General features: G+C 28.3%; 2 protein-coding genes across 4 annotated transcripts; both read left to right on the forward strand.

Annotated features, from left to right (window-relative positions):
• Positions 1-7,691: 7,691 nt before the first annotated feature.
• On the forward strand, positions 7,692-53,270 carry LOC101240343 (folylpolyglutamate synthase, mitochondrial). 3 transcript variants are annotated; one of them, XM_065791310.1, is made up of 18 exons: positions 7,692-7,766; positions 7,879-7,951; positions 8,679-8,810; positions 9,987-10,040; positions 15,255-15,319; positions 15,725-15,839; positions 17,827-17,904; positions 21,901-21,962; positions 22,099-22,201; positions 23,054-23,131; positions 26,230-26,281; positions 29,112-29,198; positions 29,746-29,859; positions 30,011-30,108; positions 31,370-31,416; positions 37,333-37,408; positions 40,012-40,081; positions 52,235-53,270. In XM_065791310.1, exons 2-18 carry the CDS (start codon positions 7,940-7,942, stop codon positions 52,576-52,578), a joined length of 1,587 nt encoding a protein of 528 aa, XP_065647382.1. In that variant the 5' UTR covers positions 7,692-7,766; positions 7,879-7,939; the 3' UTR covers positions 52,579-53,270. The 3 variants fall into 3 exon arrangements, with proteins under 3 accessions (XP_065647382.1, XP_065647381.1, XP_065647383.1); XM_065791309.1 differs by having other exon boundaries at positions 7,712-7,951; XM_065791311.1 differs by lacking the exon at positions 40,012-40,081 and having other exon boundaries at positions 7,735-7,951; positions 52,235-52,427.
• Positions 53,271-64,370: 11,100 nt separating this feature from the next.
• Positions 64,371-65,399, forward strand: LOC136076129 (histone-lysine N-methyltransferase SETMAR-like). Its single transcript, XM_065789598.1, has one exon. The coding sequence runs from the start codon at positions 64,371-64,373 to the stop codon at positions 65,397-65,399; it is 1,029 nt and encodes a 342-aa protein (XP_065645670.1).
• Positions 65,400-72,089: the final 6,690 nt, after the last annotated feature.

Raw genomic sequence — 72,089 nt, forward strand, 5'->3', positions numbered from 1 at the left:
GCATACATTGTAAGGATAAAACAAATTATTAGAGGGTTATTTAAACACAATCTTTAATTAACCCTAACAAATAGGCATATATAATGGACGATAGATATTATTAACAATAACTATAGATAATATTTATTTGTTATATACAATTATAGTTTAAAAATTTACATTAAAAATGTAAAAATTTAAATGCATTTTTATATGTTTTTTAAACTTTACATAACTATCATATCATGCATTCGTAGTCATGTAATCAACATAAAACTTTAATGTTGATACAACAAAATGCTTGAAGCCATATTATTTAGCGTATAGAAACGCATAAATAAAACTTTGCGGTATAACTTTACCGGTTGTCCGAAACTACATCAAATAGTCTTTTTCTTTTTTCCTATAATTTTTTTTTTTTATTAGAATTTTATAAGAACAGTTTTATAAAATTAAGTTCAAATGGGTAAAATCTAAAAAAAAAAAATATTTTTTTCATTTTAGTCCGACAGAAGAATATTTGTGTAATTTTTTAAAATAATTATATTTGAGATATACAAGAATTTTTTTTCAAATTACGCCACCTCGTTTTTTTCAGTTTGAAAGTGATTAAAATTTCATTTTCATAAAAAGTCTAACATAAAATATTTGCAAAAAATAAAAATAAAAAAATAAATGCGACTATTTACACATGTAGGGGAAGTTGGGGCACAGTGGATAGGATTTCTTTATTTTTTAAGTTGAGCAAAAGTTAAAATATGTATTTTTTTTTTTTTTTTCAAGGCGAAAGGATTGAGATATATGTCCTTCATGATAATAAATCACTAAAACCCAAGTATTTACTATCTAACGCCTCACAGAAAGGTTTAAAGTGAGTTGTGTTGCGTTATTCACTGTGCCCTAATACTGGGGCACAGTGAATCAATGAACGCAGCTGTCTATTAGTGATTGTGAATAGGGGCATAGCCAAATAACTATAAGGCTGAGGTAGTAAAGACACTATACACTATACTTTTAGCATACTTTTATTAATTATATTAGTATAAAATCATTACATTTATCAAGATGAGCAAAATTCTAATGTTTGAGAAAATGCCTTTTATTCACCGTGCTTTTCGATCCACTGTACCCCAACTTTCCCTATTTGTACATTTTTATCATATATACTTTTTCTTTTTTTTTATATATATACATCGACTGACTTAATATTTAGAACATCTAAGTAAACACAATACGTGTAAAGGACGTTTAAAAAACATTTTAAAATTGTTTTAAAGACGCTGTGTGTTTACTGGGATGCAAGGAGTTAACATTTACTCAACTATGGGTCTAAGTTTCCTAACTTAAAGGCCAAAATTTGCAGACTAACTTTTAAATAAACTTTTATGCTTATTTTTTTGGGCCATAATCAAGTTCAGTATAGTTGCATTAAGCATTCGTAAAACTATAGTTTTTTTTGCATCAATTTATTGCGTTATTAGGTTATCATGTATGCCATGGGCAGAAATGTTGTTAATCTCATTGTAAGTCAAAATTATTATTTCACTCGTTACTCTGTCTTTTATTAATCGTTCAAACAGGAAACACTTGGCAATATCAAATTTTAATAGTGTGAGTTCTATTTTTAGTGCAGCTAAAAAAATGCCGGTTTTTGTACGGATACCAATAATGCCTTTTACCATATATTATTCAAGTGTTTGAAATTTTTGAATTTCGCTTTTGTTAAGATGAAATATGTCAGTATTATAATATAATATTGTTCTACAAAAACAAATGAATAAATGTATCTTTAGTAATGGATCCGTAAATGTATCCGAACCCCAGTTTCTTGCTGCATAAGTTGCTTTTAAAAATTTATTTCGTCTTTGCTCACAATGGTTACTACTTCTAAGATCATCTCGAATGATTACTCGAGAGTATTCAATTGAGGTTACCTGGTTAATTGCAGAGTTTTTTTGTTTCTCTTGCTTTTGCACCAATCTTTATAAATTGTATTTTTTTTGGGATTCCATTGAATTTGGTAATTTTTACCATAACCCTCACAAGTTTTAAACAATAGATTTAAATCTTTAAGATTGGAAGCAATAACAAGAATATTATAAGCATACATTAAAATATCAATCTTTAAATTGTTAATACAAACACAGAGTAATGCGTTTTCCACTTGATTAATGAGTCTTTTATTTACAATCATTCACTCTTAGTTCAATCATAAATATTAAATTAATTGATAATTTTTCTTTTAGCAAGCAGTTTGTAGATCAAGATGAAGACAAAAATATTTTATTTGAGTTAAAAAACAGTATTATGTTACTACAAATGCAAATCTTTTAATAGTAAAAAAGCAAATGAAAGAAAGTAAACATGATAATTTTTTTTGCCTTGGTCAAGCCTTTGAAAGCGTCAACTCTATGCCTGAACGTTTTACCGGAATAAAAAATTAAAATTTTATGACTTTTAGCATTATATACTCTTTGCTCACAATTTCAATATGGTATTTGTTGATTCTATTCAACTCATTTCACCAGAAAGTTCACCCCTTCTTCCTTATCAATGTCGATTATCTGACTGGAGCCAGAAAACGAACCTTGAACCTCTTTGTTATGAGCCGGAACTCTAAGTACTTTGCCACGGCTGATATTGTTTATAAATTATATAATCAATAACCAATAAAAAAAACGACTAGCTAAACATTTAACTTTTTATCTGCCTTAAGTACCAGTATACCGTTGCATTTTCCAAGTAGTACACCATACATAAATTAAGCAGAAGATCAAGAGTTAGAAAAGAGTGGTTTAAGGTAACAGTATGTAGTTAGTGGTAGAGGTAGGGAAAATAGAAAATTTAAGTTCTTTTTTTTTCCAATAATTTGTTATAAAGAATAGAAAAAAGACTATTACACGTTTATTAGCTTATTGCTATACTTGCGCAAAAATATCATTTAAAATAAGAATGCAAGCAGCATGTATTGTTGGGCTTACCATAATTTGCGCTTGTTGACTTAAATGAATTTTCAGTAAGAAAAACCTCAATTTGTTTTAGTTGGCACAACAGCATCAAACATGCAGCTGAATCAACTGAATTTTGTGTTAGTTGGCGTAACAAAGTTAAGTATACAGTTGCGTCTACCTAATATTTTTTTAGCCATTACATTGGGCAGCGTAGGGTATAAAACTTAACGATGGTGTAGACAGATGAGTCAATAAGCTGCCAATCCTATGCCAATTCAAAGTCAAAACACAGCTATAGTGCTATGGTGACCAAACAATAAGAAATGCGTTGGATAAATTCGGGTTAACTAAATTTTAGATCAAGTATCTGTCAATCAAAAAGTGATAATTTTTTATTCATACTTAAATAGTTAATTTCATTACCTGCAAATAAAACTGATTTAGAGGTAAGATTGTCAAGAAGACTCTATTAATCTAAATGAGAAGCAATATGAAAAAAAGATGGAATTGCGTATATATATTCTTAATAATTGCTTTTTATATGCTGTATCAAGATACAGCATTTAAAAAGAAATTATTGAGAAAACCAGCTTGATTTTTATGTCAAGAGCAATGACACTAGTCTCACTGAATTCATTAAAGCACCACAAAACTTTTTTAACTTTACGATGAATAAAACAGCTGTAGAACAAAGTTAAAAAAGTAAAATAAAAAGAAAGATTGTCATTAAAAGCTTAATTCAAGACCTTGCTAAAAATAGTATGAAGACTAATTGAATGATTGTTGGAAGTATCTCCTGCATTTAATATCTTAATAATCAATTTCAAAAATATTGAAAAGGTTCCGTGAGAACATTTTCCAATATTATCACAAGAATGTTGCTAGAATCAAAAACTGAAGAACCCTAAGAAAAAGCTTAGAATTTTACAATTTTTGTCTGATTTAGTAAAAAGATCTCTTTCTATTCAATACGACACCATTTGTAATAAAAATACATTCAATACATGCACACCTCCACGATATGCACACATCCCCAATATGCATAGTTCCAAAGCTTAATGCACAATAAACCGAAGTACAGAAATTATCAAACTTTTAATGAACATTATATGCAGTAACAATATCTATTTTCTAGAACATTTACTTACACTTTTTAACCAGTTGTCAGTAAAGTTTAGTTGTAGAAACAAACGTCTTAAAACTTTACCATATAGAAATTAGACATAAAACGGACGCCTTCAAGATAAAGGACGTTTCGTTTTTAAGGTATTTGTTTTATGATTATTTTAGTTTTAAGTGACATAAAACACATTTAAAAAATATATATACAAGGGGGAGGGGAGACCAAAAGTTCGTGTAATGGAGGAGATGGAGTTGGGATAGGGGCGGTTGCTAAGTGTCAAACTAATTAGTGACTCATCATTAGTATATAAATTTTTGTTTCAGCTCTGACGCATTATTCTTTTACAAATGGTTGCCTGCTAAACTAAGGGTGTGTTGCTCTTGCAAGACAACGCGCCGGTTCACAAGAGCAGAGTTGCAATTGTTGTTCTGCACACACGTGGCTTTGAATCACTAGTGCACCCACCCTACAGTCCAGATCTGGCACCAAGTGATTTTTATTTGCTCCCTTATTTAAAAAAATACTTAAGGGGAAGGAAACTTTCCGATAATAATGAGGTAAAGAAGGCAATTTTGGCTCATTTTGAAGCAAAAAATAAAAAGTACTTTTATGATGGCATATAAAAATTAATTCATAGATCTAATGAGTGTGTTTAACTTAAGAGAGATTATATTGAAAATGAAAAATTGATTTGTTGTTTCGTTCTATTTAAAACCCCTCCATTTGGCAAACATTTTAATCCCCTCTTCCCCCCATCCTCTTATATATGAGGAGCCTATCTGCAAAACGCTAAATCCGAGTAAATTGATTTTGAGAAATCGAAGGAAAACTGGCCCACGCCTAATTAGCGCACAAAAAAAAATTGTGTTTATTAAATTTGTATCATTAAATAGACACTATAAAATCACGTGCATAAAAAAAATGCAACTCTACAGGATCTTGAAATAAACCTATTTGAAATATGGAGCCTATTTTGATAATGTCAGTTGGACTTAGATTATATTGAAAATGTTTGGTTAAATTCACATGACTTGTTAGTTTATTAAAAAATATTGAAATATTTTGATTTATTTATCTTGCGCGAATTATACTATTATTATACTTTAATAAGGTTTTTTATTATTATACTATAAATAAGGTAACGGAAAAAGAAGTATAAAACAAAGGGAAAAACAAAATATTGTTAGTTTTTTATTAAGAAACTGATCAACAAAATAAAATTTGAAATACAACAAAAAGTTAAACATGTCTGCTTACAGCATTTTCATCAAGACAACTGCAAATAATATCTTCCTCATCTTCTAGGCGTTCTTCTATTAAAGAATCAATAGCAATACTTATAAAAAAATTTAAAACGAATATCCTGCTCCCAGTTCATTCCTGCATGCACAAGAATTAAACTTCTGATATCTTTCTTTTTAGCGTCGTCAACTGAGACTCCTTTCTGAATCTGAGATGGACAAGAAAAACAGTCACGCTCTCTCTTTGTTATAATCTGAGGACTGTTCTGTCTCTTTGGACTTTAATATTTTTAAGTGATCCTCTTGTGATAAAAAAAGGGTTTATTTTCCTGAATTTTGATTGGCAATGGTTTTTAAAAAACTCTCAGAGATACTGATTTAAAATCTAACACACTCCAGTCTCTTTCTGCAATTTTCACTCTTCCCTGTGTACTGTAAATATTATACTACTCTTCTGGGGAATATATTCGTTCAATCTTTTTAAGCTTTTTTTCTAAAGTTCCAAATACACTTCCACAAGGCAAAAATGTATGTTCTCGAACAGGAAACAAAAGTTCAATTGTTTTTACTAATATCGGTGCATGTCTTAACAGCCAGAAGTCTGCCATATAAATTAAAGCAATATTTTTATTTTGACCACCACATGCATCAGAAACTAAACGAATAGTGTCTACGCCATCCATGTGTGTATTGCAGAGCTTGTCAAATACTGCATAGGAACAGAAAGAACTATTCTTTTTGAAATCATTCTCATTCCAAGTATAGATAGTAACATTATCTTGATTTAATGATCCGTTATTTTTATTTTCTACAACACAAAAGTTGTATATGTAAAGTTGTCTACTGTAATAAGCTCGCTGATCTGGAACTTTAAGAATGACTTGGTTTTGTTGATGGTCAAAGCAAATAATTTTTAAACCATCTCTCTGTTCCTTTAAAAGATCATAGAATGCATTTGCTATACACTTATGAAAAACTAAATCAGTAGTTAAACTGCTCTTCCTTTTTAAATTATTTTCAATCTTTATTTGGTTTCAAATTCTTTCACAAAATGAACATGCATCTGATTTAGGAGAACCAAACCCTAAATTAAAGTTGCTTATAAAAATTTTTCGGAAAAATTCATGTCACTAGTAGATGGGGTTCCTTTTCTGCATAAAATTTCCATACTGTTTTAATACTTTTAAGCTCTGATGGTAGATAAAATTTTATAGATTTCTTTCTGTTATAATGATTCTCCCTTCCAGGAAGAGTCTTTATAAATTCTATCACAGCCTTTCGCTTATCCGTAAAATTATGGCTCTTTTTATCACCACCTCTGTTTTCTTTTCTAGGATTAACATATTTAAAGAAATGTTTTGCAATATTTTGAACACGAGTACCAACATGTAAGCATTATAGAAAAGTGTCTTTACAAACATGCACTATTTGTCTGTTTGCTTTTTCCATAAAATAACTAATTTCACAACTAGACCTATTTCTCATTTTTTGAGAATAAAATTGTTTTTTTTCTAAATTGTTGCTTTTTCTGAACAGACAAAAATTTATACATATTTTTATTATATATTTGTCTTGGTCACATTTTTTGATAGCATTATAAAAATGAGCATTAAAAAGGTAGAGGTCAGTATTTTTTATTTCAAAACATTTGTATGTCGTGTATTTTGTGTTCATGTCGGCAATAGTGTTTTGAAGGTGGTTTTGGTCCATGCCTAAAAATTAAAATGTATACTAACATATATACACACACACACACACACACACACACACACACACACACACACACACACACACACACACACACACACACACACACACACACACACACACACACACACATATATATATATATATATATATATATATATATATATATATGTTTATATAAAACTTTTAATATTTATAATATAAAAATGCACTACTTGCCTTTCAACTTGTTTTCATTTTCTTGCGTTACCCTTAGTAATACGGTGGCTTGCTTTTTCTCCAACAGCTATAAAACTTTGAGTAATTTCGGTCATTTTTTTCTATGTGAATAATAAATAAAACTTGAAGCACCAGCAAAAAGTGCGCCAATTTTAAAATAAACACTCCTTTTATTGGTTGCTAAAAAATAATAACGTCATTTGATTCGCTGCGGACTTAGTACGTTTTGAAACTCTGACCCTGTTTGACTTAGGGTGTTTTGAAAATGTTGTGATATTTTCCCTAAATATTTTTAGGACCTAGAGTCTTTTATTAGATCTAATTTTTAAATAGATTATAGATTTCAGTATCTAGAATGTAGAAATGTAATCAACTCAACTTTTTTATTTTTGTGACTTAGCGCGTTTTGCAGATGGGCTCCTCATATACATTTTTGTCATAATTAGTTTCATTTTCGTTTCTAACTTTCTCGGAATTCTTTAAATTTTGGTAATTTTGCGGACGCAAAATGGCTAAATAGAAGATTATAAAAGCGTTTTAAATAAGGTTCAGGTCCACTTTTTTTTTCTGGAACTAAATTATTTTATCTTTAACTATGTGATGAATACGTGTTATTTTATTTTAAATAAATGGTGGCAGTAACTGTTTGTCAACTTAGAAATTCATTTTGGCGGTATCAGTTTTATCTCAGGCGCTTTTTAGCTTCGATACATTGCGATATGTCGTACGAGGCAAGCTATTTTAATTATATAAATCTTTTATTTTTATATTTGTATCATAAGTTTTATTTAACTTTATTGCTTTCTTATATATTTTAGTTTAAAATTATGCAAATCTTTTTATGGACTCATTTCAATCACTTTTGTTTGGCAATATTGTTGGTGTTCTTTTTTATGATAGAATGCCCATAAGTTTTTATATTAGTAAAATATTTGTTATAATATTAACAATAAAAGTCCTAATTATTATTATATAATATTTTAGTATCTCATTATGTTAATAATTAACAAAATTTTATTAGGAAGATTAATAGTTATTGGGTTAGATATATTGATTGTCATTTTGCGATAGATGCAAATAACTTACATTCACAAATTATGGCTTAAAATTCAATAATTATAGGGTCAAACTTTAAATTTATTTATATATCATTATATATATATATCACATAAAAATTTAATAAAAGCTGAGTTATTATATTTTTCTTAATATTCACTATAAATGTAAATTAGTTGCAAGTAGATTTTAACATTGATAATTATTAAATATACTAAAAAACAATCTTGATGATGATCTCATCAAGATGTTTATTGTAGTAGTAGCAATTAAAAATTTAGATAATTTTGACTTGCAGTATTTAGTGATATTTTCTCTTTAAATTTTGAATTTTCCTGTTTTTGTTATTAATTTAATTTTTTAAGTAGAATATTTATATAAAGAGTTATTCTTTTTGTTTAGGATGCAATAAAGTCATTAAACAGTTTGCAATCAAATGCAGCTGTAATTGAAAAATTACGCAATGAGCAGGGCCGGTTCCAACAAAACAGTCTTCCAGAAATGCTTGCATTTTTACATCGAATAAATGTAAAAGTATGATGTTTTTATAGTTTATACTTTTAAACATAATTTAAACAATAATATTGAATATGCTTAATTTGTTACATAGTTTTAGTTTTTATAAAATAAATAATTAAAAAGCTAAAAGAAAGACATTTTTTAATTTTAAAGAACTTTATAGACTTATTTTAATAAAATCAACTATTCTTAAGTCTTAGCATAGCTGCTGGTACTCATAGTGTATTGCAATATGTTGAAGGCTTAAATTTAGTAAATTTTGGCGTGCATCTGGGTTAAGTTCTTAGTTCTTTGCTTTTTATTATTGTCTTGGAAGTTATTTCTAAAGAGTTCAGTTTTGATTTTTTGATTACCGTTTAGCTATTTTCTACACATAATTTATGCTTGATTGCAGAGACAGAAAAAGATAGAGCTAACATTAAGACTTTGATATTTGAAGATGGAATGGAATCAAATGGCTAAAAATAAACAAGAATAAGAGAAAATTAATGCATTGTAAAGTCGAAAATACGCTAGCAGAAAATACTGGAAAATGGCAAAAGAAATTAGAGAAAACTCTTATGTCTTTTTCACTTGATTTTTTTTCTGTTTAGCAGCCTTGCTTTTAAGATTTCTGTTTCTGCATATTTTACTAAATCATATGGTTTATAGATTGCTTGTAATAGCATTAAAATAAAATAAAATAGATGCAACTGTAGTTTTTTGCTATTTAATCAAATTAAGACTCTAGAGGGGTAAGATATACAAGGATAGGTGATGCTACTTATCCAGGTGAAAGTAACCTACCTAAAAGAAAACTTTTGATGTTAATCTTCTAAGTGGTGCTATCACAGTAAAAATACTCAGTCCTGATCTGCTTCAATGATTATTGCCAAAAAGGGTAGCTGGTTTTAAAAAGTTGTTCTAACTCCTCCATAATGTTGTAAATAATTTAGAAAATAGCGTTATGGAAACCCACCAAAATCACTTAAATGTTAAATTATAACATTTAACTTAAAATATAAGGTTTTTTTTGTAATTGTTATTTATTATAATACTATATTATTTTATTATATCTATTATAATACTGTTTCTGAAATTTTGTTATTGTTTTTATAATTTTAGTATTGTTTTTATAGTTTTTTATTCTATTTAACATTTAAACTTTAATGAGCAAAAAAAATTTATTTTGTCTTTTAATATTTGTTTTAGGTATCTGATTTAGATTCATTGAATATAATTCATATTAGTGGCACAAAAGGAAAGGTCATCAATAATTTTTAAACTTTTTATTAACAAAGTATATTCTAATGATATATGAATCTAATAATGAACCATGTATTTTGATTTATCAAAAAATAAAAAAGTACTTTAGAAAATTGTGCCTTAAAACTATGTCTTCTCTAGTTATATTAATTTATAACTTATATTAATGTAATGTGTATGTCTTTAAAACTATTGCTATGCACCGATGTATAAACTAAAGCTATTGGGTCATTCCATCTCAAATCAAACCCAAAAATATAGTTTTTGGCACCATGTCATCTCAGATTTTAATGATTTTTGGAATACAAGCTTAAATAAATGGAAGAAAACTTCAATTCAAATTTTAATGTCTTTAAGATTTCAGAGATGTCAATACTCAGTCCCAACCTCTTTATTGACTGTTTTTTTTTCAGCGCTATTTATTTTTTAAGCTAATTACATAACAAAACTGTTATGCAATTAGCTTAAAAAATAAATAGCGCTGAAAAAAAAATAGTTAGCTGCAAATTTTCCCTGTTATTGAACAATGAAATACTTGTTCAATAGCAGGGAAAATTTGCACCTAACTATTTTTTAGGGTGAGGAACTTGGTTTCTAATGGAAGTTGGTTTCTAATCTAGGAAACTTGTCAAAAATCAAGGTACTTGCTTTCTAGGAAAATGGTTTCCAAAACACTAAAAATTTAAAGCTTCTTTATGAAAATTCAATTTCAAAATGGTATAATATTTTTTGTAAGTTTGACAACCCTACAAAAAATTGTTTATCTTGAGATGTCTAAAAGATACAATTCTGAAAATTTTTCCTAATGTTCTAAATGTAACAAATGCCATAATACAAAAAAACTGCAAGGATTTTCTTTTTTAAATCAGATTTATTTGCATTTAAAGTTGTATAATACTAAACCCAAAAAGTATTGAAATTACAAAAATTAACCATGGAAATAATTAAATAGTTGTAAGAAAAATTAAAATAAGGCAATAAGAATTAACAGTTTCATAAAAAATTAGTTCTCTGGTTTCAAGTTTGCCAAGCTTTTTTTAATGCTTTATTGATCAATTTTGCTGATTTTATATTGTCTTTATGTGACAGTTGTTGGAATATTAATTATTAACAATAAGTTTGTTGATGGAATCCAGCACACATCATCTCTAGAAGATCAACAATATGATCTTGAAGGGTAAAATGGCTGCATGAATTTAACTTGAAAGTCTTTATTTCAACATCAATATCCTCAACAAGTTCGATCCATGGATTGTTATCATATAGTAAACATACAAACATTCCAATGCTTATATTCAAAAAGCATTCTTTAGTAACTCATCAGTTTGAAAATTGAAAATAAATGAGTACTCTAATTGTTCGAAACAACTTTAGCTCCAATTTTTGTGTTACTTATTGGAATGAAGTTATGATAGCTGCAAGTGCCTGGTAATATTTTTGCAGTTGCATATCTTTGCTCCATTTCACTTCGGATTATCATGTTTGACTCCTAAGATATGAATAAAAACTAATTCCTGTGATTTTATTTTGGCAAAAATAAAACCTTGCAGATGCTGTAAGTATATGATTTGTTGTTGTTCGAAGAAGACTAGCAATTAAAGTTATTCTTTTAACAGTGCCACCAATACCATCACATGGTGATTTGCTGTGACTTGTTGCAAAGAAAGAACATACACATTTTATAGCAAAATCTTGTTCATGATGGCATATATTTATGAGTGTTTGTAGTTTTTGAACTGGCCAGCACACCCATCTGAATATTAATGAATATATTTGATGAGAAATATTGCTTGTAATATATTCAATTATTAACTTCATCACATGATATACCATGTCTTCCATTGTTTGTAATCTATATAATAATCATCATCTTCATCAATATCTTCTTGAGAGTATAACTCATTTTCAAGATAATGTCCTAATATAGAATCTTTTGGACACAAAAGGCAACTATGTATTATGCATATTTTGTTAGCCCTACTACAAATAAGCGTATCAATAAGTTCATGATAATCCTTTGATAATTCAACTGCACTAATCATTAACTTCACATTTTGGAGGTATGTGCACACAAATACTGTATGTGTACCAGATGCTTCTACTGTAAAACACTGTTCTAGACGATGTGAGCAAAAGTTAGAAAAACAAGTCTTTATATCAGGATAACTTGTTTTAAACTTAGCATACAGTTCTTTTAGATTTAAGAGAATCAAACACTTTTGCATATGATATTTTCGAGCTATACTCACAAAATCTTTTTTTCCAGGTATTTGCCTGCTATTTTCATCATTACAATAAAATTCAATAATTTTATCTACAGTCTCTTGAGATATTTTCTTTCTTTTTTTTTTTTTCACGTAAAGATAAAAAACCATTTTTATGCAGCAGTTTGTGTGATATCTGCACCATATAACTAGTAACATTAAGTTCTTTTTCTATACATTTGTTAGACCAAGATATTGGAACCAGTCTTAGTAATTGAATTTTTTGATTGCGATTGGAAATTAACATTTTATTTTTATTTTTTTTAAATTAAAAAAAAATAAATAAAACTAATGTTTTTCAATTTCCAGCAAGCTGCAAATTTCTTTACATTCTCCTATAAACACGACTGATAATTACTGCTTTAGTGAGTATTTTGAAAAAAAAATCAAGTCTATATAACTACAATAAAGCCTAAAAAAAGTTTCATGGTTAATAATATTAATTAATTATGTCTTAATAATTCTTATCAGCTAAATACAGTATCTTCTCTAAAAAACTTTTGTCGACCAACTGGACCAGCTAGAAGTGTTAGTGACTATATCCACAATCATAGATATACTTCTGAGATCTGTAGACACTCAAGTAGAAGGAATTTTTTTACAATCGTGTTATTAAAATTTGGAACAATTTGACGTTTGAAGTCGAACTCATTAATTAGTGTTAAACTTTAAAAAAAGTCTTTATGAACTTTATTATGTGAATTAAAATTGCAAATTTTAGTTTTTAAATTTGCTGCTAAAGTGGATTACCACTCAGTGAGCATTTGCTCACGGCAGCAATTAAATAAATACCTTTTCTTTATTTTCCATTGTGTGAATTAAATGAGTTACAGCAAGTTATGTGGATTGTGGAGTAATATGTTAAGTAAACATATTCATGGTGTAAGCAAACTGTTGTATTTTCATCAATTTTAATGCCAGAGCAACTAACTAATAAGTCTTTTTCTACATTATCGAGATCTGAAACTTGATATTATTGGATTTCACATGTTTGTTTGTGGCAAATTTTTTTATTTATTATTCCAACTGGACATCTTTCTTTATCATTTATATTTATATATTATTTTTTAGTTCTGTAAGAAATAATTTTGAAATAATTATTATATAAGATTGGTAAATAAAAAGTCCTTTATTAAATATAAAGATTGTATAAAGTAAAGACCTTTAATGTAAAATGTAAACAAGTTCATATATTAGAACTGTTTCTCAGATTCTAAAACCTTTAAAAAAAAGTGCAAAAAAATAAATGTATATAATTTTTTTTCATTATAAAACAACAATTTTTCTTTTTTGAATTTTTTTATAAAACTCTCAATGCAAATAAATCACATTCAAAAAAAAGTTATAAGGAGATTTTTATATAGAAATATAGGAAATAATTTCAAAATCATATCTTTCAATAATTTCAATATCTTTTAGGCTTGAGATATACTTCTTTTTATACGGAGCATCAGAAAATTTGTAAAAAGTGTTACACCATATTGAAATTGAATTTTCATATCAATTTTTTTAGTGTTTTAGAAATCATTTTTGAGTTCCTCACACTAAAAAGTAGTAAGGTACAAATTTTTAACACTTTTAAGTTAGAGATAGAGAGTATTTCATACGTTAAAGCTAATTGTGTTATGCAATTAGCTTAAAAAATACATGGCTCTGAAAAAAACAGCAAAAAAAAGAGATTCAAACTTAGTTTCCATATCTCTGAAACCGTTAGGAATTAGACACTAAAATTTGGAGTGAATTTTTCTTTCATTTATTTAAGTTTGTATACCAAAATCATCAAAATCTGAGGTGGCATGGTGACAAGCATAAATTGAATTGAGCTGGAATGACCCTATTGCTAGACATCACAATAGAAACCAATATAATATGTAATTTATTATATCAGATTTTGCAACTGTTTTGTAGATCTGAAAATGCACTACTAAGTTTTTAACACCAAGTTTTTTAGTAACAAGTGATGCCTATGAGATGCCTTGTATCATGTATGCTTTGCAAGCAAGTGGTTCCCAAACCCCATTTTGTCTCTGCTAGTACCATAATCAACTTGTTTCTCTGTTTAACAGCCTTGTTTTTTAATATTTATGTTTTAACATATTTTATTAAATCATATGGTTGAGAAATGCTTGTAAAAACATAAAGAAAAATTTGTAGCAACTGTAGTCTTATGCTTTTTTACATAGCAAGGATAAACTGAATCAAGACTAAATCAATTCATCTTAATTTTTCCCTTATCTTTGATTGAAACATTTTTTTCCATTTGTGTTGCTTTGTCTTATAACTCACTTGTACCATAAAAACTTTACAATTTCATTTTTTATTGTCATCATTATAGGCATCATTATAAACAAATTTTAGTGTTGCAATAGTTTTATTTCAATTAAAAGACAATTTAAAAAGATTTTTTTTGAAGAAACTGAGCTTAAACTATAATTACTTAGTTAATTGTATTAGTTAATTAATTTATTAACTAAATATTGCGATATTATACTAATAATTATGTCTTTCAGTTTTTTTTTCTTCCTTTAGTTTTAGATAAAGCAACTTGATCAACATATATATTGATCATTATATTTAAGTTGTTTTTTTTTATTTAAGTATGAGAAACATTTTTTTGTGTTTTCTTTACTGTTAACATATAATTGTATTTTACAATAGTTATATTAAAATTGTTGTAGCTAGGTACCTGGTTTTGGTACCTGTTTCACTGAACAAGGTCAACTTTTATTAATATCTTTTTATGAGCACTTTTACTGAAACCAAAATCTACACATTTTTTAAAAGTTTTATGTTAAGGTTAGGTTTGAAGCCATTTTATATATTAAATAAGATGGATTATAAAATAGGATTCACTTTATTTTTATTGGATGGTTCAGTTTCTGTATTTTTTAGTTACGGTTCAGTGTCTACATTTTTATTAAAGGATTCAGTGTCCGGATTTTTATTATAGGGTTCAGTGTCTGCGTTTTGTGAAAGTATTTTGCGACATTCTGGTTTAAAGACTGGTTTATATACGTTAGTAATGTTTATTTTTTAAACTTGAAATTAGATTGCTTTATTTTTTTATTCCTGTTTTGTATCTATTTAGTTTTTTTAGCAACAATACTATTTTTAGGAGCAATATAAATGATGCTGTTATTTTAAATCATAAAATGTTTGTTTTAACTTCAATTATTTAATAAAGTTTCATAAAATGGCTTTGTTAAGATATAAATACTTTGTTTACTTTAATTAATAAGTGTATTGTTTATTATATGTAAAATAAACAATGCTTTATAATTTAACTCAATATTTATTGTAATTAAAGTAAATAAAGATTTTTTGAAATATTTTCTGCAAGTCTAATTAACATGAATTAAAATTTACTGAAAGTATTTCATTAAAATAAAAAATTGAATAAAAGTGCTTTATTATTTCCAGGTCTCCGCATTTGGTCGAAGTTCGTGAAAGAATTCAAATAAATGGGAAACCTTTGAATAAAACAATGTTTGCAACTTACTTCTTTAAGTGTTATGAAATGTTGCAGAAAAGTTGTGTTAGAAAATTTTTATAAATATTTTTATGATACTATTATTGTATATTAAATTATATATTACATTTAGAGCTTTAATAAATATATGATGCTAAGATAAATTGAGTTGTGAGGGACTGAATAGATTGAATGGAGAAAGTAGTTCCAAAGCAGGAATCAGATGAAATGTTTTTTTTTTTATGCTAAATCTCAAATTGAATTTATTAATATGTTTTGATCAAATGTATTTTCTAGTTTAAGTAGTAATTAATTTTAACACAGAAATACACAAACAATTTAATATACAGTCTCTGTATATTAAGAACTTTCTATATATTGAATAAAATTATCCAAAAAAAAAAAAAAAGAAATATTTTTATTTGGAATCAAATTGGTCTACTTTGGGGTCTGAAAAACACAGCAATGGCACCAAGTATTTACAAAACTGGTAAAAATCTAAAATTATCTTGAGATTTGTACAGGAAAATGGAATCCAAAGTCAATCCAAAATCAAGCATATAAATGCTTAAACCTTTTAACAATTTATTAAAGATTAAAGTACCACTTTAAAAACATCAAATGATAACTAATGACTGATAATCAGTTTTAACTTTTAAAAGTTAAAATTTGTTTCATTTTAATGATCTGATACATTAGGCAAATATTTAAATGTCATTTTCTTAATCTAATACTTAACAATTTTAAACAAAATTTTTAAATAATAATAAATAATAATAATAATAAATATTATTATTAATAATATAAGTAGTATTAACAAAAAATAAATTACATATTTATATTGTACTAAAATTATTAAATAAAAAGTTAAAATTAAGACTTTCACCTAATTTACTTAGTTTTAAAATTTGCTCATAATTTACGAGCATATATCTATAATTTTTAGTTTTTGAATTATGAAAGATGTTGATAGTTTTTTGTTTATGAATTATGAACACACATCTATATCTTTTTTTTTCATGAATTTTTATCAAATATTATAAAAGGGAATTCTAGAATTTTATAGTTTCCTTATGCTTATCCATGGAGATTCTTTTTTTACTCAAAACATTTTGTATTGCTTGTGCATGCATTCAGTGCACACTTTTATTCATTCATTCAACATTTTGTTATGCAATAGTTATGATTATAATGTTATACAATAGTGATGCTAATGGTAGCTGATGGTAGAGTGTTAACCTTGTAAGTAGAGATTTTAAAGAGAGTTTGAACATTACCACATCCCTGGTGGTGTCACAAGTTGTTACTGCAACTATGTTTGTCAAGGTTTTCATTTTCAAAAAATGAAAATAAAATAAAAGTATTAAGACTTGGAAAGAAAAACCAAAGTTCATTATTATGAATTTATACTATTTTATTATAGGATAATTATTGTGATTTAGTCATTTTAAAAGGAATTAATTTTTTAAAGTGTAAATCTGCTAATTTAAAAGAATTTATTTAATGTGACATATTTAACATATTTTTCAATATGAGTTGATTATTTCAATGTGAATCAATCTTTTTTGTAAATACATTGTTGTTTCTTTCTATCAAAAATGATTGGAGGTTTTGAGGTTGAGTTGGGGTTTAAATCTGGTTTCTTTAAGAAAATTTTAATTTGTTCAAAATAGTAAGTACTCTCGAGTCCTTAATAAAATTGGGGGGGGGGGGACATTTTTTATTTTTTAAAAAATTTTCCCACTCACCCATTTTTTATTAAGACCCCCCCCCCCCTCTCTTGTTTATTAATGCGCATTTGACCACAAGCCACGCAAGAATTAAATAGTTTTATGCATGTTTTGTAAAAAATATTAGTTAGGATTAACAAACTAAAATTTTTATGAAAAATACTTTTATTGTAACATAAAAAAATTTCCCCCTCCCTTTTATTGACCCCCCCCCCCTATTTATTAGATCTGGACTAAAATTACCCCCTTCCCTTTTATTCCCCCTCCCCTCCCCTTATATTAAGGACGCAAGAGTATTTTAGTTAAAAAGATTTTTTTCATAGATTCATCAAGAAGATAAATTGCCTGGTTATTTTCGGTTTTTAACATTAATGGCATTTAAAGTATTTCTATCTGAAAAGGTTAGGTTTTATTTTTTTAATTGAGTAGGTTGTATTTAATTTTCTAACTGAAAGGTTGTGTTTTATTTTCTAACTAAAGATTTTCTTTTTGTGTATACAATTAAATAAAATTTTAGCAACTTTTTTTTTATTGTATTTATTTTGTAATGTTTAATAGCTGCAAAAATCCTATTATTGTATTATATCTAATACGGTAGTGATGTAGTGGTAGAGCACTTGCTTCATAAGAGAGAGGTTCCGAGTTTGATCCCCACCACGTTCCTGGTAGTACCACACTCAACTTGTTTCACCTTGCAGCGGCCTTATTCGTCAAGGTTCGTGTTTCGGAGTTATAGAGTTGAGAGAGGGTTATAACCACAATTAAGTAGCCTCCTCATCTTTAGTGGCCTTTTGGGCCTTGGGAAGGTGAATTAACAAAAAAAAATATATCTTAAAAATACTTTCTGAAATTTCATGCAACAAATTTATTTATATAATTGTTTGTTATAACAGTAATGCACCATTGTACTAATATATTATCACAGTTAATATATATCTACTGATTTCTATTCTTACTTTATAATAACTTTAAATTAAGTGTAATTTTTCATAATAACTTTAAAACTAGTGACGTTACGACTATTAAATAATTCGATTGTTGACTAAATCGATTAATATATTTTCTAAAGCCGACTTAAATTGACTAATACATTTTTGGAAGTCAACTAAAAGTTGATTTATTTAAAGTATGGGAATAATTTATTTTCTTTGAAATAAATTGTAATAAAAATAATAAAGTAATTTATATTTGCTTTTTTGGCTGTCTGTGTTCCATAAGGTATTTTTTAGAGCACAAATAATGATAATAGCGTGAAAAAAGAATCTAAATACTTTAAAATACAATAACTGTTGAACTTTTAAATAGTAGTACAACACATCACAATAGTTTTTGTAATTGTTTTTCATCAAAACAATACAATAGCTATTGTAATTGTTTTTTGTCCCAGTAATGCAATACAAAAGTTATTGTAATTGTTAGCAATACAATAACAATAATACAATAACAATAAGTAATGTTTTAATTACATCTCTGGTATTACAATACAATATTATTGTATTGATGTGATGTTGTATTGAATTTTTACAATTACAATAACAACAGTCCCAACCCTAGTTTGAAATTTCTAGCTGGTATTTATCACTTTTTTTTTAAAATAAAAAGTGATTTGTTTTATTTTAATGATCCGATACTTTAAACAAATATTTAAATGTCAGTTTCTTAATCGGATACTTTACAATTTTAAAAGTTTTAAAAGTCATTGTCTAGTCAGCTTATAATACAATTTTGATATGTAAATGTAGTTTTAATTTCTGGAATTAAGAGTTCTTCAAAAAATTATCATCTAAGAAAATTTTTTTTTTTTTTCTTAAAATACTTTTTGAAAACACCTTGGCCAGGAGTATAGTTTTTAACACTTTATTTGCCCAGGAGTATAGTTTTTAGCAGTAATAGTAATGATAAATAATGATAATAATAGTAATAGTAATAATAATAATAATAATAATAATAATAATAATAATAATAATAAATATTGTTAGTAATAATATAAGTAATATTAACAAAAAATAAATTACATATTTGTATTGTACTAAAATTATTAAATAAAAAGTTAAAAATAAGACTTTCACCTCATTTACTTGCATATAATTGCACCTAATTTATGAGCATATACCTATAATTTTACATCTATATTTTTTTTTCATGAATTGCAATAACCGCTTTACATGTTTTACATATTCATGGTACTTTACATAACAATCTAATTTGTCGATTTAATTCCACTCACTATTAAGTTTATTCCACATATACTTTGCACCATTTGGCATTAGTATTTTAACATTTCTTTTAAGTTCATCCCATAAAAGTTCAATAGGAGAGAGATCTGGTGATTAGGGAAATTATTCTATTCAATACTTATTACTCACTTAAATAATTCCTACAAAGTTTTGAAGAATGCTTTGGATTGTTATCTTGAAAAATAAATGGCTCCCCAATAATTTTACTTCCTGAAGGTATGGCAAGACCTTTTTAAAATGTTTAAAGACACTGCTTTTGTCATTTTTTTCTCTGTTTTTACAATGTCACCTGTAGTATTTCCTCTAAAACAGCCCCAAACCATAACACTACCCAAACCATGTTTCACAGTTGGCAACACTAATTATTTTATCGATTCACCAACATTTCTTTGGACAAAGTTCTTCCTTTGGAACTAAAGATTTAAAACTTTAACTTGTTGGTCCAAAGAACACATTTCCAATCATTAATAGTCCATTTTTCATGTATTTTGCCCATTCCAATTTTATTTTATTTGTTTAGGAGCCAAAAGAAAGGTTTTCTCACAGTTATTCTGTCAACAAGCCCTGCTTCAATCAATCCCCTTTTCACCATTGTAAAAGATACTGGAGCTTCTCGAGAACAATTCAAATTATAGGTTAATTACAAAGCTGCTAACGGGTTATAACTAAAAAATGGTAATGACTTTAAAGATAAAGTTATGTAACATACTTTATATTAGTTACGGTTGCAATCTTACCTAGTTTGCAGCATTTTCAATTCTCTACAAAACTTGTTTTATTTGAAGTTAGGGAGAAAAATAAAATAAAAACAAGAAGCTCATCAAGAATGTTTGTACAGCCTCTATTTGAAAAATCAATCTAAAGGGAAAAAGTTTACAGTTGATCACTTTCTTGCTGAAATAATTCCTATTAACATCATCTATACCATTATTCTACACGCTGAATATAACTTTGGGTACCAGAGAGTCCTTGGGAGTGGTAGGATTGCTAAAATAATGACAAAAAGGAACATAAAAAAAATTAAAACAATGTTTGACCACAAAGACGGCAATATCGCAAACACAAGCAGCTCAGAAATTTAAGTGCACCCAAGTATATATCAGCAAAACATTATAAACAAAGTCTTTAATCAGGGCATAGAAGAAGAAGAAGAAGATTCCATTAAGAACTTGTGACCAAATAGAGAAAGCTCGAATGAAGTACGGTCAGCAGTATTGAATTTCCGCCAATAAATTGTTAATCCTTGATGACAAGTTGTACTTCACATTTAACCACTCTTTGATTAATGGAAATGATATGTCTCTCAAACACCAACAAGTGTCAGGTCATTTACAAAATTTTATTTTGTAAATGATCTACTGGGAAATTTGGGTCAATGAAATCTAGAAATTGTGTATCTAAATCCATCTAGTGGAAAGTTATCAAATAAAAGAAACAAATTAGTTTCAAAATTCAGACATGAAAATAAATTCCTTTTTTTGTATAGTAAGCTTTATATTATCTACTAATCATTACATCAAATATATATTTTTTCTTTCTTTGATTAAAAGATTAAAAAAAATCTTTAGATTTATTATGGACTTTGGTATTAAAGTTTGATGGTTTTAGCCATTGCTTGGGCTCTCAAGTACGTTGTTGTTTACTAGACTAAGACTCATAAAATCCCCAACATGGACACCAGTAAATTTAACCCAGGCTGGTTAAACTTACCATGAGGTTATTTGTATTATTTCTTTATTAAAGAAAAAATTGGATGAGATCAATTTATTTTAAAGTATTTATCTGATGTAATCCACTTACAAAAATAATTGACAGTTTTGATATATATTTTTATATATATGAAATATAATATATTTATCAAGTATATTTACCAAAATATTTATGATGTTTGAGAATTAACATTCACTTATAAGTAAAATAAACAATTTAGTTAAGATTTAAGTTAAATTAGTTTTTTTAGAGATTTAGTAGAGAGCAGGAAGAGATTAAGTAGAGATTAAATAGAGCAAGAATTACTTGTTTAAGATTATGATTACAATAAAAACAAAGTAACTACAACTAAAACAATAACCATGGCAACAATAAAAACAATGAAGTTTTTATAATAAGACATGAAAATGATTACAAAAAAATATGATTTTAAATACCATTTTATTTCAGGTTGATGTTGTAGTTCTTGAAGTTGGCATTGGTGGAGCATATGATTGCACAAATGTTATACAGTATGTTGATATTTAATTTTTTTATATATATCTTTATCTTATAATTACATGCTTTTTTTTAATATACATAGTTTCGGTAGCAAAAAATATTTTATGTATGTTTTTAACTTTTAAGTGATTTTATAAATCTTTCTAGAAACCCTGTTGTTTGCGGTATTTCAAAACTTGATTTGGATCATACAGCTGTGCTTGGTTGCACAATATCCAAGATTGCATGGCATAAATCTGGCATAATGAAGGTGATCACAAAACAATATCTTATGTATGCAATATAATTGAAATACTTTTGATATTAAATTTTGGTTTAAAAAGCGTATTTAAAAAAGAGAAATTTCCCCAATTTTTAAAGGGGCAAACTTTTTTCACCGGGTGTGGGGTAAATTATCCCATCCCTCTCAAAATTACCCCCTCCCCTCTCCCCTCAAAATTTATTGTCAAAAAAATAGACACGCAAACTGCATGTCTAATTTTTGTAAGAGTCATTTCACATTGTTACAAAAGTAATGAACTCAATTAAGTCTAGTCAGAGATTATGATGAAAAACCATTTCAAAGGGACAGAAAGGCAATGTTCCTGATCAACAACATAATATTAAAGATTTTGTGTGCATGTAGCAAGTTTATAAGTTACATTATTTGTTTTAAAGTTCAATTAAAAAAAGAGTTTTTTTAAACATGGAATATATTTTTTTCATTTCTACTACAACTATATTTTTTTTTCAACTTACAACTACAATTGCTGCCCAAGAAAGTGGGGAGAGGGGAGGGGGTGGTAATAACATTTGCTGGAAAAAAAACATTTATTATGAATAGTAAATTTTTTGATTCATCAAATTTTTTGAGAAAACCATTATTCTTCTTTAGTTAGATACCATTATTAGCAATGCAACATCAAAGTATATTGATTTGGTTCATTCTCCATGATTTTAATAAGATGTTCTCCATATTTTAATTGGTTTTATTTAAATTGGAGTTAGGTAGTTTAAATTTACTACCATACACACATAATTATTTTAAATTTTTGCAAATATAAATTGTGTTTAATTTAATCTTAATTTTTGCACATATAAATTGTATTTTGTATATTTATAGTCAGGTAGGCCAACTCTAACCATTCAGCAAGTAGAAGATGCAAAAATAATGTTGTTCAACAGGGCTGCTGAGCTTAAGGTTTTTTAAAGTTGTTTTTTTTAAACAATTTTTAAACTCAATTGTTTGCAAGTAACTGTTAACTATTTAGTGTGTGCGTGTATATATATATATATATATATATATATATATATATATATATATATATATATATATATATATATATATATATATATATCCCAGTTTTATTAAAAGATTCTCAGCCAATATGTATCATGCAAAGTCATTCTTCAATAAATCAAAGAAAAAATATTTTTTAAGATGCTTATTTTTAATAAAAAATATATGATTTATCTTTATCATATATTTTTTTAAAAATCGATTGTTCTGAATACAATTTTCCTACATTATAATTACATTGTGTTAAAAAGTTAATCGCAATTCAGCTACATGCAACGTGTGAAACATAAACTTTTAGACAAATTTGTCTACGTTTATTTTAATTTTTTTTCAATTTTTACATTTATATACAATTCATAAACATAATTAAGACAATCTAGAACAGTTTAACAATTTAACTAAATTGCCCAATAAGGGTTTATACCACCCTTAGCCAACCATAATTTGTAAATCTTATAAGCCAAATAAATAACATTGACAAAAAGCTCCTAGAATTGTATAGTTTGTTTGATTACTTTACATTGAGACTCAGCAGTAAGATTTGTCACAATTATGAGCACATCCTAGCTTCAAGAAGATCTAGCAAATTCTTTATGAAGATCTAGTGAATTTACTATTTCAATATTTTATTTAAGAGTCAAAGTGCTTAGTAAGAATAAAGCCATTGCAATAAAATCATCTTAAACTGTTATGAAAAAAGGATTACCATCAGATTTTCTTTTTCAAAAGGATAAAAATATCTTTTAAAAATACTTTTTTTTTCACAAAATATATCATGATTTTGTTTTTTTTTTTAATTTCCTGGTAACTAATCCTTTCTATTACTATGGAGTTTCTAGTTGCAATTTCATTTTTTTAATCTTTGGTTTGGTCTATAAAATGTTCTGCTTTTATAATTGGACAAAAATATTTTTTTAATATATATATATATATATATAAGCCAGTGCAAAATATAAACTTTTTGTTAAATAAATGTTATGTATGTCAATGTTTTTAATATAGTTATTCTTTAAAAACTTCTTACATGATTTAATTTCAACATGGATAGCTAACTTCAAGTTTAAAACTATTTATTTTATAAGTTAAAAAATTTATATATGCAAATATTTTTTAATATCTTTTTTTTTTTTTGCCAAATGAAGACACAAAATAAAAGTTCAGTCAAAATATCAAAAGTTATTATCAAAACATAATAATTTAAATTTTTTGCAAGACTATCTAGGGGAGGAGCCCCCATAGCCTACTAAGTCCTTTAGACAGGCTATTTGTAGCTCCAGCACCCAATGCTCCTGCTGAAGCCAAGTATATATATATATATATATATATATATATATATATATATATATATATATATATATATATATATATATATATATATATATATATATATATATATATATATATATCTATATACATATATATATATATATATATATATATATATATATATATATATATATATATATATATATATATATATATGCATAAATATATATATATATTATATATTTATATTTATATTATATATTTTTCTATTTATTGTATTTTTGTTTTAGTGGATTTCTACTTTATTTTATTTCTGTTTTTTTTTTTCAAGAGTTTTTTATTTTATCATAAAGCATGTACACGATATAAATGTGAAAGAATAAATACTTTATTTTTTTCAGTGGTTTTATTAATATGTTTTGAATTTTATTTGTATTTTGTTTTCAATGTGTTGTTGTTTCAAAAAAATAGTTTTCCCATTAAACTTAAAATAAGTTTTAAAAATGACAAAAGAAAAAAGACGTTAAAGAAAATCATGCACAAATATTTGGAAAATCTGAAAAGAATTTACAATTTAAAAAAAAATCAATTCTCAAAAAAAATTGATCAAGCACAAATCTGGTTGTGGAAGAAATAGGGGTTTTCAAGATATAAAACTGGATAGAAAACTGGGCCGAAAACAGTTTCAAGATAACCTAAGCCTCTCACTAAGGAAACGCACAAAAAGATAAAAATTTTCTCTTAGTTTTTTCTTTGATATTTAAAATAAACATGGTTTTCATATTTTTAAATTAAAAAAAGTACCCAACCACTCTGAAACTCAAAAAAAAAAAGTGTAAAAACCCGCTGCAGAATGTTGCATGACAATTTTATTTCCAAAAGTTTCTGTATTATTGAAGATGGTGAAACTAATATCAAGTACGATCATCAGCAATTTCCTTGTGCTGTGTATTATATTGTTAAATATGGAAGAAAAGCAGATAAGAAATTTAAATACACAAAACATAATAAGTTTGCTAAAAAAGTCTTGATTTGACAAACTATTTTCAGGTGTGGCTAAAAACAAGCACCCTATATTTCTGAGCCCACCCTTTCTGACAAAATATATGTAAAAAAGTGTTAACAAAAATGTTTTTTACTTCTCATTAAATCACATAGACATAGACATGTGCTCTGACCTGATTTATCATCAAGTCATTATAGTAAACTGGCTATGGAATGGTATAAACAAAATGTCGTGAAAGTTGTGCCTAGAACAAAAAAACTCCTCCTAACTGCCCAGAATTGAGAGTTACTAAAAAGTATTGGGCAATAGTTAAATGAAAAATGAAAAAAGCTAAAAAAACCATGCAAGAACAATTAAGATTTTTAAATGTTATTTAAAAAAGTATCAAATTGTTTTGATTGTTGTTCTGTGCGCAAGCTTATGGGTACCACTTAAGAAAAAGTTGGAAATTTTATTAGACGCCTACAGAAAAAAATTATTTTCTTTGAAATATTTTTATATTAATCTTTTTATATTAATGTATTAAAATTATTACTTAGTTCTAAATAAAAATTGATGAGTACTTCTTTTTTAGTATTTTTTCTACTTTCACATTTTTTTCATGTATAGGCTTTATTTCTATTTATTTCATTTATAAAAAATTTTTAATGAAAAACTTTATACTTTTTGTTAACTTCATTTTAACAAAAAAATAAATCTTCAAATTAAAATTATTTAATATTTTTAGGTGCCTCTATTCTTGGTACCAAGTTTAGATAGATTTTCAAATTCTATTCCAAGTAATACATTTAAACTGTTTTTTATTGTTTTCAAATTTTATGTTAAATAACTTGTGTTAGATTTTTAACATAATACATATAGAGTAAACTATTGATTCTCAGTCTAAAATGAAATTTAAAACAGGAATATTGATTTATTTTCCTCTTTATCATTGTTATACTTTATTTGACATAAATGTTATATAGACTATTGTTATATAGACTATTTTATATAGACTATGTTATATAGATATGTTATATAAATGTTATATAGACTATGTTATATAGACTGTTTTTTAAAGTTATCCTTTTTTTAAATTACTTATTTCAGATGGGAGAAAAATGTAAAGTTTTTATGTCGAATATTTACCACACATTATTTGTACTTTATAGATTTTTAAGGTTTTTAAATGCCTTTAATTCCCTGCCCATAATAAAGAACTTTAATGCCCTTAATTCCCTATTTATTTTATGACCAATTCTAACAGATTTTCTGCACTCAATACTGTCAAGAATACCTTATATGCCACCTTGTGTGCCATCTTGTATGCCACTATGTCTTTTATGAACCAATTGCTAATGAATTGTACAACCAATATTGTTTGCTTGTACTCCTTTCCTCAACACTCCACAAGGCCTCTTTCTGGTATTCTCTGCTTGCTCATTATTAACTTTACAATGTGTAATTAAAAAATGGTTTTACTTATTTTTAATTCTTTTAGTCTAGAGTCTTTTCAATTCAATCTTTCTGACACTGAACTCTTAATATTATTTCTTCTGTCTCTGCAATCATAAATCATTTGCATAGAACAGCTTTCATAATAAACCAACTCCTTAGCAAGAGCTTCCGAAACGATAAAAAAAGCAGCAACATTTGAGCAATTGCAAATTGATTATTTTATAAATCATAAAAATATTTTCTTATCAAATTCTAGTATTGTTATTGTTATTTTTATATGTATTGTTATTTTTATACATTCCATCAATTTAAAAGCAAATCAGACCAAATTCACAACAAAAGGGATGTTCATCCATCATCAGAATCAAACTTATCATGATTGTCTTAAAATTTCAGACACAACCCACACACGGACAAAACCCATCCACAGATACAACCCATCTACGGATACAACAAAGATATCAATATATTATAAATTTATTAACAAATTTCTTTTGCTTGTTTGTTTTGGTTATTTGTCTAGGTTTATTTATTTAGGTTATTTACCATGTTGTAATTTGTACCATTTTTCAATTGGTATTTTTAATTGGTAACAAATTAAAAATATGTAGTATAATACTAAATAAAAAATATCTGTACTCAGTAATATCTTCAGTTTATATTTTAAAGCAGATAAATTTGAAAAGTAGTACATTTTCAATATATTTTTATAAAATTTTCCATATTATTTTTCATTATAATTTTATTAAATAAAAAAAGAAAAAGACTGGAAGCGGTACGGGCAAACACAGTGGTCAGATAAAATTAGAAAAATACAATATTATTTAATGGCCAAATATTTTGCGAAGGAGAGTAATAATTAAATTAATCCAATATTTTAAAATTTCTAAGAACTTTAATATATTTAAGTGGGAAAATCCTACTCTCAGCTTATTAACAGCCAATACCCCAGTTAGAAGTTAACGCGGTGCGGAATACAGAATCCATAGAAAGATTACTAGGAATTTAGCTAGGCAAAACCTTTCAAGCAATCATGTAGTGTCTTGTTGGAACAGTCTATCAAATTTAGTTGTTGCTTCAGAGTCGGTTGACCAGTTCAAAAATAACTATGGCAAATGGTTTAGTTCAATTGTTTGTCAGTCCACTATAGTTGGGTCTTGATGAATTCCCAGCTTATAGAAATTTCAAACTTTTATTGTAGAATAACATTAAGTTATAGTTGGATAACTGTAATATAAGCTGTGTTAGCTGTTGTTCCATCTTGAAGGAATCACAATTCTGGATTGGTCTCAAAATTGTTTCAATCATTGTCCAGTATCGAATGCCATTCACTTTAGCTGTAACTAGTTTTTGAAAAAATATGATTCAGCAATTCTTTCTGAAGTTGTTCCACGCAAGACTGGGCATTTAAGTGGGTACATTTGATTTAACAACTTGCAGATTTTGGGTTCCCTATATTTTCTTTGTTTATGTGACTATATCAAATGCATCATTTGAGTCAATTCAATTATGGGAAAAGATGTAAATTAGGTAAAGTATTTTGAACAAAAATTAAACAAAATGCTGACTTCAAAATAAAATTGAACAAAATGCTGACTTTAAAATAAAACTAAACTATGGTTCTTTGTTCTGTGCTAAATCTTTTTATTATAACTTAGACAAAAAAAAGATTTGTTAAACCAAAATAGTTTTCCGAAAATGTGTTCTTTTCTAAATTTTATTTTAATAATATATTTTTTTTTATTTTAAAAATCTTAAATCAAATTTATTAAATAATTTTTTTTTTCAGGTTTACTAACAAAATGACAAACTTCAAATAAATTTATGACTAAGAGGTCATCCATAAATAATGTCACGCTATAAGAGGGGAGGGGGGTTAGTGGTTTTGTGATGACTCATACAAAACTTGCTACTTAAGTGTTATGATTTTGTGGCGAGGTGATATTTTTTTATCCTTTTTAAAAAACTTAAGTTTGATTCTAAAATTTGTCAAATTTACTCCAAAATAATCTTGGAGTAATTGGAATTGGTATCACTTAAAATATATATTAATACAAAATACATATTAATATACATTAATACAAACATTTTGTATAATTTAAATTAATCTAATTTAAAACATAATTAAGTTAAATAATATAATGTAAATTTTGTATATTTTTTATTTTTTAGATCTTGGTTTAGATGGAGAGCACCAAAAGGAAAATGCATCACTTGCTGTTCAACTTTGTCGAGTTTGGTTTCAGCAAAAACATTTATGTTAGATTTAATTAATTTTTAATGTCATTTGTGTTATTATTATTTTCTTTTTAACCCAATAAAATAGAAATTACATCCTTTATAATTTTTATCTTTTTATTTATTGGAATGAATAAAAAAATTCTTGATGAATAAAAAAATCAATTATTATTTTTATTAAACCTGTAAAAAATATATATATTTAAAATCAGGACTAAGGAGCAAAATATATATTTATAATTTGATGATTAAAATAATGTTTGAAATTTTTTTAATTTCAAACTTGCAGTTTAATTTATAACAAAATCATACAATTTGTATTTAATAATGATTTAATATAGTTTATGCATTTGTATATTACAAAATGCATTGAACTTATTATGTAGAGATAAAAATAAGTATACATTGGCCAAATTACTGGTTGAAAAGTGTTTGTTTATTTTACTAAGTTTTACAATAAATTGTTTGTTTTTATCCCTAAACAATAAATTATTAGAATTTATTACAATTAAAAAAAACATTTTGAATATTTTTTTATTATTTTTGTCTTGAATATTTTTATCATTAGTTCTAAACAAAAGCGTTCTATTACCAGAAGAGAAAACTGAACTGATGACAAACATATCAGTTGACAATGAAGGTTTAATGACAACATTTATGCTGCCTAATCTTTTCATTCAAGGTATTATTTAAAGACGACTTTTCTGAAGTTAATTAATTTTTTATTTAAATATTTATATAATTTGTAGTTTAAAAAATCTTTTTTGCATTTTTACATTTTTTAATTGTTTGTTTTAATTATTTCTTATTACTTTTATTTTATATTTTGTTAGGTTTGGTGGAAGCAAAATGGCCAGGTCGCTGTCAAATTATTAAAAGGGATCAAATAAGTTTTTTTATTGATGGTGCTCATACCCTTGAAAGCATGAAGGTAAGAAATTTTATTTGTTGTGACTATTTTTTACTTTTCTCATTTATGTATTATAAGAAAAATAATATCAAAAAACCATGCCACCTTAAGATATAACTATATATGGTCTGCCATAATGAAAAAATATTACAATTCTTATGTTTTAAATCACAGAAGATTTGGTTGATTAAGATATAAAAGAAGTAGAAGAAGATTCCATAGAAGATCACTGCACTGATTACAATTTAGAGTTTATTGAACAAAATAAATGTTATGAAATTGAATATTAATTTTGGTCAAATTATTACCAATTAAAGAGGTGTTAAAAGAATATTTATTCAGCATTCTGTTTTATAACACAATATCTCAAAAAATAAGAAAAAAAACTCAAATTAAAATTAGACATAAAGACTTGATGAAATACTTGGGTGTAATGGTTCAACAATTTTTAATTCTATTAGAATGTATTAACAATCCATAGTTGAATGGAACTTTAATCTTATTTCAAAAAATGACATTTTTGCACTTTTAAAACCTTTTTGAAGTTCTTGAACCAGTTGAAACTGTCAAAAACCTGTTGAAACTGTTGATAACCAGTTGAAACTGTCAAAAACCAGTCCAAACTGTCATTACTTAATTTGAGTAAAATTTTGATGTAAATTTTATAACAGCTTAAGGACCCATTTTTGTTTGAAAATCAATGGAAACTAATAAAACCCAAAAAAGTAATACATACTGTCAAAAAAAGGATGGAAAAGAAGAGGTCTTTAAATTGATGAATATATTTGAATTGTGGAAAGAATTTCATCGATTAGATTCTTTCAAAAAACAGCCAACAATGCTGGCTGTTTTATATCATATTTTAATAGTAATTCACCCTACCTCAACACCCTACCTCAACACCCTACCTTAACAGCTTCTGAAACAGTATTCTCAATAGGAGGTTCAATTTCGGAATAGATGAAAAGCTTCCATAGTTGGAGACTCTACTAATTCTCTTCTTTTGTTGTTTTTTTTTAGACTTGTATAACACACAGTTTCCTTGTTTTTTTCAATTGTTTTAGCTATCATTTTTGTTTATCGTTTTCTATCATTTCAATACTACTTCATCATTTTCTTAGTAAAACGCAACTTAATTAGTGGTCAATTTTATTAATAGTAAGGAGGACAAAAAAAAAACAAGTATAAAAAGTATAGTACACAAAGTGAGAGAATGTATTTTAGAAGTATATATTTTTTTAAATTGATGATGTTTTTATATTACTTTACTCTGCTTTTTTAGGCCAGTGTTAAATGGTTCAAGTCAAAGCAAAAAAGTTCCATTTCTCGGTAATAATTTTTTATTTAAAAGTTTTTTTTATATGGTATTTTATAACATCTAAGCGCCTCTTCAAATTTCAGCCATTAAAATTTAGTTATCAAGAAGATTAAATTGAAACAATACAATTACCTTGGATACAATTACTTTGGATACAATTACCTTGGATGCATATTTAGCACTTCTCTAATGTTAAGTAAGTTTTTCCAGAACCTTACAAAAAAAATAGTAACATTGAAACTGTTTTTGAATATGAGACCCTACCTGACACATAAAGCATGTGCAAGTTTTTATGCATCAATGATATTGCTGCTTCTAAATTGTAACAGTCTTAATTTTGCAGAATCACAAAGTGTTATGTTCAAATCAATTGAAAAATAAACCAACGTTATTATCTAAGTCTGTGGTCAAAGTTCTATTGATGGTAACTTTTATTGATGGTAACTTTTCTATTGATGGTAAACATAGTTTACCATCAATAGAAAAGTTCTTAACAATGAACTTTTGTTTAACAGTATAAAAATGTCAAGATGAAACAGCAAATCATTTGTAAAGAAAATATTTACAATTTTAAAGTACTCCTAAATCCAATGCATGATTGAAGGTAGATAATTAATGTTACACGCACCCTAAAGAAGTTTTGAAAGCCAATGTTGGAGCAATTTTAAACAATTATTCCAACTATAAAATTTAAAGTAACTAGGAATGATATTTAGGATATTAATGAAGGAGAATATTCTAATAGTTGGATATTAAGTTTCTAAGAAATCATCAGTAATTATTTATAAAAGTTATATTAAAGTTTGTATTGGAAATTTACTCCCAACTTGATGTGCAATTTATATTTAAAGTGCTTTGAGCATGTTCTAATATTAGGTCTTACCCAGTGCTTAAGCAGTTTAGGCTTTTATTTTTAACTTTTATAATTAAAAAACCAAAAGATTTCAAATTACTCTTAAAATGAGTTCTCTAAGCAAATATTTTGTTGTAACAAATATTTTGTAATAAATTGCATTTCAAAAAGAATATAAGACTTAAATTGAGATTTACCAGAAAACAAAAAAAATTCTTAAAAAACTTTAAACTGTATGAAGATGGAAGAGAGTTTCAAAGAAAACATGAAGATGGAAGAGAGTTCCGAAGAAAAAATGAAGTGGAAGAGAGTTCCGAAGAAAACATGAAGATGGAAGAGAGTTCCGAAGAAAACATGAAGATGGAAGAGAGTTCCGAAGAAAAAATAAAGATGGAAGAGAGTTCCGAAGAAAACATGAAGATGGAAGAGAGTCCCGAAGAAAACATGAAGATGGAAAAGATTATCTAAGTATTGATGTGCAAACAAAAAAGAGAATAAGAGCATGAAGGAACAAAATAAAATACGGTTTAGTAAATAACAGTTAGAGTAAAAGGATGCATTAAGTGAAAATAAGTTTTGGTTGATGAGATTAAAGATAAAACGGTCGCTGCTCATTTGAGCAGCAACCATGATGTTATTTGTAGAAAAATAGAAATGTATGCAACCTCACAATGATGGAACACTGGTTCAAGCTTAGCAGATAAGGCAAGTCCAACATTTATAATACGTTTTTTGACCTTGTCTTGAAGAAAAAGGGCATCATTAAAAAATTTAGCCTAAATATGACAACAAAGTTACATACAGGAATGAATAAGGGATTTGTAGAGGTAGAGAATGGTATCAGGAGTAAATACTGAGCTCAGTAAAGAGAAGCAACCTTAGCAGGTGTGAGTTTTGTAATTGGTTGTGTATTTGGTTTCTATGACAGGTCAATAGTCAATTATAATTTAGGAAGACTCAAAGTAAAGGACTCAGAGTGTTGCCATTCATCAGTGGTATTAACAATATAGTGGTAATTTTTGGCAGTAAATAACTAAGTTTTTTCGGAATTAAAATTCACAAGTCTCTATTACAGAACAGAGATCAGATTCAAGGTTGGCTGCCTCTTATTTATTTAATTAGTATTTAAATTTGTATATAAAATTTAATTAGTAATAAAAAAAGAATAATTTTTTGTCATCACTTTTTGATTTCTTCAAGACAGAAGTTTATAATTGTATTGCCAGCAAGTAGAACCACATAAATGTAAGAAACAATACAGGACCAAGGATAGAACAGGAATTACTGGAAATAAAGAAGAATGATTCTTAACACCTAAGTTCTTCAAGAACAACTTAGGTGCTGCAGTTAGAGAGGAATGAATTAATAACCTCAAAAGCATTCCTGTGTACACAACATAAAGCAAGGTTATAGATAAGACCAGCATTCTAGACTTTATTGAAAGCCTTTAGGATGACAAGAGCAATAGCCTTCACCTTGTCACCTTCCTCTACTGCATATTAATACTATTCTGTAATAATAGTTTAAGAATGAGAGGATCAAAATCTGCAGAACAAACAGTAAGTTTAAGACTTTAAGTTCAGATTAATGAGATCAGATAGTTGTTTGAGAGTAAACAGTTAGAAAGTAATTTGTTAGACTCAAGCTAAGATATTAGAAATTATTTTATTTCTAATATCTCACTTTAAGAAGTTCCGAGTCCAATCTATACCATGTTCCTTGTAGTACATACTCAAATTGTTTCTCTATGCAGCATCCTTGTTCAAAGTTTCGTATTTTGAAATTAAAGAATTGAGAGAGGTTTGTAACAAAAATAGAATTAGCATTGAGGAGTCGCATAACATAAAAATATTTTGAAAAAATACACTAGTTGGGCAATAGTTAGAGAAGTCAGAGTGTTCTCCAGGGTTTTTGGAGAACAAACAAAGTTTGTTTTTCAAAAACCCTCACGGGTTCACACCACAGATGCCATTTTTCAGTAGATTTCAGTGATTTTGGATGTCTAACAATGTGTTAACCTGTTTAATTGGAATGATACGAAGAGTATGATTGGTTATTTATGGTCATTAGATTCAAGAGAGCAGAAGAAAATTTGATATTGGAGCTTAGCATCAGACAGTATTTTTTTTACAGAATTTCTTGCAATAGTAGAAAGATCTATATTTTAAAGAGAGTTGTTCTTTTGAAAAAGATATAATAAATAGTTGTAATTTGAAATAGCAGCTGCACAAGTGAAAACCATGAGAAGGTATGTGAAAAATTTTAGTTGATCAAATGTTAGATTGTTATATATCATTGGAAAAGGCTTCAGTATTTAAAAAGGGAAAAAATTATTGAAATTGAACAATTCTATAAAAAGTTATGAGGTTTATAATAGTAAATTTTTGATATATGGATTTGTTGAAGAAACTGTAATCAATATTTAGTTTTTCTCAACTTAAAATGTTATAACTTTGTCAAATTTTATCTAAATACCTATAACTTGGTATCGAAAGATAGGTGCAACAGCGGACTACAAATTTATAACTGCCTCCTCCTACCAAGCATATGCAGAAGGCAGAGGGGATAGTGAACTTCCACCTTTACCGGAAAAATATGCATATTTCTTTGTATTTGATTGTATTCAACACAATAAATTACTTATATGTTTAGATAGAAGTTAGTAGGTATGCAAACTATCTTAGCATTCTTCAGCAATAATTTAACATAAGAACATCAACAAGTTTTTAATAACCATAAAGTCAAAGTTTACCAACCAAACATAAATGTCACATAAAAATCAAGTTTAACTTTTTTTCTAAAATTTTTTAGTTTAGTTATGTTTCTTTTGCTTCATTAAGCTAAGTTTTAGAATTGTAATTTTATTAGGAGATAACAGAAAGTGTTGCATAGCCACTATTAAGGAGGCTTAAGCAAAAATTTATGACTAAAGTCAAGTAGATGTAGCATTCATCATCCCATGCATAAAATAATGTAACACAGGTTTACATCTAACAAATTAAAAAGGAGTGCTAGGCTGGTCAACAGAGTTGTTCTGGCTATCCCTTAAGTCTTTGCCTAGAAGGTTTTCTACAAGACAGTAACTGGATGCAGTTAATATCTGTCCAAAATAATTATTTTTATTGAAACGATATCTCTAGCCTTTATTCAACCAAGAACCGCAAGGCAGGGTAAATTAAAGTTAGGTTTTATTTTCTTTAGAAAAACAAATCCATGAGACAGGTAGTACTGTATTACATGTTACCAGTTGAAGGGTGATTGTGATGACCTTGAACCTGACATGACCTAAAATTGTTAAAAAAAGTTACTTCTGTAAGTCATACTTTGAAACATTGAGCAAAAGATTTTGGAAATGCATTAGGAAAAGCATTACATCTGAAAGAATGCAGGAAATTAAGTTATATTATATAGTTGTAGTCACTAATTAATAAATGAGTGTATACTGATTCACACAAATTTTACAAACACTGAAACCAGATATTCAAACAGTGCACAGACATACAAATAGTATCTTATGGGTGAGCTAGTCCTGTGCCAGAGAGTGACAAACAACACAAACATACATATATAGTAACTTATGGTTATGCAAAACATTGCATCATTAGTTTAGACAGAACATAGACTTATAAATAGTAACTTATGGGTGAGTAAACATCATGCTAGAGGTTCAGACAGAACACAAATGTAAATGTTTAGTAAATTATAGGTGAGCTTACATTGTAACTAAAGCATCTCCAACTTTATAAAAGACAAAAATAGACATCACTATAGACATGACAGATATTAGATAGTATCAATGACAGATATTAGATAGTATCAATGACAGATATTAGATAGTATCAATGACAGATATTAGATAGTATCAATGACAGATATTAGATAGTATCAATGACAGATATTAGATAGTATCAATGACAGATATTAGATAGTATCAATGACAGATATTAGATAGTATCAATGACAGATATTAGATAGTATCAATGACAGATATTAGATAGTATCAATGACAGATATTAGATAGTATCAATGACATATATTAGATAGTATCAATGACAGATATTAGATAGTATCAATGACAGATATTAGATAGTATCAATAGTATCGATAGAACTTCTACTAGCTATTTTTACTTTTACTTCTTAAGTTTATTAAAAGTAAAGTTGATCTTTACTTTTACCAATTGATTCCATAAAAGTTGATCTTTACTTTTACCAATTGATTCCATAAAAACCTGTTAAAAAAGGCAAAGGGCTAAGTCAATTTAATCAAAAATAAAATAAAAAAAAAAAGAAAGTCTTAAGAAGAAGGAAAACAATAAAGAACAAAGAAAAAAGTGATTGAATGAAGAGGTGCTAAACAGAAACACATAAAAGAATGACAAGAGAATTCAAACAAGATTTAAAACAATTCGATGAATTGATGTGCAAGCATATGCCTCAGCCAGGCATGTGACTATTTGAGTCTTTGAGATTCAAAGGATAACAGCCATCAAAATTGAGATTAAAAAATTAAACAGCTGAAATCAATTTAGTCTTACAAAGAGAAAGTAAGTCTGGTGAATTTTGCGTAAGAGATATAATTTCACTCACTTTCAATAAGAACTGTCAAGAAGATTCGTCATCTTAAACACGAAAAAACACAGATTTTTTATCTAACCCAGCGTAATAGTTGAAAATGTGTGTTAGGCTGGTCAATTGAATTTTTTTGTTCATCCCTAAAATTTTTGCCATTATGGCCTTCTGCAAGACAGTAGGCGAATGCAGTTAACATTTACTTAAGATAAGTATTTTTGTTGAGACATTATCTCTAACATTTACTCTACTAAGAGCCCTAAAGCGGGTGTATTTTAAGTCAGAGTTCACTTTTCTCAGCCTTTGCCTAGAAAATAAAATCCAACATGGCAGCAGGTTGTACCAGATTACATATTACCAGTAGCAGAGGGGCCTTGATAAACCTGAGTCTGACCTTTTTAAAATGTTTTTATAATGTTATGACTAATACTTGTTTATTATTACCTTATGATTTTTAATATTTATTAAAAAAGTTTTAAATTAGAGATCTTTTCTTTAATTAGAAATGAGATATTCCGAATACTGTTGTTCAATGTAACAAGTGATAGAGACCCAACTCCCTTATTGTTGACATTATTTGTAAGTTATTTTAAATTTGTATATAACTAACTATGAAGACTGCTGTTGCTGTTTATATTGCAAAATATACTTTATCATATTTATCATTATCATTAATATTACTTTCTATTTACCATCAATACCATCATTATTATTATATGACGAGTATGTTCTTTTTCTTCATTATAGTTTTTATCATTGTCATCATCATTATTATTGTATACATATATATGTCGTATATATATATATGATAATATTGATTATATATATTTGTTAAAAACGGTATAAAATATAGTATACAATTATATATATATATATATATATATATATATATATATATATATATATATATATATATATATACATATATATATATATATATATATATATATATATATATATATATATATATAAGACTAATAATTTATTTTAAGAATTTTTAATTCCCCATGTTACCATGAGTGGAGAAATTATATTTATAAACAGAAAATACAAGTTTTTGATGTTAATTTTTGAAAAAGATCACCCCCAAACTGAAAAAATTTTTCCTATCTTTTTAGTGTTATCTTTATGAGTTATAAATAATGTAATAGACATACAAAAATGACCAAAAATGGTCTTTCTTCAGACAAGAGTAAGAAATTTTCGGAACCAAATTAGGTGAGGTTTGAAAAAGCTGAGACTTCAAGAAGATGTACTGTTGTTAAAAGTATTGGTAAAATGAATAAAATGCCAACAGAACACCATTTCATTGATTGATTTAAAAGTTTGTCATTAAATGTGAAAAGCAGATAGGAGAGAGTTGTAATTTTGGTAAAGAAACTGAACAACTATGGAGAAAGCTGAATATTCTAATTCTATAAGGGAAATCAGCATCAGAAAGAAAAATAGAAAATGTATTAAAAAAACTTGACAAATATAGTCGAAAACCCCAAACTCAAATTTTTACCCAGTTGTTTAACATAACTGATGAAAAAGGTGAGTGGTTGTGTCAGGAAGATAAAGAGTTTTATGGTCTGCAAATATCAACAAATGGAAGAGTTGGATATTGGACCACAATTGAAGATACTGAAGGTATTTATTGAAGAAAACTAGTGTTGATAAAGAAACAAACGTCCATCAGCCAAAACCAAGATTTTGATGAATCAGCTAGTGAAGGAGGTTATTCAGAAACTGAAGAGCAATGTTCCAGCAGTGATACTAAAGCTGAATATGTCCAAAGTTTGTCATCATCATCTAAAAGACAAGCAACAAATTTAGCGGTAAATTTAGTGATTTCTGCGAAGATTAGAACCGAAAAAGCACATAAAATACGTAAAACTCTATCAAAAGGTGGAATTTTTATTTCTACTCCAACTCAAAGTGGTGTCTACAAAGGTGTCATGAAAGAAGGAGAAAAATTGAAAGCAAATTATATGGAGAACTTAAAAAATGGAAAGTGGTCTGTACACTTTTTGGGAAAGCACATAAAGGAAATGGAACATCAAGTAGTTGTTTTGAAAAATGAAAAGAGAGAGATTAGGCTTTGCTGTTCTCGAGCTGATGAATGGAAAAGGTGAAGCAATATTTAATCAGATAAAGCTTGTGCTGGATGAATATGAGCTGTGGCCATCCATAAAAATGATTGTATCTGACAACATCTGCAAATACAGGAATAAGAATTAGTGTAGTAACACTGTTACAGAAACATTTCAAAACCATTGGACTAGAAAAGCCTACTATTATAAGATGCCAACACCATATTTTAGATACTCTTTTGATGGACTTCCTGCATCACTTAATAGTTTGTAATAGAAAGTTTAAAAGCACAGGTACCTTTCCAAAAGTGAATTTCAAATCACTTCCTGCTATAAGTAATATAAGATAGAACTCGAGAGCAATTTTTATTCTACTTGCTTACATTCTAAATACCAGATTAATAGCAGAAATTTGCTCAAGCAGTATGCGACTTCATCTGTGGTTCATGGGGTGATATATATGGTTTGGTAATCACTACTTCAATCCTGCAGGTTTTGTTAATCTATTAGAAGCATGCAATGAGCATCCAAAAGCATTAAAATTGTTAAAGGCATTTTGGTTCACAGAGGCAACACCAATTCCAGCACAATGGTCAAATATATGTGCAGAATGTGCGGTGATGTGATGCAAGATTTACTGCCTTTATGTCATAGCATAGAAAAACTTAACATTAAATACTTATTGTCAAATATACTGTAAAAATATTTTAATTATTCATGTTTTATTGGTTTTCCCTAAAGTACTGGAACATGTGTCACAAAATTACATTTCTTATACTCCATAAGTCTTTTTTTTAAATGGGGGTTGAACTTTTTTGAGATAAAGTATAAATGTATGGTATTTTCTTGATTTTTACATCAAAACTCCACTCAATTGTATATGGGGATACAGGGTTGCAAAATTGTCATACCCCTAAAATATATATATATATATATATATATATATATATATATATATATATATATATATATATATATATATATATGCATATGTATGTATTGATTTCCTCTAATAATAAAAAGTTCTATTTCTTTTCTTTTTTTTTTCTATCTCATTTTTATTTTAGTATAAATCTATTTATCGAAACACATTTTTAATTTTTTTAGGAATTAGATTTTGATTATGCAGTATTTTGTCCTAATATTTTGGCATCGCATGTAAATATGAAATCATCAGGTTATTATTAGCTTTATTTATAGTTATATTTACATGTCCTCACACAGATGACATGCTACCTTTTAAGTTAAAATAATGTATAAAAGGCTAACTTATTACCTCTCCTAATATGAAGGGCTCAGCGGAAAAGTGGTCTAAGCCACAATTACTTCATTTTTAGTAAACTTTAAAAGAATTTAAGGATCTTTTTAAAAATCACAGGAAAAAGTATCATTATCAGAAAAATAGTATTTATTATACTATTAAGTTACTACAAGACAGGTGAAAAAATACACTGGTATATCTACTAAAAAATTAGGACACTATATTACTGTGTTCTGCAATAACGAAAATGTTAGGCTAAATGGATATTTTGTTTATGACTTGTTAATGATTCTTTTATATATGTTGCATGCACTAATTTATGTCTTCGTCACCAGAATCATCTGTTAGACCCAAATCAGTTGCCTCCTCATCACCTTTAAGAGCAAGATAATAGGGATGATGGACAGGTGGTATGAATTGTATTAGCTCAAAAAGATCACTTAGCTTTTCTCTTGTGAGTTTTCCACCATTGGGGTACAAGGGCTCAAGTTCAACATTGATAGTGGTAGATGGCTGTCCACGATTTCGCTTTGTTACGTCCAGCAACATGAATGTGTCACTTTCTAAATGTGTTTGCTTCATTTGAAATGAGCGTGGTGATCCTTTTTCCAATTTTATCTAGCATGTCTTTAGCCATGAAACTTTTTCGCCATTTTTTGATTTTGTACTGAGAAATTCATGGGTCTCCATTTTTCTTGCAATAAATATTGGGGCCTTCTTCTTTGCATTTTTAATAAGGTCTATCCAATGATCTGGAACAAAAATTTGGTCCTTCATTTTTTTGAAGTCTCGGTCGCAGGAGAAAAAACTATGCCCTGGTACAAAAAATTGCTATTCAATGGTTTTCAGAAATGGAGATTTGTGCAAAATATATTGTAACATAAGAGACATTTTTATATTACGATTTTGTCCACCGCAACTATCACTATACAATATTAAATGGGTCACAGTTTCTGGTATGTGTCGAAAAACATGCTCGAGGATACACGAACCTATCTCTTGAGTACATCTGGATGCTTGTTCCTCACTCCATACATACATAAAACCTGTCTTTAAGTTTTCATTGTGGATTCCAAGATTGTAAGTCCACATTTGCCTTTTATAGTAGGCTATTCCTGTACTAAGCACTGGTGTCGGTAGAGTTTTTTGTAAGTTGAAAACTAATACCCTCTTGTTTGGATTTGTATGTGCATCTAGTGTATCTTCTTTCATTTTTTCTTTTGCCTTTTCAGCCATCTCTTGATGAATAATAAGGTCCCTCCTAACAGTGTTCTTTTCTTCACCCTCTGAAAGACACCTAATTTTATTGTTAAATAGATCACATTTTTGACATGTATCTGATTGCGGATGGTGAAAATGTAAATTGAATTTTGTATTGAATATGCGTCGAAATACAAAAATTGAAAGTGGGGTGCGATCATTTTCATTGCAATTGCAAGCATATTGCAAGATATTCTGTGTCTTCATCACTACTTTTATTTTGTGGAGCCGATTTACCTCTGCGATCTTCGATAGGTGTACCATCTATTTTTTTCCTTGCTAAAATAATTGTTATTGTCCCATCAGGAATCTGTAATGTGTCTTTTAAGTAAGTTTTGCAAATCTTTTTAACATTTCCACATTCATCAGTTAGTTTATAGGAATGACTATTTGCCCTATGGGAGTTATTTGATGCGTCTTGTGTTTTTCTTTTACATCAACAGAACCCATCACAAAGGCGTTTTTTAAATCCCAGTTCATGGTGTAAAAGTTAGAAAAAATTTGATTATGGCGAGCCACTGTTATTTTACTGCTGCACTCTAGATTGCAACCACAATCTTTGTTAATAAAAATCTTTGGTTCAACTACTTTGCCCTTTGATGTAACATATCCCTTCCCTGTTGACCTTTTCTGTTTCAAAATATTTCTTTTGTGTAGTTCTGGATGGGCAATTCGCTTACGACTATGTCTATGACTATGGGTTTCTCCTTGTACTTCCTGGGAAAAGCTGTTGACCTCTCCTACTTCTCCAACAAGGTTTACATTTGAATCTGCAATGAAAATTTTAGGTAAAAATTATTTTCTAACAAGAAAAGAATTCCTAACAAAACAAACTAAATGGCCCTAGCTAGTCTAATGCTAGGCCTAACACTAATGTAAACAATCAGTCCTAGGCCATATCAATAGGACTAAAAAATTCCTTTTATAAGCCTATTTAGTTTTAGACAAATTGTACATACCATTAACTCCTGTTAGTATAGATATAGGTCTTGCGTTTTTTTCAACATATTGATCCCCAATACTTGAAACTGAAATAAAAAAGTGCATGTCAGTTTTGAAAAACTAGAAGAGGAAAACCTGCCTAAACAACATTGAGGCTAGAAACTATATTATTGTATGATAAACTCAATGAAAAGTATATCTTGATGCTACATTAATTATATACATACCTTTGCTAACATCATCCTCTAAAGAAGTGTTGTTATCTGCATCTGAATCATCACAATCACTTTTCATTAGAAACTCTTCCAAATCTGAGCAGTTTATTTTTGCCATGTTGATTGTTGGATAGGCAACTTTTCCACAATTCAATTTTTATTTTTCTGTTAAAGTAAACATGATTATAGGTAATAGCACTGTATGGATGGGTTTTGGGGTTAGGCACTTTTTCCACAACAAACTACCTTCTCAATGTACAGTTTGCAGTGATTATCCGGAAAATTTCTAAAATGTGGGGAAGACCACTTTTCCGCTGAGCCCCTCATATAGCAATGATTAGATAGGATAGTATAAAAGATATACATTATATTATATAGTATATATTATATATATACTTTTATATAATATTAATATATATATATGATATATATTAATAATAGTATAAAAGATATATATAATATATATATATATATATAAATATATATATATATATATATATATATATATATATATATATATATATATATATATATATATATATATATATATATATATAGAACCCTTAGATGTTGTCCGAAAGTTTTTTCCATATTTTGTTGATAAAAAGTAAAAATTGAAATTCAAGACCAGAATTTTTTTTTTTTAATAATGATAGACTGCCTGCCCCAACCAAACCCTCAGTCGATGTAGCAGCACTCCCTTGCGGGTCAGGCTATTTGTCAGTCGATGTAGCAGCACTCCCTTGCGAGTCAGGCTATTTGTCAGTCGATGTAGCAGCACTCCCTTGCGAGTCAGGCTATTTTTCAGTCGATGTAGCAGCACTCCCTTGCGAGTCAGGCTATAAGATAGTCGATGTAGCAACACTCCGCGCATGATTTACAGTAAAAAAAATAAAAATAAAAACATTTTATTAAAAAAAATAAAAATAAAAACATTGTTTATATTGTTAAAAACATTCAGAATGTTTTAAAAACATTCAGAATGTTTTTAAAAACATTCCGGTCAATTAAATTTGCGTTTTTGTGGTTTTTTTATATAACAATTAATTTGTAATTAAATTAATGGTTTTTACTTTCGTCCAACACGGAAATGTTGGACGAAAGTTAAAAGTAATTAAAAGTGACGTATATGATGGCGTAAGAATCACTTTTTTCCTTCCGCTCTTCCCAAAGCCAACAAACTATAGATCTATATATATATATATATATATATATATATAATTATATATATATATATATATATATATATATATATATATATATATATATATATATATGTAAATTGTGTTAGTGTATTTTACAAATAGAGTGCTCAATGTTTTTTAAGAACAGAGCAATAATAAATTAGTAAAAAACACTTATCTAACTTTTTTCTTCAACTTTAGGTTTCACCATTGCTGGATCATCAGGAAGAGATCTTCCTAACTTACTCTTTCTGATGATCCAGCAATTGTTTTTTACTAATTTATATATATATATATATATATATATATTTTTTAAACATCTTCGCTTCCAACAAGGCTGCAAGCAGCCACTAATTAAAGTTGGAAGTTACTGAAAGAGAAAAGATGAAGATTGTAGAGCAAGATAACGATTGACGGACGACTTAAAAGATTGCAAATTATATGAATCAGGAAAGCAAGATAAAGGAAGCGAATTCCAAAGAGCTGATGTTCGAGGAAAAAAAACTAGACGAATAAGCATTTTTTGAGCACTTAGGAACAGTCACAGAAAAAGGATGACACTTAATTGAATGACGAGTAACACGAGAATGAATTATAGTAGATGGCACAAGAGACGCTAGCTCTTTAGAGCAGTGTCCATTATAGTATTTGTAGAAAAGAGAAAGAGAAGCAACATTACGGCGATGTGATAATGGTTGGAGGTTGGCTGCAAGAGCAGGTCCAACTATGTTTACAATGCGTTTTTGCACCTTGTCTAAAAGAGAAAGGGCATCATTAGAAGATCCGCCCCAGATATGGCAAAAATATTCCATACAAGGCCGGATTTGAGATTTATAGAGATAGAGAATAGAATCCAAGGTAAGAAAGTGACGAGCTCGATAAAGAGATGCAACCTTAGCAGATGCTAATTTTGCAACTGATTTGATATATATTTTCCAAGAAAGATTGGAAGTAAGAGTTAATCCTAGAAGATAAAGAGTAGGTGACTCATCGAGTACATCACCGTTCATAAATATAGGAATATCTAAATTATTGCGATAACGATTGGCTGAAAAAAATTTGAGTTTTATCTGAATTAAAGTTCACCAGCCACTGTGAGCCCCATGCTGTAGCAGAAGTGAGATCCTTTTCAAGCTCAAATGCCCCCTCCAAGCAATCAGAGGGTGTTGGTTTCTTATCACGGCAAGAATAAATGGTAGTATCATCAGCAAAAAATGCCACCTTAGATGTGAGAATATCTGGAAGATCGTTAATGTAAATTAAAAAAAGTATAGGGCCAAGGATAGAACCTTGAGGGACCCCTGAAGTTACAGAATAAGAAGAAGAGTGTTGTCCATCAAGGATAACTTTTATGCTACGATTGGAAAGGAAGGATTCAATAATCTTAAAGATGTTGCCGGATACACCATAAGAAGAAAGCTTATGGAGAAGACCAGCATGCCAAACTTTATCAAAAGCTTTTGAAATGTCAAGAGCGATATTCTTAACCTCTCCACCTTTATCTAATGCACGATAAAACCTGTCAGTTATTACTGTTAGCAAATCAGCTGTAGAACGAGAAGATCGAAATCCATATTGATGGTCAGAAAGTAAGTTATTAGATTCAAGATGAGAAATTAAGTGTTTGTTAATTAAAGATTCAAAAACCTTGCTTATGATAGGAAGAAGACTTATGGGACGGTAGTTAGACGAATCAGATCGCTCTCCAGAATTTTTGAAGATAGGGATAACAGATGCCGCTTTCCAGCAGGCTGGAAAGCAAGACTCTGATAAGCACTTGTTGAATAGTTTTGAGAGTATAGACGACAGCTCCGGAGAACACTTCTGCAAGACAATAACAAGTATGTTGTCCGGGCCACAAGCTGTAGAAGAGTCTAGGCAAGAAATCACTTTAGATACAGATGCTGGAGTGATATGAATGTCAAGCAATGGATCAACCTGTTTGTTGGCAATATCAGGTAGAACGCAACTAGTGGAATCAAGAGATGATATTGATGAAAAGTTTTTAGCAAACAATTCGGCTTTGTCTTTAGGTGAGGTGACAAAGTCTGAACCATACAAGAGTGGTGGAATTATAGATTTGCCCTTATTATTGATATTATTAAAGATTCTCCAGAAGTCACAAGAGCCTAATTTTTGAGATGAGATACGAGATTTCATGACCTGAGACTTTTGAGATGACTGAGAATAGCTGGTTTTGGCGTTAGACAAAACCTTTTTACAATTGTTTCTAGCAGTAATAAACCGACGTCTGTTTTCTGGAGAATTGTTTTGCTGATAAATATGAAAGTAACGGTTTCGATTGGCAATCGCAGCAGCACAGTGTGAAGAAAACCATGGAGGAGAGTGAGGCTTGACCTGGAATCGTCGAGAGGGAATAAAAGATTTCATGCCAGCCTGAATCCACGAAGTTATGTAAGAAGCACATTTGTCGACAGGAAGATGAAAGATTTTTACCCAAGGGCCATCACGAAGAAAATCTTTACAGCTTTACTGTAGTTGTAAGAGGTTCGATAATAGGGGGATTCAGGTGATGAAGAAGAATGAGATATTAGTTTTAGAGAGATCAAACTGTGATCAGAAGCACCTAAAGGTGAATGTGGAGAAACTGAGCACTAACTAGGATCAGAAACAAGACATAAGTCGAGTAGAGAAGGTAAATGATTCGGGTTGTCTGGAAAGCGAGTTGGAAAGTTGACTATTTGAGTTAGGGATTGAGAAAGGCAAAAGTTGTGGGCTTTAATGCCTGCCGAATCACTGACACTAGAGCCAAGCCATTCAGAGTGGTGAGCATTAAAGTCACCAACAACAATTATATTAGCTGATGGATAAAGAGAGAGGGCTTGGTCAATATGATCAGAAATAACATCAAAAAGAGTGCAGTCTTGAGATGAAGGAGAGCGATATAGAACAAAGAGAAAGGCAATAGAGTGAAGTGTTGCTAAACGAAAGCACATAAAAGAATAGTCTGTGGATTCAAACCTAGTTTCACGACAAATGGGTGAATTCTTATGAATGTAAATGCCGAGGCTAAGCATGTGACTATAAGAATCTTTACGAATTGGAGGAAGATAACCATCAACACTAAGATCACAAGATGAGACAGCCGAACTCAAATTAGTCTCACAAAGAGCAAGTAGGTCTGGTGAACTTTTAAAAAAGTTCACCAGACCTACTTGCTTTTAAAAAAGTTACTTCAAAGACCACGAATATTAGTGAATGATAGGTTTAGAGAACTTGGTGATGATGATGGTTTTTTGTGTTTTATAGTTTTTGGTACTTTATTCATTTTAAAATTAGATTGAAGAACTTGATTCAAAGCATAGATAGTACTCAGAACACTGTTTAATAGCCCAAGCAATTGCCTCATAACTAATAAACCCTAACCGTAACAAAGGGCTCCAAATGTGGCCTCCGCAATGCACACCAAAAGTACAAACAGGGACACCATCCATGCGCAACATGGCACTGTTAATACTTTGATATTTTTCAGCTGTTGATGGAATCAGCCTCTCTGAGAGCTACCACAGAGTTCGGGAAACCTGACTACCAGCCGGCTTCAGAACCATAAAACTGAGTTTTAGAGCTGTACCCTCATTAGGAGATAATAGAATGAGTTGCCTAGTCATAAAAACAGAGACACAAGCAAACCCATTGAGTCAAGAAGATCCAGCATTCAACATCCTAAACTGGAAACAATGATTAAAAATACATCATATCGATGTATTAAAAATACATATATATATATATATATATATATATATATATATATATATATATATATATATATATATGTATACATATATATAAATATCTTATAATTATTTATTAATATCTTATGATTATATGTATGTATATATATATATATACACACATATATATATTTATATATACAAATAATATATATAAGCCAATAATATTTATAGAATGGAAATAAAGATTTCTAATTAGTCTTTATTAATGAAACACAGTGTAAAATGAAAAAAGTTTTTTAAGTGTTTTTCTACTAAATTATATATATATATATATATATATATATATATATATATATATATATATATATATATATATATATATATATATATATATATATATATATATATGTAAATATATCAGTGTTGTACCCAATGATAGTTTAGGCAATATCAGTTTAAATATTTTAGTGATTATGGTGAAGAGAGGTACCTTTGTTACCCCCTTGTTGTCTACTCATAAATTGTTGAGTGTGCAAACTAGCTTTTAAAACAAGCTAAGCAAGCATCTGTTTAAATTTTTTCATTAAAGTTTTCAGTTTAAATTTTTTCATTTATAAATGTTAAAATGTTGACGTCATTTAAAAAATTGCTTCAGTTATTTTAAAGTGAATTTTCTTTAAAAGATAAGATTTTAATAAAATTATTATAAAAGTATAAACCATTTTTAGTTATATATTAATAAATTTTATTTATATTAATAAATTTTATTTATATATAATATATTAATATATTTTATAATTTTATTTATATATAATATAAATTTATAATTTAGTTATATATTAATTTTTAGTTATATATTAATTATAAAAGTATAAACCATTTTTAATGGTTTATTCTTTTATAATTAATGCTTTTGTAAAAATTAAATAAAGTTTTTTACAAAAGCAATTTATGCTTTTGTAAAAAACTTTATTTAAAACTGGTAAGAGCAGTTACATTAGATCAAAATATTTAACCCCACAGTTCATTCATTTAAAATTTAAATGCTATCGTTTTTCCTTTTCTCTTTTTAAATTTTTAAATTGAAAAGCAAGTGGCGCAATATAATTATGAGTGGGTTTTAAATGCTTTTCACAACTATACATGTATGTATGTATGTATGTATGTATGTATGTATGTATGTATGTATGTATGTATGTATATGCTATAGTGCAATAAAGGTGTATAGGTACAATAATGCAATAGTGGTGTAGTGGTAGAGCGCTTGCCTCTTAAGCAAGAAGTTCTGAGTTTGATCCCCCCCCCCCCCCTCTTTGTATTATGGAGTTGAGAGATGGTTGTAACAACAATTAAAGTAGCCTCCTCGACTGTAGTGGCTTTCTTGGCCTTTGGGGAGGTAAATTAACATAAAAAAAGTATATATATATATATATATATATATATATATATATATATATATATATATATATATATATATATATATCTCCCAACAAGGTTGCAAGCAACCACTATTAAATTGGGAGTTACTAGAAAAAAAAGAATTGAGTTTAAAAGCAAGAAAACGGTTGACAGAAAAATTTGTAGGTTGTTTGAGTCAGAAAAACCAAAAGGTTGAAGTGTGAGGAAAAAATATATATATACAGACATATACAGTAAAAGATTGAGATTTTGATGAATGACGAGTCATACGAGAATGAGTTTTACTTGATGAAACTAGAGATGATTTTTATGCCTTCTTTATTGTTTACTACTAAACTCTCTTTTCATGAGAGTTCAGTAGTAAACAATAAAGAAGGCATAAAAAAGAGGACTCAGTGAGAGGGTTGCCATTCATTATTATAGGAATGTTGACAGTATTGCGATTGATGTTTGCAGTAAATAACAGAGTTTTTTGGAGTTAAAATTCATATACCACTGCAAGCCCTAATTTGTTACAGAAATGAGATCAGATTCGAGATTGAGTGTCTGTCCTAAGAGATCAAAATGAGAAGACTTTTTGTCAAGGAGTATAAAGTTGATTCATCAGCAAATACTTGTAAGGTTGTTAAGAAGATTATTAATGTAGAAACAAACAAGACCAAGTATAAAACCTTGAGATACCCCAGAAGCTACTGGAAATGAAGAATTTTGTCTGAACCACAAGCCATAGTAGAGTTTAATAAAGATATGTCTTTAGCAATAGAAGCTGGATTGGTTTGTCTAAAAATGGTTTAACCTGTTTAATTGGAATGGAAGGAAGAGTATCGCTATAAGATTCAAGAGTTGAATTAAAAGAAAAGTTCTTTGCAAGTAGTTCTGCCTTATCCTTGGAGAGATAATAAGATCAGTCCCATAAATGAGAGATGGAATGTTGGAACTATATTTATTAATGGCGCTGTTGAAGATTTTCAAAAAGTCTCTAAAGCCTAACATCTGAGATTAGATACAAAATTTGGTTAACTGAAAATAATCAAGCTTAGCATCAGACAACACCTTTTTACATCGATTTCTTGCTATAATAAATAGCCGTTTGTTCTCAAGGGAGAAAAAATGATTACAATTATATATAGTAGCTGCACAGAAAGGTGAAAACCATGGAGTAGAATGAGGCTTGGTTTGGAACTGACAATAAGAAATAAATGCTTCCATTCCTGCCTGGATCCAAGAGGTATATATTAGGGGTATAAAACAAAAAAAAGTTTAAGATTTTTCAAAGGAGCATGTTATCAAACAATGAACCTTTATATTTACAAAATAATGACAAAAAGTATGTCAGTGGCATTTGGTTTGTCGGGCATATTCATTTTATAATTTGTATAAATAATGTATTTGATGTTTAGTTTTATTTAGGGTAGTCTAATAATTTTATTTAAGGCAGTTTGTTTAGCACCTTTGTAACAATTTTGTATAGCATAGGTTTTTAGTAATAATTTTAGTATCTTTTTATTATATTTGAAATTTTTTTTTTTTTAACAGTTTATTCAAATATATACAATATATAATTCGACTTACAGTTTGTATACAACATTCCGAATGCTAATCAACTATGTTGAATATGAATGCTAATCAACTATATTGATTAGCATTCTGATTCTGAATATTCTACTGCAACTAAAGAAGCAATAGACACATGGAAAAGAAATTTGGTCACATTAAGAAAAGTAAAAGATATAAAATTAATAAAAATAAATCATAAAATTAATCTCAATAATCTTAAGAAAAACAAATTACCAAAAATACACCAGCGTGGCATCAAACTTTTCAAATGTGAAAAGGATAAATAATGAAATTTTCAGATCCTTGGAACAATATATAGTTTAGAACTAAAGGCTATAGATTGGAACTTTAGGCTATAGTTTGGAATGAAACCTAATAATCCTCAAATAGTATATCCTTTTAATAAAATTTAATACTAAACACTCCATTACTTCTGAAAGAATACAGAGAAAAACTTGATTGTAGTGTTGAGTCAGTAGGTGACAGTGATAGTAATGTTTGGATTTTGCATTTTGATGGTAAAAGGTAGCTGAGGTAAAACATCAAATAGTAATGAAAAGGAACAAAAAAGAGAGATTGGCTGAAGCCAATAATATTTGAAGAATGGAAATAAAATCAGAAACAATTTTCGAAGGGCTTCAAAAACTTTTGAATGAATATGCTTTGTGGGAATCTACAAGTTTAAGTACTACGATTGATAGAGAATGAACTGAATGGGGGAGAGGACATGCAGTTTTTGGTCCATTTCATTAGCGTAGTGATATACTTTTGGAAGGAAAAGAATTTTACCAGAATTGATTTTAAAAGTTACCAAAAAAGCTAGATCCCAAGTTATATGGAACTTCTAATGCAATTTTTATACTACTAGCTTACATACTAATTCATCAAGACAAAAAATGCTCTCTTGTATATAATATATGTATATTAGGGTGGAGTGAATTTTTCAATGCTCTAGGAAATTATCTTGAGGTGCCTCAAGACCTTTAAAATTTTAATGGGTCCCTAATAATATGTAAAAAAAAATTTTCAAAAGTATGTCATGTTGGGTCTCAAAAGAAGCAAAATTTTATAAAAATTTCAAAAATAACAATTATTTTATAAAAAAATTATTATTTAAGATTTTTTTAAAATTATAATTAAAAAAAAATAAACTTTTTTCATTTTTAGTTTAAAAGGTCATTTTTTCTGCAATAAAATATAAAATAACAATTTTTTTTTTAAAATAATTGTTATTTTTAAAATTTTTATAAAATTTTGCTTCTTTTGAGACCCAACATGACTTACTTTTGAAAAACTTTTTTTTACATAATATTAGGGACCCATTAAAATTTTAAAGGTCTTGAGGAAACTCAAGATAATTTCCTTGAGCATTGATATTTTTCCAGAGTGTTTCTGAAATGAATAGACAACTTTTGCACATTCAGGCTAAACGAATTGTAAAAAAAACTAAAATTCACTCCACCCTAATGTGTATATAATATATGTGTATATAATATATCTTGTATATAATATATGTGTAATCCGGCACACCGCTAATATATATATATTATATATATATATATATATATATATATATATATATATATATATATATATATATATATATATATATATACATATATATATATATATATATACATATATATATATATATATATATATATATATATATATATATATATATATATATATATATATATATATATATATATATATATATTGTATATATGTATATATATATATATATTCTTTTTTAACAAGTAGATTTAGTAATAGTTTACTATGTAATTATTTCAGATACGGCAAACTTCAATGTTTCTCCAAATAATCTGCTCATAAATTGTGATCGTATTCGCGAGGCTTGGCTAAGCGTCATTAGACAGATGATGCCCCATTTCAATAATTTACCCATTCAACCTGATGATTATTCTTTTATTTTTCCGCAAATTGACACCGCTGTTCGATGGTTGAGTAATAATAAAGACAGAGATATACTTGAGCCTGAGTTAGGTGGCCCAACAATACCAAAAAAAATGGCTGAATGTCAACACACTCAAGTGCTAGTAACCGGAAGTTTACATTTAGTAGGAGGTTTACTTAAGTATTTAGGTCCAAAGTTTTATAATCTTTTTTCTGAATAATGTTATAACTTTTACTTGATGTTCGGTTTTAAAATGAGCGAAGTTAATGCGTCAAGTACGTACTGCTTTCACTTTCGATTTGTCAGACTATAATAATATGAAGGTATAAAATAGATGGAATTCGATTGAACGGTAAAATTTAAAGTTAGCAGCATGGTTTTACTATGGTAAACAATTATTAAAAAGTTTAAACAACATTGATTGTCAACGAGTTTCAACAACAGCTTTAGCAATTGATGAAGTCACTTTTTTAAAAGTGTGTATTAGTTCAAGCTGCTTTTGACGCATGACGCAACATTTGATTAAAAATATTTTGGAAAAAACTGCTTAAGCAATAATAGTTCGTACGAATTCCACGGGAATTTTTTTTTAATAGGTAAAGAATTTTAGTAAAAGTAACCGTCGTAAAATGATGACCGATAATACAAACTTACCCTAACAGCACTTACAAACTCACAACAAACTTACCGCAACAAACTTACCGCAGCAAACTTACCGCAACAAACTTACCGCAAACAATTTGTATAATACAATTATTATGCTTTTTATAAAAATATATATATATTACTGTGATTTATCTGTTTCAATAAAAATAGTGCTGTGTTTGTTTTATTCCTGTATTATAATTTAAAAAGAGATAAATCTCATGTTAAGTATTATTATATTTGAGTATATTTAAAAAACAAAACAAATTTCTTTACTTATAACAAAGTTTTTGACGTCCCAAAGCAGTTCACCCTAAATAAAATGCTAGTCAAAATCTACTATTTTGCAATTATCAAGGAAGTGAAATAAATTATAATAACCAATAAATGATAAAATAAAGGAATGGACGCCCCCAATATTGTTTCATATTATTTGTTTTTATATTTAGTTTGGTTTTCGGTATTTAATTTTTAAATAATTAATTTCTTTTATAATAAAAACACTTAAATAATAACTTTTATAGTAAAAACACTTTTAACAAAGTTTTTGACGTTCCCAAAGCAGTACACTATTAGTAAAGTACAAGTCTACTGTTTTTTTCGATAATCAAGGAGGTGAAATAAATTATAATAACAAATAAATGCTAAAATACAGCAATGGACGCCCCCAATATTGTATCATATTATTTATTTTTATATTTAGTTTGGTTTTAAATATTCAATTTTTAAATATTTGATTTTTTTAATGAGAATTATTGTCGGTCCTCCCTTCAAACATATGAACTGAAATACATAAGATTTACTCAATATTTAAAATGTCGCTCAATGTTAAATTGTTAAGTGTTAATTTAAAACGTCACTCAATTAAGAAGTTACAATGCTACAGAATGATGAAAGAAAATTTATTGCTATGAAAATATGTCACAAAAAATCTTAGTAAATCTTGTAAAAATTCGATTCTTATCAAGTCTTTTAAAGAAGAAAGATCTCTTAAAAAATTATAAAGAAGAAAATGTAAATTATGTGGCTAATTATGATATTTGATTGTTAAGTGTATGCTAATAAAAATACGTATAAATTTGTACAAAAATTCATTTTTTTTTATTTTCATCCTTCGGCTCCACTCAATTTTGTAGGTTTGACCACTCAGCACGCAGGATTTTAAACTAAAGTTGTAGGTAAATTATGAATTCATAAATCTGCACTTCTAATGTTGTTTTTATAGCTATTAAATCTACACATACCTTCGCATACCTTTAGATGTATGCAAAATATCTTAAGCTAGACCGTTTTAGCTTAAGATATTTTGTTGTAGATTAAATAGCTAACTGTGAGCTTAAACCGATACAATAACCTAATCTTATATATATATATATATATATATATATATATATATATATATATATATATATATATATATATATATATATATATATATATATATATGTATGTATGTATATATATATATAATATATATATATATATATATATATATAATATATATATATATACATAAGTAACTAATATAATAACTTAACTTTAAACTAATAGAAATTGTATACATTTACACCTTAATTTATTCAAAATAAAAAGAATATCATTAGGAAAGGTGTCATTTTATTAGTATTTTTATAACAAGTAATATTTAGCAAAATTAATAAAAATGGATTATTTTTATATTTTGAATGTGCTATTTTATTCATGAAATTAGATGAAAATTTCTTGATATGATAAAAAGAAACCCTTGTTTAAAAGAATATGTTAACTATTATGAATTCAAATAATTTTTGAAATCAAGATAAAACCAAAATGCAAAAGGATATTCAAAAATGAAACTATCATCATCACAAAAAATAAATGCTTGTACTTTCTTCTTGATATTTAGTCTCAGTTTGCCAGTCTCATTTTGCCAGAGAGAGAAATTTATTAATTATTAATTTGAAATTAGCAATTACATCACAACAGAGAAAGTGTTTATTTAACGATGCAAAGTAAAAACGGCAACAACAATCTATTTAGGGGTTGTCCATTAATTACGTCAACAATTTTTTCCTCCCCCCTACCCCTTCTCAATAACTTGTCAAACTTTCAGAGACCCTCGTTAAAACTACGTCAACAATTAATTTACTCCCTCCCCCCTCACTCACCCTCTTTCCTATATAAAAAAAAAAAAATGAAAAAAATTAAGTTGTAGTATTAGTCGTAGTTTACAACTTCAAGAAAATTGTTTAAAAGTATAATGTTTAGAAAAAAAAACTTAGTTCAACTTTTAACTCATAAACATTTTAAAAATATATAAAGAAATTTTTGATAAGGTCTTCAAGATCTTCTTTTACAAAACAAGTTTATATTTTTAAGTTGTTATATTACAATTAATAATTGTAAACTTAATATATATATATATATATATATATATATATATATATATATATATATATATATATATATATATATATATATATATATATATATATAATTAATGTTATGAAATAAAAGGGAGAGAGGGGTACCATAACACACTTTTGGTTTTTTCTTCCTAACAATTTTTTTAATACGCTTTTTTTTGGCAATTCGTTTAGTTTATGGAATAAATTTATACTAACAAAACAAGTTCTATAAATTACCAAAATATAACAGGTTAAACTTGTAAGATTCGTTAAAGTAAAACTAGAAATTTGTTTCAAGGTACCCCACCGATGGGGTACCTTGAAACACACTATGAGCATCATTAAAAAAGTAAATAAAAAGTTAAAAACATAAAAGAAAAAGCAGAATTTTTTTATATATATAAACAAAATAATATTTATAACCCAAATAATGCATCCAGTGGTCCAAATCAAATTTTAGAATAATATATCGTCACCAGATAATATATCGTTTTAAATGTCATTTTTAAGCGTCAATAAATAATGACTTTGTATTGAAATGGGATCTCCTTGTGTTTTATTTACATAAATATTTTTAAAATTGAATATAAATATTAAAAGAAATGATTTTTAAAATTGTTTATGACACAGTGGAGTACTATTCTACAATTTTAGGGCCCCTACAAATGCTGTATCAAATTACCCCATACTTGCTAAAAGAAAACAATTGCTTTATTTTTAGTATCAACTTGTTATTTTAATGATTTTGTTTAATAAAGTAAAAAGCTTATGAATTGAAGTTTACAAAATAATGTTACTTACTAATAGACGCAATGGATAAGGTACCTTAAAACTTATGAGCTTTAAAAAGTAATAAATTACTTTGTCATCAAAAAAACACAACTCTCGACTCCTCGCAGGCCTAAAAATCTCAAATGATATAATTTTTTTTCAAAACATAGCTCTAGTAGTAACTGTTTCACGATATAAAAGTGGTTGTCACAACTCTTAAGATACCTCCACAATTACAATGTTTCATGGTGCCCCATGTATCATGGTGCCCCACTCTCCCCTATATATATATATATATATATATATATATATATATATATATATATATATATATATATATATATATATATATATATATATATATATATATATATATATATATATATATATATATATATACATATATATATATACTATATATATATATATATATATATATATATATATATATATATATATATATATATATATATATATATATATATATATATATATATATATATATATATATATATATATATATATACATATATATATATACATATATATATATATATATATATATATATATATATATATATATATATATATATATATATATATATATATATATATACAGCTATGCTCAAATGTATGGAGCACCTATTTGTTTAAATATATTTGTGTTTAAAAAATGAGATATACATGATGAATTTTTTTTTAAATGGTATTTTATTTGTTTTTTACGTTTAAGCATTAGTAAATCATTTAATGCATGTTGAATTTGCTTGTCTGGGCATGATTAGACTTGTCTTAACTTGTCTACATACTCACTTGGTATAAATTCTGTCGAATTAAGATATTCATTTCATTCTTATCTTAAACGTAACTATTGTCAGCCGCTCATTATCTATTGTTTAAAAGTAGTGATTTTTTTTATCGTTCTTTATTTATTTTCATTATGAGTAAAACACGCGAACTTTCTGTGAGTGAAAGAAGCCAAATTGTGATACTCCATAAACAAGGACATTCCCAAGTGGAAATTTCAAAAATTATGAAATGCTCAAGGAAAGCAGTGCAAAATGCTATAAATAGATTTAGTGAAACTGGTTCATACGAAAATAGACCAAAAACGGGAAGAAAACGTATACTTTCTCCTAGAAACCATCGTTTCCTCAACAGGATTTCACTTCGAAATCGGACCAAATCTTCTAAAGACTTGGTTAGCGATCTGTGGGAGCACAGAAAAATTCAAATTTCTGCTCCAAGTGTTAGAAGATACTTAAAAGAAGGTAATTTACATGGAAGAAGGGCTCGCCGAAAACCATTGCTGACTGAGCACCATAAGAAACTTCGTTTAGAATGGGCTAAACAGCACCAAAATTGGTCATCAGAAGATTGGGCCAAAATTATTTGGTCAGACGAATCAAATATAGAGGTAAGGCATCATTATGACTTACGGTGTAACCAAAAAATAAAAAAAAAATATCATTTCGAAATTATTCCTTTAAGTACCTGAAATTTTACATGTTGAAATTTATAATATCAAATTTGTATTCCTTTACTTTTTTGACCTAGATTTTTGGGCAACCTGGAGGCACCTTTGTAAGACGACGACCAGGCGAAGCATTTGAGCCGGAATGTATCATCCCTACAGTCAAATTTGGCGGTGGTGGCACAATGATCTGGGGTTGCATGGCCTCCAGTGGCGTAGGTGAAATATTTTTATGTGAGGGTAGGATGAATGCAGAGCGCTACATTACCATGCTAAATGAAGTTTTGGAGCCATCAATATTGAAATTATTTGACGAAGATGTCCCTCAATATTATTTTCAACAAGATAACGCTCCTTGCCACAAGGCAAAAAAAAGTTTGGACTGGTTTTCAACAAATGAAGTTCCCCTCATTACGTGGCCCCCCCAGTCTCCAGATTTGTCACCCATAGAAAATTTGTGGTCTATTTTGAAGAGGAAGTTGTCAATTTACAGATGTAAATCCAAAGAAGAATTTAAAGCGAAAATTCTGGATGAATGGGAAAAAATACCAGCGAATGTATGTAAGGATCTTGTGGACAGCATGCCCAAAAGACTACGTGCGGTGATCAAGGCAAAGGGAGGTGCTACAAAATATTAATTATATTAAATAATATTGTTGAATTGAAATAATTTGTATCAAATAAACACATTCACATTTACTATTTGTTCATTACTTTTGAATTTTAAATAAAATATAGGGGTGCTCCATACATTTGAGCATAGCTGTATATATATATATATATATATATACATATATATATATATATATATATATATATCAGTAGCGTAGCTAAAAGTTTCGGGCTCATAGGCAAGATCCCCTGAGGGGCCTCCTTAAGATAAATTTATTTTATAAAAAAAGTAAATTCAGTAAATATATTATAAATTCAGTAGTTTATTATTATTACAGAAAAGAACACAGTATGAAAAACACTTACAAAGTACATAATATTAAAAAAAAAATTTTCTAGCTTTTGCATTTGCAAAGTTATTCACAACTTCTTTAACATCCATTGTTGATGCTGTTTTATGCTCTATGGCTAGTAATGCAAAATGATGTAGTCTGTTTCGAGTGGTTGCATTTCTTTTGTAATCTTTAATTATTTTTAATTTATTAAAACTTCTCTCCACACTTGCAACCGTTACGGGTAATGTGAAAAATAAAAGAACTGTCATATAAATTTTGGAAAAATCACTTTCCAATACACTATATTTGGTTGTCATTATTTCAGCTTGCTGTTTAATTGTCATTGTGTGGCTTAAATCTTATTTTAATAATGTGGTAAGTTGGACAAATTGATTAGCTAGGCTGGGTGTAAATACTTCTGGATATTTGCTGCAAAGTGTATCACAAGCTTTTACCATATTTTGTTGCGACATCGTTAATGGGGCATTCCACGTCAAGTGGAACCACTTTTTGGTCAAATTCAACATCACCGACTCGAATTTTGATGAAAATTGGCTCACATGTTGGGCATATGGACAGAAGAAAAGCATGTAAATTTTTTTGACTTAGGTCAATTATTTTCTGAGATATGACCTTTCAAAGTTTTTACCTTTTCACTTGACCTTGGTTATTTAAAACGTCATAACTTTTTTGCTATTATACTTAGGAAGTTGATTTTGGTGGCAAACAGAAGCTCTTGCATAGACGATCAGCTTTGTGTCTATAAAAAAAAGTGATAAGTTCAATAAAAAAAAAGTTATTGGTCATTTTGTCATTTGACCTTTGACCCTGGTCGATGGCAAAGGTCAAAAGTCATAATTTTTTTTTTTACAGATTGCTTTTTTTATTGTGGATGTCCCATGAAAAAATCTTTTTGGGATTCCCATAAACAGCTTTGGGAATAATATTAAAGTATAAGTAGGTTCTAAAAATTTAATATTTATTTGCCTTACAAATGCGATATTTTGAGGTCATTTTCTGTAAATAGCCTATTGGAAATATATATTATTAACTATTTCTTTTTTTTTCTTTTTTTTTCTAGGTTGTAATTTAATTACTAGTACTATAAATACATACTAAGTCAGTATTAAATTATATGAGGCTTAAAGCTATATATATTTATACTAAAATAATCAATTCATTTCCATTGAATTAGTCATCAAAAGACATTGTATTTGTTTATATATATATATATTAAAAACAACTATCTGAGCGTTTTTCAACCTTCTGTTTTATTACATAACATCGTATATAAATACAAAGTTATAATTCCCATGACAATTATAAAACAACAATAGTCATTAAAAACCATAAATGCTTGCGTGACTTTCATCACGTTTATCTACGTGACTTTTACCACGTATACGTAATAATTTTTAATTCACCAACTTTAATAGAAAAAACTTAGGAATTAGTTTTTAGCAACTTTCAAATTAAATTTAGATTAAAAATGGCATTTCAAGCACAAGTAAAAGAGTTAAAGAAGAGACAACACTGTTGTTATGATCCTTTCCAACACCATAAGAAAAAATAATATAAAACCTTGAGGGTAGCTACTAGTCGGCAAGTAGCTATGTATCCCTCAAAACTTATGGCTGGAGCAAAACTATGTGATACTTGCCGAAAGAGGATCACTGGCTTACCTTCCGAAATAGGATTATGTGATGATAAAAGTTCTGCAAATTGTAAAACAGAGTCAGATTCTCAAGGTAGTTCCAGATCTCAAGATATTTGTAGTGACAACGGAGATGAAAATTATCAGTGCCAGGAAGTAGAAATTTCTATTTTTAATAAATCCTTGTCGTTATTAGGTGAGTCACCCTTGGATAAACGCAAGTTACAAACTGTTAAAAGTTATATTCCGGAGAAAAAGAAAAAGCTTAAAAAACTTGTAAAAAGGAAGTTAGACCTTTTATCTACTAATTCAGATGCAATTGATACTTTAGAGGATGATGAATATGAAGCAACTAAAAAAACACATGTGCTGATGACATTGTTAAAGTGCTTTAGGATAAGTATAAATCAACACAAAGTCAGAGTGAAAAGATCATGATTTTGACAATATTTGTTGCTCAATGAAGTAATAGAAAAGTGATGAGAGAATTTAATTGTTCGCATCGACTTGTATCTCAAGCAAAAGAAGTTTTAATAACCAAAGGTGTTTTATCTACCCCTAACTCAAAAAAAGGAAAATCACTACCTGTACACGTGAAAGATATGGTAAAAGAGTTTTATTACTCTGACACTGTTAGCCGTGTAAAAGAAAACATATTCAGAAAAGATTAGTTTTAAGTAATTTGAAGGAAATTTATCAATTATTTTCAGAAAAGTATCCAAATATCAGAATTGGGTTTTCGAAGTTTGCAGAGTTACGTCCAAAAGAATGTGTCTTTGCAGGAGCAAGTGGTACTCACTGTGTGTGTGTGTATGTACCATTCATCAAAATGTTAAACTCATGATAGTCGGATCACATATGGATGATTTACAACTAGGAGATGAACTAGAAACCCCTATTAAGAACTACAAACATGCTTTGGCAAAAATCCAAGGCAATCCTTCCTTGCCAGCATGTCCTCTAGGCGAGTGTAAAAATTGCCCTGGAGTTGCTATGCTGAAGGAACGGCTGTTGCAATGCTTTGAAATTAAAGGAGCTGAAGAAATTGAGTTTAAATAGTGGACTACAACAAATAGGTCCCAGCTTCAAACCTTTATACAGTCCACTGATGAAATTATTGAAAGATTTTTAGGGAGTTTGAAAACACTTACTAGGCATGATTTTATTGCTCAAGAGCAGGCAAAATACTTAGACTGGAAGAAAAACAATTTATCAGATGGAGAATTTCTGGTTACTGGTGATTGTTAAGAAAATTAGGCATTTGTTATACAAGATGCAGCACAGGGATATCATTGGACAAATAATCAAGCAACTTTACATCCTTTTGTTTTTATTATAAATATGAAGGAAATTAATGTCATGGAAGTTATGTGCTGCTTTTGGAATGTAATATTCATGACACAATTGCAGTTCATCTTTTTCAACGTAAACTAATTAATTTTTTAAAAGTGAAATTTGAGGTATTAAAAATAACATATTTTAGTGATGGCTGTGCAGCACAATACAAAAACTGCAAGAACTTCATAAATCTGTGCTATCACAAAGAGGATTTTGGTATTCCAGCCGAATGGCATTTCTTTGCCACAAGTCATGGTAAGGGCCCTTGTGATGGAGTTAGAGGAACTGTTAAACGTGAAGCAGCAAAAGCAAGCTTACAACGTCCATACCATGACCAAATAATGACCACTTATCAATTATATACTTTTGCTAAAGAAAATATCCATGGAATTTTCTTTGAATACCTCACTGCAAATGATTGGCAAATCGAATCCACAATATTAAAGGAAAGATTTTCGAATGCTAAAACGATTCCTGGTACCCAAAAACTTCATTGCTTTAAACCATTATCCACGAATGAACTTCAAGTACAAGATTTTAGTTTCAGTTCTGTGTTTAGAATTGAAAAAATTACATCACAGAATGTTTGCCAGCTCAACTTACTTCAATTACTGGTTACATGGTTGTAGAGTATGATGAACATTGGTGGATAGGTTGTGTGTTGGAAAGCAATCCAGAAAAAGAGAAGTAACCATGAACTTTCTTCACCCTCATGGTCCAAGTCAGCTTTTCTCCTTCAGAGATCCTCCAGATATTTTTACTGTTGATTTAAATGATCTTTTGCTAACAGTCGAACCCAAAACTACAACTGGTTGGTCATACTTCATTACTTCTAAAGAGTCTGAAGGAGCAACCAAAGCACTTAACTTGCATCATCGTTAACTATTATAGCTTTTTTAATTATTAGCAAACATATATTGCAATGGTAATGGTGTAAATATTATACTGCATTCAGTACTGTACTGCTATGTAGCTAAAACTGCTAAATAAAGCATTTTTGTTACTTTTCAACTATGTAAATATATATATATATATATATATATATATATATATATATATATATATATATATATATATATATATATATATATATATATATATATATATATATGGGCCAAGTATCACCAAATCATAGTATATTGGTATATGGTAGCTATTATATAACCTAGGGCCTACATTCAATAAATTACCTTAAAATACTGTATAATTTTAAGGTATTTAAATATTAAATTTTTAGAACTTACTTATACTTTAATATTATTCCCAAAGCTGTTTATGGGAATCCCAAAAAGATTTTTTCATGGGACATCCACAATAAAAAAAGCAATCTGTAAAAAAAAAAATTATGACTTTTGACCTTTGCCATCGACCAGGGTCAAAGGTCAAATGACAAAATGACCAATAACTTTTTTTTTATTGAACTTATCACTTTTTTTTATAGACACAAAGTTGATCGTCTATGCAAGAGCTTCTGTTTGCCACCAAAATCAACTTCCTAAGTATAATAGCAAAAAAGTTATGACGTTTTAAATAACCAAGGTCAAGTGAAAAGGTCAAAACTTTGAAAAGGTCTCGAAATATTTTTAGTTTAATATTTACATTTTCTAATGCAGAAACTGCCGATCTTAAATCCACATCTTTTATATGTAAAATTTTAGATACATAATTGATTTCAGTCATGATTTTGAATAAAAATACAGTAATAAATACAAACTCAAAATTTTCGATTTGTTTTTTAATATTGGCTGCTTGATTTCTTTCATCCACCTTATTTGATTGCAGTATTATTTTTGTAACTGCTTTTAAAATTTCAGCGAAACGAACTTTAATAGCTGCTACAGATTGTATTCTCCCTGACCAACGCGTAGGGTTAAGTTTTTTTAAAGTTTTTTCCGATTCCCCAGAAAACTGTGACAGCAGATCCCACCGATTAATACTGTTTCCAAAGAAAGAATATATATTTTAAAGTGTGGTATAAAATGACATTACATCATGGCAGCCAGATACGCTATCATTAACAACTAAATTCAAGTTGTAACTGTTACAGCGGACATATTCAGCATTTGGTTGCATTTGTTTAATTTTTGACTGTAGTCCATTGTAAATTCCACTCATAACACTGGCACCATCATAACCTTGACCATAGCACTTTTCAATTGGAATATTTAATTCACTAAGTATACGCAGAACCTCATTAGTAATTCTTAATTGAACACAAATCTATACTCTTTAAAGATTCTCATTGAACTACAATAGTTTATAAATATTTTAGCGCAAAATATTACAAACGTTACTTAGATAACAAAATATTACAAACGTTACTTAGATAACAAAATATAACAAACGTTACTTAGATAACAAAAATTCAAATTTAAAAAAAAAACTTGTCAGCTCTATTGCAAATTTCAACATCTCAATTTTGATTTATGAATTTTGAGTAATGTCGACGTTTGGGCCCCTTTTTCGGCAGGCCCTTAGGCTGTGCCTACTCTTGCTATAGGGTAGCTACGCGCCTGATATATATATATATATATATATATATATATATATATATATATATATATATATATATATATATATATATATATATATACAGTTGTGGACAAAATATTAGGTAACCAAAAAAGTTCGTGCGGTTTTTGGTAATTGAATTGTTTTTAGCATTTTTTACAACACCCACATCGCACAAGGCAAGTAGCTTTGTTGCGTAATAGAACGCGTGTGTCACGCGCAGTTGCTGCATATATAGTGTAGGCTTGTAACGAGCTTACAGGAAAGGTTTTGTGTAAAGAAAGGATGGCAACCCAACCAACGATTATTCGATCATGCTTACTTTACGAGTTCAAACTTGGAAGGAATGCAACACAAGCGGCCAAAAACATCTGCACAGCATTTGGAGAAGGTACAGTAAGTGAACGCCCAGCACAGAAGTGGTTTCAGCGATTCTCTTCGGGAGATGAGTCCATCGAAGACCTGCCGCGTTCTGGACGCCCATTGTTGGTTGATGAGGATGAACTGAAGGACGCTGTCGAGTCTGACTCTAGCCAAACTTGCCAAGAACTTGCAGTGAGGTTTGCTGTGAGTGTTGAAACCATCCGCCTGCATCTGCATGCGATTGGGAAAGCGTGGAAGCTGAGTCGGTGGGTTCCGCACAAATTGTCGATCGACAACAAGAAGCAACGGCTTACGATCTGCACATCACTCTTATCACGCCACAATGTTGAGCCTTTTCTTGATCGTTTATTGACATGCGACGAAAAATGGATTGTGTACAACAATACCAAGCGTTGCTACCATTGGTTGTCCCCCGATGACCCCATCCCGAAGACACCCAAGCCCAATCTCCACGAGCGGAAGGTTTTGCTCTGCATTTGGTGGACTACAGCTGGTGTGGTGCATTACGAGCTGCTCCCAACAGGCCAAACCATTACTGGACTGGTCTACTCAGCACAGCTGCAACGAGTTCACGACCTGTTGCTTGTAAAGCAGCCTGCACTGGTGCACAGGAGAGGAGTTCTGCTTCTCCACGACAACGCGAGACCGCACACCGCTCGCGTGACTCAGGACAAGCTCCAAAGCCTTGGTTGGGAGAGTTTGCCTCATCCACCATACTCGCCAGACCTCTCCCCTACTGATTTCCATTTTTTCCTTTCCCTGGGAAATCATTTAAAAGGACAGCAGTTCCGAGACCAGGACGCGGTTGAAATGGAGTTGAAAGCTTTTATAGACTCAAAGGACCGAGAATTTTTTAGAAGTGGAATAAATAAGCTTGTTTTACGTTGGGAAAAGGTTTTAGGTGCTAATGGTGACTATTTTGATGAATAAATGTACTTACTTTTGTCGTTTTGTGTGTTTTTATTATATACAGAAAAACCGCACGAACTTTTTTGGTTACCTGATAATAGTAGTGGCTAGTAAAACAATAATTTGTGATAATAATTTTATGTAAATTTAAATATAAATTAATAAATTTAGGCATAACAGTAATACAAACACTGAATAATGAAATGGGAGTAAAAAATGTTGGTAACACTGTTCAAATTTCTAATTATTTTATAATTAGAAATTATGGGTAGTGCAAAGCATTGTAGTAGCAGAAAAGAGACAACTAATTATTAAATTAAAACAAGAAGGGAAAACATACAAATTTATTCAAGAGACATTAAGTTGTTCTCCTATGATGATTAGAAATCCTCTAAAATGGAAAAATGTAGGCGAAACAAGGGGCCTGAAAAGTGTTTATACCAGAATTGAAAACCTGCTGCTCGCAAGCAACCTTGTTGCGAGCAGCAGGTTGCCGATTCTGGTATAAACATTTAAATAATATAATGCAGATTATGTACTTACATAAATCTTTATTTGTTTTTACATCAGGTAAACAAAAACAAACTTTGAAAAAATACAAGTGTTACGAGTAAAGATCTTGCGTGTACTCATCTAGTTCTGTATGTGTCCGGTATTTTTAAAGCACAACAGGGTTTTAAAAAAGTAGAATATAGAAAATGTCATTAAAATACTAAAGATTGGGTGAGTATTTAACTCAAGACTACAAACGCTGCCTGATTTTCTTTAATTAAAGTTTAGTTTAGTTTATTTTAGTGGCTAATAATTTAAAATATTTACAACAATCCGTTATAAATATATATGGACTTAAAAAATTATAAATGTTCGCTATGTTTAAATTACCAACAAAGATGTGCTGCATCAGACACCTCTGTACTAACTGTCTTAAGATACTTATGCACATCTGCGACACAAGTACCATACTTTAAGAACATAATAGAATACTGGAAACATAATGGAGAGAGATTATTTCCAGTTATCGTTTAAAAATTCTCTTTTAACTATTTTAAATGTTGATCTAGTCGATTTTTGAAAATGTTGACGGAAGTCGTGTCAATTACTATTTGCGGCAGGGTATTCCACTGCAACACAACACGGTTCGTGAAGAAATTCTCTCGGCATGCAATTGAGTACTCTTTGCTGTTCAAGTATTTGATTATGACCAAGCATAATATACTTTGACGACGAAGGACAATTGAATAACACGTGAAAGTTTATTTCATCAAATCCACGCATGAACTTAAACATCAGAATTAAATCACCTCTTATTCTTCTTTCTTCAAGTGTTGTAAGACCTAACATGACACTTCACTGCTCGGCGGTGCAATGCTTATTCTTAGAAATGGTTTTTGTAGGAAGGTTTTGAACTTTTTTAGCACTTCTATGTCTGCCCGTTGGTAAGGTGGCTACGCTTGAATAGCGTACTCTTGGTGAGGACGAACATACGTGGTGTACACTTCTTTCCACAGTGAAAAACTACAGCTGCGAATAGTTTTTTTCAGTCTCTCTAAGGAGCGGTTAATCGCAGCTACTAAAACTTGAGCATTACGTTTAAGATCATTTGAGATAGGAACTCCAAAATCTCTCTCTAACTGAGCAACTCCGATTGCAAGTAGTCGGCCGTCTGATCCTGGCATGTAATAGTCTCGTTTTGACACCTTTTTTCTCCGCTAGTATGCACGATTAGTAACGAAGTAACTAAATTTATTTTAAAAAGTAACGTTGTTGACGTCAACTTTTCTTGACCTCCCCCCCCCCCCCTTCTCCTTGTCAAAATTTTCAGACCCCTCCTCCCCCTATTTTTTTGACGTAATTATTGGACGGCCCCTTATTTTCTGTAAATCATTTTACATTAGTATTAATAATAATAAAAGTAATAATATTAACAACAGTAATAATAATACCAATAATATATAATAAGAAATATAAGGTAACAAAACTAATGCAAATTATAATAATAGTAATATTAGTATGTCCACAATAATTACAATGAAAAATTATAATAATAATAAATATTATAATGGTAGTTTTAAGCAAAAAATTCTTTGCAATAATAAGTTGATGTTTTATTAGTTTTATTAGTAAAACACTGATTAAAGTAGTGACACCAAAAAAATAAAAAGTGATAAAAAAAAAAAAAAAAGTTAAAATAAAAAAGCTTCGAAATTTTTTCTACCACAATTATTTTATGGAAAGAAATGAAAAAGAACAATTTAATTAATTTTGTATATTGTTTATATGTCGTGTATTTAAGTTTATAAATGTATTTTTTTTTTTAGTATTTTACTCAGTCGATTTAGTTGCTGTTGCTTTTTCTGTATCTTGCTATTTATTATGTTTAATTAATAAATGTAACGTATATAGGGTTTATTATTGTATATAGTTGTGTATGTATATATATTTTTTTCATTTAAGTTTGCCTTAAATGAAAAATTTATGAATTTACGGAAATTTTTTTCTCTCACTCTATCCTTCTGAACTAATGTCATATAAATTTTGTGTTTTCTCTTTTTTCTTGCTTATCTTATCTCATCCGTTCATTCTCTCTTTCTTTTTTTTTTTAGTTTTTTTATTATTACTCCTTTGATATTTTTGTTCTGATTCCGGTTTTTTTTAATATTATTGTTCATATTATTTTTTTTATTTATTTATTGTATGATTTTAGTTTACTCTCTCTATTATTTCCTTGTCTTCATATATTTTTATTATATATAGTTTTTAACTATGTGATTTTTTTTCTCTCATTTATTTAGCCGTACAAATATTTACAAGTTCCGTGTTTTATAATATATATATATAAATGGCATGGACGAGAAGAAGTAAGGTTTATCACCAAATCCCTTGTTTTTTCTAGACATTTATATAAATACGTTGTAACTAAAATTAAAATTCGAAAATGAGAAAAAAAAGCAAAACGTTTCAAAGAAGTTTATATAAAATGCAAAATAGTTTAATAGAGTCTTTCGAAGTTATTTTTAATAAAAGTTAAGGAAGTTATTTCATCTCAATAACATGAAGGTTAAATCTATGGTCATGCAACACTATATATATTCAAATTTCAAAGTTATTCATTAAAAGAAAATTTTAAAAATTCATTCAAGAAAACAAAAACCAACAGCAACAAAAAAAAAGAAGAGAAAACATGAAAAAATGAAAACATAAGTGTTTATTTACAATCAAAAGATACTATATATATATATATATATATATATATATATATATATATATATATATATATATATATATATATATATATATATATATATATATATATATATTATATATATATATATATATATATATATATATATATATATATATATATATATATATATATATATTTATATATATCGTAAGATTGGGTGGCTTTGGCCCATTTTGCACCTTATTGTCTATTGCATGAAAGCCACAAAAGTTATTTCCTCAAACACTAAGTACTATTAGAAGTACATAGAAAGGACAGTTAAAACTATCTGTCTCCCATTTGAAAATTATTTACCTGAAGTATCTTTTGGGTGGTTTAAATGGTGGGCCAAAGTCGCCCTGTGTGTTAGGGTGACTTTGGCCCAACCCTGTAAAAAGGGACTAAAGGAAGCAAAACAATAAAAACAAAAATATTTAGGCAAAGAAAATAAATTTACAAAAATAAAGTGACAAAAAAAAATTTAGTAACAAATTCTTGTATACAGTAAATAAAATATAGGTACAAACTAAACAAGTATAGGTACCAAGTAAACAAAACAGTTTAGGTATAAAGTAAACAAAAATGACTAAATAAATGTTTTAAAAAATTTAGTGAAAAAGTTCTGGAACTGAATAAATTCCTCTTTTCAAAAATTTCTTTGGTTCCTCAATAAAATCGACTATTTCAGACTGGGGAAAAAAAAGTTGCACTGCTGGTAGTGACCATTTCCAGTTAAGTCCATTTTTTTTCATAATAGTAATTTCTGCTCCATTTTTTCTTAATTTTTTCAACTGCAGAAAAAAAAATTTCGAAAGGTACTTTAAAATTATTCAATAATTATTACATTAAATAATAATTACTGCAAAATAATTAGTTATAAAGTTTACTAATTGATTAGCTAAATATAAATAATTCAAAATAAATAAACAAACTTGTCCAGGATTTAACTCTCCATTGCATTTAACAATTACATAACAATTCTCTACAAGATTTAACAATTTCTCCTTTTTACAAACATTTTTTGTTTTATCAATATTTTGAAAGTTCTTTTTGCCTAATGCTGAATGATCTAAAGATTCTGTATGACTTTCTACGACTAAACTTACATCCGCAAAAATTAGATTAGAAGTCTCAGTAGTTCCAGTATTTGTACTTGGGCCAGCAAAGTCAATGTATCTGGTCTCAATTGTATTTATAATACTGATAGGTGTATCTACATTACTTGAATTTAATCTATTATTTTCATTTATAACACAAGATGATATATCTGTTGAACATAAGCTTTTACCTGGGACAGCACATACTTTACGTCGCTTCGGTTTTTTAGAACCCTCTCAGGGATTATCCAGTGACTTACATAAATGTTCTAAAAATGATTGGCTTACTAAATCAGTAGTTGAGTCTAAACCTACATTACAACATGGTAGTCGTGAAAGCACTTGAGACTTGTCTAATGGAAAAATTCCAGTTTTGCGAAAACCAGCTCTAAGGTTATTATTTCCATGTTCATTTAAGTTGGTAATTAAACGGTCTAAAAGTCTAGGAAAATCATTTTTAGGAAGAGAAGCAAGTCTCCTTCCTTTTCCTTTCTCCTTCCATTCACATAATATTTTGCGCCAGTTAATCTTCATAGGTCTAAAGTAGGCAACATCTAATGGCTGCTTGAGATGTGTAGAGTTTGCTGGTAATGCCACAAATCCTATGTTATTGCTTTGACATGCATCCAGTACTGCAATGCTCAAATGTGAAGATACGTTATCACCTATAATGACACTTCTTCCTTGAGCCTTCTTAAGTCTTGGAAGAAGTAAAGAGAAAAACCAGTCCTTAAAACATGTTGAGTCAAACCAACCACTTTTTAATCTGTTATAACGTGCTTTTGGTGGCCCATGTTCCATCCATGTATTCCATAACGACTCAGCTTTGTAAACAGTATAAGGTGGTAGCAATTCACCATTAGCATTGCCACAAAACATTACAGAGAACGAGGTCTTTGTAAAATTAATTATGCGTTCAGGGTACTTACATCCACGCTTTGTTAATATTTTTTTTTTATCTGGATCGTTACTGAGATTGGTTTCATCATAATTCCATATATTATCAGGTGATATATTACTTATTTTATTTGATAGATTTATAAAGTAGTTATCAATCACAGTCGTTCCTATTTCTGCTCTCTTTCGCTTTATGTTGCTTGCAAATCTTACTGTGAGTTCTAGATTTCTTTTTAAAAAAGATCGAATCCAATCGCCACCTGGAAAATTATTTTTGAACTGAGGTATAACGACGCCTTTTTTCTCTAAATACCCTTTTACTATGCATCTTTAATCATATTTATCAACAGGAAAACCAAACTCAGATGATTTTATTGCATATGCCTTAAACATGTCTTTTTCTTTTAATGTAAATATTTGCTGACCACCATACTTTTTAGGATATGTCTGTTTTATTTTATTTCTTAATGTTGATCTTGGTATATCGTATTTCAAAGCTGCTTGTCGTTGAGTAATTAAACCACAAAATTTTTCATTCCAACATTGTTACCATAATATCTATAAATGATCACTAAAAAAGGTTTACTCTAACACATGGGGTGACTTTAGCCCGGGCCAATGTCACCCTATGTAGTGGGCCAAAGACAACCTATTTTTTTTTAATCTCAATTGCAAAAAAGTAATAAACTGTTAAACTTTCAAAACAAGATAGAATCAAACACTAATGGTTTAAAATTAATTCAGTGTATATTCCAATAAAAAACCTTCCCCAGGTACTGCTATCGATGTAAAATCTTACACACCTAAAAAAATTCGGATTTTAGGTGCTTCTTCTAAAGTGCAACTTACAATAATATCACAAAGACTCGAGTTAAGTAAACTAAGTTAGACTAAATAAATAATAAATTTCCCCCAATTTGCTATTTAACATTAAATGGCATACCTTGAGGTATTGATTTTAAACCATTTTTAAACAAAAATTTTGCTTGGGCTAAAGTCATCCCGTAGGGCCAAAGCCATATATACACATGCACATATACGTATATATGTATATATATATACCTACATGTGTATGCATATATATATACATATATACATGCATACATAAATGCTGTAAATCTATCTAATTACTTTTTTATAATATAATTAACTATAATGTATGTAATTAAAGACTTTAGACCTTTCCAGACAAGTAAAGTATGCACTAATAGATAATTTTCAAATATAATATTTTTATATATAGATTTAAAAATAATTCTTTGTTTGTTCTTTATTTAAAAGTAATAGTTTTAGCTTTTGTTTAAACTGTTCAAGAGTTGTAAGTGTTTTAATTATCTTATTTCATTCATTAGGTCCGCTAATAGTTATTGAGAACTTAGTTGACTCATATATAGTTTTGGGTTTAACAAAATTGTTACTTGAATATTTAGTCATGTATTTGTGCTGAATTTTATTAAATAATGGTTTGAAGATATTTATTATTGCATTATGATT

Source organism: Hydra vulgaris, chromosome 02 (genome assembly GCF_038396675.1).
Source record: "Hydra vulgaris chromosome 02, alternate assembly HydraT2T_AEP".
Lineage (NCBI taxonomy): Eukaryota > Metazoa > Cnidaria > Hydrozoa > Anthoathecata > Hydridae > Hydra > Hydra vulgaris.

Coding starts and splice junctions, on each gene's coding strand:
- LOC136076129 (XM_065789598.1), top strand. CDS start 64,371: ATGGCAACCCAACCAACGATTATTCGATCATGCTTACTTTACGAGTTC.
- LOC101240343 (XM_065791309.1), top strand. CDS start 7,850: ATGGTGGCAGTAACTGTTTGTCAACTTAGAAATTCATTTTGGCGGTAT. Junction 21,963..22,098: donor GATTGCACAAATGTTATACA/GTATGTTGATAT, acceptor AAATCTTTCTAG/AAACCCTGTTGTTTGCGGTA. Junction 37,409..40,011: donor CCTTATTGTTGACATTATTT/GTAAGTTATTTT, acceptor TAATTTTTTTAG/GAATTAGATTTTGATTATGC.